Genomic DNA, 60,948 nt, shown 5'->3' on the forward strand with positions numbered 1-60,948 from the left:
ACAGAACGAAAGACCTTCAGTCGGAAGCAGCAGTTCGCCAGGATGGACGACTGGGGCGTCAGGATGCCACCGATGTTAGTGGAGTACTTCGCCACGCTACGCCAAGAAGCGGAGGAGTGCCAAGCTGTGCTATGAAAGCAGCAGGTCGCCAGGAATTACCTGGCCTTCAACTCACTGTTAACTCTGATTCACGTTTCTGTTAATGAGCACTCGTGTGTGTATATATAGCCATTGTCTGCACTGTTTCTGTCTTTCGTTGTCTTAGACTTACGTGTTCCATGTTCCCGTGTTTTGTTTCATGTCAGTATTTTGCCTAGTTGTCTTAGTGTCTTTGTTTTGTTGTTTGATTGTTTAAATAAACGTTATATATCTGCGATTGCTTCCGAACCCATCCTTGATTCGTGACAGTATGGAAACAATTATGCCAATAAAGTATGTTGAATTGAATTGAGGGAGAATTCTGTCAGGACAAGAGCATAGTAATAATTCTCTCTCACTCACTCTCACCCACACACATCAGAAAAAGTCTCTATTGTCGAACAAAAGTTTCTTCTTCCCTTCAGCTGCACTAATGCCAAACTCCATCTAATAACTAAACACTGGCATTACACACCATATGATGATGTATTCTACATTACTGTATTTATCTGCAGTTATTTCCAAGTACTTGCAATTTACTGCAGTGATCTGTCATTATTACAGTTATTTATATCAGACTGTTATTTGCACATCTGCATCTACTCTACCAGATTTTATTGCATGTGTCATGCTGTTTACCTGTATACTGTTTATCTCGGCACCCTAACCTTATTTACTTCGTTTTACTTATTTGACTTATTTATCTTAAATACATTTCTACAAAAACAGGTTACGTGCAAAATGTCAGTTGTCTGCAATGAGCTGAAGGTCAGACTGTTGTTGCTGGAAAACCTTGTGGTTGATTGTGCTGGTTTTTTATAGTTCAGAGTGTGTTTCAGTGGCTACATAAGTGTGAAAACACATCATACTAATTCAAATTTAAACCTTATCTGTGTTTAAAAGTGGATTAACACTGGCACGCTAACACAGCTCCTATGACACATGGCCTATTTAATCAGCAGAGCAGTCATCTTTGCAGTTGGTGCAAATGTTTAAAAAACTAGACTTTATTTTCTCTTTATTTTATTTCTTTATTTATGTAATTTCCATTATTACTAAAGACAGGGCTGGATAATACTTGAGTGACTGTTTTTCGCTACTATATTTAAGTATTATTTTGGTGTGTTTACACTTTACTTGAGTATTGTTGAAATGGGAATACTTGTATTCTTACTTAGTTACATTTCCAAGATAAAAAGTACTTTTTTCTCCTTATGTTTTTTTTCTTCTTCTCTCATCCTCTCATCCAGCTAATGACATCAATCCCATGGGCTGAGTTTAGCATCCAATCAGTTTAAAAGACATGCAGTGTGGATGTGAGGATGAGCATGCCCAGCCCTTCACCAGCATAAACACAGGCTGGTAGAAAATGAGACGTGTCCTTCAGCTTGCTAGAGGGAACGAACGCCATCTAATACGAATACTCATGTTGAGGCTAGTTTAAAAAATTTGCTAACATTAGCTGGATTTATTTATCTAAGTTAGAATGTTTCCTTTGCTAAAGCCAGGTTAGACTAGCAGTGACTAATGTAGCTAACAGAACCGTCTATGAAGTTGAATTCTAGCTAATAGTAAATATTGCACACTTGAAATTGCTTTATGTTTCACATAAAAACAAGATGTTAACTTAATTTCATCAGTACAAATAATTTTTATTCTTTAATACTGGAGTACATTTAAAATAGCAACTTTTTCCAATTTCACTTTACTTGCACATTTCAAATTCAAACATTTTTTATAAACATTATTATTGTAGGTTTCTTTTAGCAGGAAGATCAAATGGATCATAAAAAAAGGGTTAAACTTTTAAAAAATAATTTCTCTTTGAAGTATACTGATGTAATAAAAGTTAACCTATCAGCAACTTTCATTTAAGCATGCACACACATGCACACATGTCTCTCATACATCTCCCACACATCTCTCACACGTCTCTCTTTTTTTCTTTCTGCTTTAAAAAAATCTTTGTTTTTGTTATCTTTTGCTTTGTTTGCTTCTGTCTCTATCTTTCTTTATTTCTTTGTTCTCTCTTTTTGTCTTATTAACTTCTAGACAGAGGAAACTAGGTATAGGAACGACGTTTAATATTAGTGAGAACAGTAACTAACTTGTCTTGCCAACTTTGCACAACATTAAATGTAACTGTAAATGGGTTAAAAAAAAAGTATGACATAGTTCTGTAACAAATTTTGGAATTGTTGGGAAATAGCTGGATGTGCTTTTTTAAGAAAATAATCAACTTGAGGGAGGTAACAGTAACTCTTTCACTCAGTATTTTACTACCACTGTGTACAAAGTCTGTAAATGGAAACGGTTTTCCTTTAAAGTCAGACAGGACCGAGTCAGAGAAAACAGCTAGACACAGTCTTCGACAAACAGGAAATGATCTCAAACCTCTCAAGCCACAGAGAGTCTTTCAAACCACTTCTCACTTTCAGAAACATGTGAACTAACACACATCTCTTCACTCTCATGGAAATGATGTCTGAAGATCATGCATCATTTCACACATGTGTTTATGACTCATAAGTCGACTCCATCAAATAAAGGTGCGATGTGTTTGGCTAGAGTGAACATGCACAAACACTGACTTCCTCTTCAACAAACAATAATTACCAATAAAATTAAAATCAAATAAAGAAACTTGACTTGTGTGTTTATCTTGCTGTGCTACTAACTCCTCTCTATTTGTACACTAGCATGAGGATGTGATTTAGATGGAGATGATAAAGGATGTTTGCTAAGCCTGCATTCACACTAGCAAGCATCAAAGTGACAGGCCAACATTTATTTTCCATATACATGTCATGGAGCCGTGATTTCAGTGACATTCAAACCGAGATTTTCTCAATTCTATGTAAATTCCTTAAGATGCAATAAAGAAGCAACAAATCCAAACGATTCCTGGGAACCAACTCGACGGCGCGTGTAGTCTGACATTTCTTCATTTCCCGGCTCACAACTTCAGTTCCTAAATGCAATTAGTTCCCGCAAATGTGAGGGAAATATGATAACCGTGGTTTCTTCTTCTCCTGTCATAAGGAGACATTATGAAGAGAAATAAAGCTTTGAAGGAAGTAGGATAGATGGTGCATGTGTGAGTGAGTGTATGTAGCTAGTAACGTTTAACCGATTATTTAATTTGTGTTTAATTAGTTTACCGGGTCTCAAAAAACAAAACAAAAAAACGGGCCACGTCTATATTCAACAACTGTAGAAGTTGCTACAATCCACAGTTCAGTTCAGTCCTGTGAGTGAATGTGGGTAAATTGAGATTTAAAAACCTGTATTAATATGTAAGATTTTAAATTCCTGGTGTACCCTCTGGACAGCATAGAGCTGGTGGGGGAGAGGAGGATGTTAGCTAAGCTGTCGTCATTCATGGGCGATTCCTCTAACCCCCTGTATGAGACATTGGGGTCCCTGAGCAGCTCCTTCAGCAGCAGACTGCTGCACCCTCAGTGTAAGAAGGAGCGCTACCACAGGTCCTTCATCCCTACAGCAGTCAGACTCTTTAATGCAGAAAACAACATAATGTAGCACTGCTAGTTGTTTTTGCATCATCAGCCAACACGTTCACAATAATTCTCTAATATGAACATTTATTCACTTATTATTCACTACTTGTTGCCCAACTTCTACTGTTAACTGTGCAATAAACATTTTAACACTTATCTGTATATAAACAAGGTGTTACTCATCTGTATATATTCATATTTGTATTCATTTGTACATACATTGAGGTGTTCATAGTGTACATATTACCATTATTATTATTTTTACTACTATTATTCTTTTCTTTTTTTTTATCTTTATCTTTATTAGATTCACAACCGCACCACAAGAAATACCTTTAGTAATTATACATGTAACCCAGCACATTAAGGCCCATCACAACCACATCACATTTGCAAATGGGACAGTAAAACACACGTGTTACTGCTGTGGGTTATGAAGCCTGTAAGTCAAGTGGGTGCCTACAGTGGTGTGTGTTACAGCTCAGGGGCCATGTGGTGAACTCAGTGGCCATCATGATTTCAGAGACGTTGTTCTGATGCCACCAGCACTGTGCAAAATTGCAGGTCAGAATCACGGTAATTACCACAACCAGTCACAACAACACCACAGTTTTGACAAATCTGTCTGTTGTCTCTACAGGAAGTTATGATGATTGCTTATCAATATGCTGTGTTTACAGCTTTCTACAGTAAACACCACAGCGCTGCTGAATTCTGGATTCTGATTGGTTAGAAGGTGTTGATTAATCCTCTATAGCAGACATTAGCACAGGTTTACATTAATGCGCTCGTTCTAATATGTTATCGTTTCTATAGCAACAGCTCGTTCACAGGGACGTATACCGCAGACGCTGTGAGAGACAAACATACTCTGTTTCCAGACTGTCTAGATGATCAAGACTAAAAAGTTATTTTTATTTTATAAGTTAGATCAAATAAGTTTGTTATTTGTTAGTGAATAATTTTTACTGAAAATTACACAAAAAAGTGCAAAACATTTCATCTGTATGGAGCTACTGTACTAGTGAAGGTCAGAAAATGCTAAAATAACTTATTTATCTATCTTTATTTATTGAAGGCACATCATTACAAAGTTACAGTATGGTTTTATACATTTGCACAAAAATAAAAAATTTTTGTTAAGTTTCAGTGTTTTTTCAGTAACCTTTTAAATAATTACATAAAACACAAAGACATTTCCTATAGAATGTTCCATTATACATATTTAGAAACATATTATATTTATATATAAATTATATTTATTGATATAATACTGGGCCAGTAAGCACCAGAAAGGTCCAGTAAGTGCAGGTAGAAAAATGTTTTTAACATCATGACAGCTGACATTCAAATAATTAAAGTCAGGAAAACACTGTTGCTAAGCAACTGTAAAACATGGATGCCACATATAATCTTGCTATTGGCTGAGGATAGTGAGTTAGCTAGCTTTTAAGTCTCTTATAGACAGTGTAAAGACACATCGAGAGTGGAAATGAGATAGAAACATCCAGAACATCAACATTTACCTCAGATGTTTTGGGGAACTACTAAAAAAAATCAATTTGAATAAAATTACACTGTAATTACCCTAAGCATCCAGGCTAACTAACATGTGTTCCTCCAACACCAAAGACTCTGAACTGTCATAACAAACAACAACAACCTCAGAGTGGTGAACTTCTGGACTAAATAATACACCTTTGGTGTCACTGAGATGTCATTTAGCTGTACTACTCAATGATTTCAATTTAGTCTGAAGAAAGAAGGTGAAATCTTACATCCATCAGGTTAAATCAGAACGTGTATGTCTCTGGCTGGACTCGTACGCCGGGTTATTGAGTGCCCTCACGGTGTTGCCACGCATGACCTCATACACACCGTTAGATGGATGCTGCTTCGGGGTGTACTGTCCACGATCACAACACAGTTTCACCTACAGAGAGAGAGAGAGAGAGAGAGAGAGAGCGTGAGAGAGAGAGAGAGAGAGAGAGAGAGAGAGAGAGAGAAAACAATAAAGTGCAGCAGCAGACAAATTTTTTGCAATAATTATGTGTGTGTGTGTGTGTGTGTGTGTGTGTGTGCATACCAGTAAACCCGCCAGGACCACAATGATGAGTGACAGCACAACAATCACAATCCAGTTCATAAAGCAGTTACATTCACTTTCCCCTCTGCATATTTTCTTATTGAAAATATTGTTTCCTGTAAAAAAAAACAACACACACACACACAACAACAAATCCACACACACACCCGTGCGCGCGCACACACACACACACACACACACACAGCAGACTGTATAACAGCTGATTGACTGACAGCCTGTAGTATGTGTAGTAAAGATTTCAGTGTAATGAATTTGTTGTATACAGTAAACACAGCGAAGCAGAGTGATACACACAGTGAAATGTCCCAGTGCTGTTATACTACATATCAGCACTCTTGGAACTTCAATTGTCCAATCGGATTAGTGAACCGGACCTATCTGTTGCAAAATATATACTAGATAATGCTAATAATAATATTTTCTATTGAATCACTTCTTTTCAGGATAAAGTTCAATTATAAACATGCTTACCTGACTGAATTATCAGACACGTCCTCTCACTGATGATATAGTTGTCACGTTTGTTAAATCTGCACCAGTAAACTCCGCTGTCATTCTCGCTCACGTTGCTGATGGACACTGAGAAATTTCTGAAGTTCTTGTTCGTCTCCACTCGGCCTTTTACGAATTCCGCAGGAGTCAAGGTTCCGTCTTTGAAATAGTAGGACACCGACTCTCTGCTGCTGTAGAAGTTGAAGAAGGATTGTAAGAGTAAGAACGTAAGAGACATTATAGTGTAAATAAATTATAAAAACTACAAAACATGACACTGACAGAGAACATCTTTGTTTTTTTATTCATGTTTTGTTATTACATATTTTATATATAAGAAAATAGACATTAAATGTATAGTGTTATAGTTATAATGGTCTCTTGGGTGTGTGAGATAATTCCTACAGTTTATGTAAAAAAAAGTAAACAAAACACGCAGCTTACTTCTCTCGCTGTCTGTACAAGTAAACTCCGTCCTGATCTGGGTTTGGGATGCTGCAATTGATGGTGGCATTTTCCCCAACATGCACAAACAGGGGTTCACACCGGCCATCACCATCTACACACAACAACATTTATAGTGTATATTAACACATATATAAATACATAACCAACATGCAAATATACACATCAATAGAATAAATTATTTCTGAGTCCCTGTAGGTAAATACAGCATGGACAGAAAAACACATACTTAAAAAGCATATAAAAATAAAACATCAGATTCAAAATACTAATTAAGGTATAAAGTACTACTAAAACCATGAAACACTGCTTAAGATACAAAAACAACAACATTACTGATACAGCAAGCCATAACCTACTTCTTATACTAATAAAAAGGTTTTTAAAATTGTCTTAATTTTAGAGCAATTACAATTTACAGTTCAATCAGTGGATCAGTGGAGCTAAATACTACTGAAAAAAATCAAAAGACACTCAAAATGACAGCACACACCATTCATTTACACTCCTAAATACTCCCCCCCCCCCCAAAAAAAATCATACTACATTTCTCCTAATGAGATAAATACTCCTAAAACCACACTACATCACATCTAATGAAATAAATACTCCTAAAATCACACTACATCACTCATAATGAAATAAATACTCCTAAAATCACACTACATCACTCCTAATGAAATAAATACTCCTAAAATCATACTACATCACTCATAATGAAATAAATACTCCTAAAATCACACTACATCACTCCTAATGAGATAAATACTCCGAAAATAATTTTAAAAAACTCATTCCTAAAGAACATACTTCCACAGATAACAAATACTCGTACAGAAAATAACACACTTCTAAATGTGACATAAAACACACACAAACCTGAACAGGAGCCAGAGTGGAGGAACACACTGAGCAGGACGAGTGTGTGCAGTGGAACAAGCTTCATCTCTTCTGCTGCAAAATCTATTTGCCTCTCTAAGGTATTTGAATCACATAGGAAAACTGTGTACCATACAACACCCACAAACTGACACACACACACACACACACACACACACACATGCACACACACACACGCACACACACACACACACACACATACACACATATGCAATTTCCTGTCTGTTATGCTTACAGGCTACAACATTTTACCATTTCAAAATATTTTATTTTTTAATCAGTTATTTTAATACAGTTTTTAATGTTAATGGTCTGTGATATATACAGCAATAAGATCCGGTTGTGTTTCCTGCCTGCAGAGAAAATCATTCAATAAAAAACAAAAAGAACACACTTTAAAAAAAATGCATTTATTCATGCCTATTTTTTATTTTACCCCTGTGTTTATTAAATACCTCAACAATGTACTGATCCAGAGTCAGTCTCATGCTACAGACGCTGTTACTTTTTCTAACATGCTTCTGTCTGAACTGACAGCTGGTGGGTTTTTTAAATAGGGTAAGTTTACCAGATGCCGATCAACAAAAGCGTCATTTCTAAAGCATGCATACAAATCCAAAACGTAAGACAAAAACAAGATCAGAGAACAGGTGATGTGCAAACAGCATAAATTGGGCTAGGCCAAGAGCGAAAACTAGAACAAAACCAGAGAGACTAGGAAATACAGCACTTTGGCAACAACTAGCACACAAACAGAGTGATTACTTCACAATGAGAGGGATTACAAAGAGTCTTTTTATACTGTGGAGTGGGATTGAGTCCAGGTGTGTGTGTGTTTAGTAATCAGGTGAGTTGGAACGTGTGTGATGGGAGTTGGAGTCCATGGCCGCCATGTTTGTAGGCTGTGTGGTGTTATGGGAGTACAGTGAGCTCACAATTTCATACAAACTACAAGTATGAAAAATATATGTATGTATTTATCTCTTATTTTTTCTTTAGTTACTGAATCACTTAGGTAAATTACAGATTCTTAATACTTGTTCACAGTGTGTATAATTTCTTCTGTGAACACAACACTGCTTCACTCACACAGAGAGAAAAGAAAACAAAAAGTACAGCACTGTCTTAGGCAAGAAAACCACAAGTTTTAACCATAAAGTATCATTTAACCCATAATTTAAAAAAAACAGGAAACTCTTCTCTAGCAGGTCTCAGTGGAGCTAGAACTGGAATAGTGCTTTGGGATCAGATAAGACTCAAATCAACGATTTTGGCCACAGAAGTCATCAGTATGATTCACTGATACTTTGGCTCTGTTTTGTGGCTCTTGTGAAGATTGCTATCATCATAAATTTCACATTAAACATAAGGTTTATTTAACCCAAAACTTGGTTGCCTCTGCCAGGAGGTTACGACTTGAGCCCAAACACACTCAGATTCATTTAAAAACTTTTAAATTAAAAACAAACTATACAGCCTTCCCATATGCATAGTCACATACAGTAACATTTACATAACTTGTTATGTTTTACGAGTTATCGTTTCTACTGCTCTCAGCCAATCAGAACACATTGTACTGCTCTCAGCCAAACAGAACACAACAGTATGGTGTGAGAGCAGTACAACATGCACTGTGTGTGCGTGTGTGTGTGTGTGTGTGTGCGCGCGTGTGTGTGCGCATGTATGCATGCTTGTGTGTGCATGTGTGGGGTGTGTGTGTGTGGGGTGTGTGTGTGTGTGTGCATATGTCTGTGTGTCTGTGTGTGTGTGTGCCTGTGTGTGTGCCAGTACCGATCACGCACAGTACATGGACAGGTTCCAATCGATTTCTGTAAATACACAAACGCACACACACACATAGAAATTACACACATAAGATGTAATAAATACACCAGCAGTAAGTGTTTTCTGTATAAATCATCACTTTCGGGAGAAAATCTAAACATGCTTACCTGGCAGGACTATCAGGCACGTCCTCTCACTGAAGGTATATACGTCACGTTTGTTAAATCTGCACCAGTAAACTCCAGTGTCGTATTTGCTCACGTTGCTGATGGACACTGAGAAATCTCTCAAGTCCTTGTTAGTCTCTATTCGGCCTCTTTCGGATTCCGCAAGAGTCAAGGTTCTGTCTTTGTAGCAGAAAAATACAGACTCTCCGCTGCTGTAGAAGCTGTAGAACTGTAGAAGGATTGAGATCATGGAAACTATAAAAACAATTTCTGTTACAGTGACACTGAATCATATCATGAGTATAAAGAAAGAAGAATTACTACTTATTTTATTACTTTTGTTCTATTTTATTATGTGACAAAATGATTTCTTCTGTTATTGTGTATATCTCATACTAAATAGTTTTTGATCTTCAAACAAAATACAACATAAAACAAAGGCAACCTGACTAAACGCATAATACAGTTTTTATTTTAAAAAAAAGTTATCCAACACTATCACCCATGTGAACAACTAATTGCCCACTTAAACTGAAAATCTGGTTGTGCCACCTATAGCAGCAATAACTGCAACCAAACACTTCTGATCACTGGACATCATTCTTTCACTTACTTCTAGGACTAGGACTTACTCCTGTGCTTTGGATCACTGTCTTGCTGCATAATCCAGTTGCTCTTGAGTTTCAACTGAAAGGGCTGAAAGGACATACTCCTTTAGGATTTTCTGGTAGAGAGCAGAATTCATGTTTCCCTCAATTATTGCAAGTTGCCCAGGCCCTGAAGCAGCAAAGCATCCCCACACCATCGCACTTCCACCACCATGCTTGACCGTAGGCATGATGTTCTTTTTATGGAATTCTGTGTTTGGTTTACTCCAGATGTAACGGGACTCCTGTCTTCCAAACAGTTCCACGTTCGACACATCAGTCCACAGAACATTCTCCAAAAAGGTTTGAGGATCATCAAAGATGTGTTTTGGCAAAATTCAGATGAGCCTTAATGTTCTTCTGGGTTAGTAGTGGTTTTCACCTCACCACTCTTCCATGGATGCCATATTTGCCCAGTGTCTTTCTGATAGTGGAGTCATGAACCTTTATAAAGTGACCTTTACTGATGATCTTGGAGGAATTTTGGAACATCAGCCACTTCTTGGAAAGTTCACTACTGTGCTGAGTTTTTCCATTTGGAGATTATGGCTCTCACTGTGGTTCTTTGGCATCCAAAAGCCTTTGAAATAGCTTTGTAACCCTTCCCAGACTGATGTATTTCAATCTCCTTCTTCCTTCTCATTTCTGGAATTTCTTTCAACTTTGGCACAGTGTGTTACTGGGTAAGACCTTTTAACTAACTTCAGGCTGTTGAAAAAGTTCTATTTAAGTGTTGATTTGATTGAACAGGGTTTGCAGTAATCAGGCCTGGTTGTGTCTAGTCCAGCTGAACCCCATTATGAATGCAGTTTCATAGATTTGGGGAATTAGTAGATACAGGGGCAAATACATTTTCACACAGGCCCAGGTGGTAGTGGATTACTTTATTGCTTCAATAAATAAAATTATCATTTAAAAGCTGTATTTAGTGTTTACTCAGGTCGCCTTTGTTTTACCTTAGATTTTGTTTTATTTTCTGACACAATTTAGTATGAGATATACACAAAACAGAAGAAATCAGGAAATCAGCACTATATTTGATATTATTTTATTTTTATATTCATTCATTCAAATTCAGTTATATTTTAACAAATAATGTCTTTTACCACCTTTTTCTCAGTGTCCCCTTCGCAGTACCGCTGAGTACCCTTAGGCATGTTTATTTACATAATAAACTGATACGCATGTTTGCCTGGTTGGTTTAGTAGTACTGGTCATTTTTACTAAATCACATATATAGTCACTTGTTCCCAGATATGTTTATCGCATATTTTTCATGACGGAATTCATTATTTTTGAATTTTTTTGAATTAATTTTTCTGGTTATGTTCAGTTTATGCTTAATATTTAGGTAATACATGTTAATATGCTGAAATGTCTTAGGTTAGTTGTACTGTAGTAAAACATAAATGAAAATAAAATGGTTTGCTCTTAAGCCTTAATGTAATGTAGAAGCTAGTGTGCGTAATTGTATGTAGTAAAACACACAGCTTACTTTTCATCCTGCTGTCTGTACAAATAAACTCTGTCCTGATCTGGGTTTGTGATGCTGCACTTGATGGTGGCTTTTTCCCCAATACGCACAAACATGTGTACATTGTACATTATGTATGTGTATATACTGACCAAGTCAATCACCAGACCTTAACACTATTTTTAATATAATAAAATAAATTATTTATGAATGCTTGTAGGTAGATATACATTACAAAACAGTTTGTTTTTATAAAAATAAAACATCCAATTCAAAGCATTCATGAGGGTATAAAGTACTATTAAAGACTTAAAACATTACCAAAGATACAGAAAACACCATTACTGATATAGTCATAAACTACTTCTTACGTCAAAAAAAACTTAAGTCTAGAAAATTCCAAGTGTAAAATTTGTTGTGTAAAATGTAAAATACTTCTAAACACACACACACACACACACACACACACACACACACACACACACACACACAAAAACAAAGCAATTTTGGGGGTATAGGATTTTTCTGTTTACAAAAACATCATAAGCATGACAATCATTTCAGGTGTACCCTTTTAATCTTTAGTATTTTATCATCTTGAGTTTATAATTTAAAAGAATAGAATTTGATTGTCTTAATTTTTGAGCAATTACAGTTTACAATTCAATAACTGGAGCACTGGAAGGAAATATTACTGAAGAAAGCCAAAAAAGACTCCTAAACAGTCAACAAGATGATACAGTGATTATCATACTACATACAAACTACTAAAATCATTCCTGATGAGATAAAATACTCCTAAAATCACACTACATCACTCCTAATGAGATAAACACTCCAAAAATAATGAGAACAAACACTGCTAAAGTACAAAACACTTCTATAGAACAAAAATACATATGAAGAAAACACACTCCTAAATGTGAAATAAACACACAAACACATACACACAAACCTGCACAGAAGTCAGAGTGGAGGAACAGACCAAGCAGGAGAAGTGTGTGTAGTGGAAGATGCTTCATCTCCTAGCACACACACACACACACACACACACACACACACACACACACACAATCTCTCAATTTTTGCTGTGCATTTAAGTCACAGAGAAAAAGTGCGTACGATGTCAGCTATAGCACATCTGTCTAGCACGAGGTTATTTTTATATATTTTTAAAATTATGATCTGTGATGTGTACAACAGTAAGATCCAGTGTTTCAATATCAAACTTCACTTCACTACAATTTCCTGACAGACAGACTGCAGGCAGTGAGAGTCGGCTTTCACGTCTCGACAGTGTCTCACTCCCCACACTGGGGCCCCACAAGGAGTTGTGCTCAGCCCCCTTCTGCCCTCCCTCTACACACACGACTGTGTGGTCACACATGATGCCAACATCATCATCATCAAGTTTGCTGATGATATCACCATAACAGGACTGATCTCCAACAACGATGAACAGGGCCATCCTCACACAGCTCAACAATTTTCCCTGAACATTGACAAGACAAAGGGGCTGGTAGTCGACTATTTCCAGTAACATTAATGACATCACTGTTAACACTGCTAGTTGTTATGGCAACAATGAAGAAAGGAACTTTAGAACCCCATAGACTTCATGTTCTGCTTTAAATATGTGTTGAATGTGTTATTGATGTGTAAACATTGTACAGTACTGTACTGACTCACTTTATTGGAAAGGGTGTAAACAATGTTTTTCATGCTTGTTCAATGAACCATAAATAATTATTGCACATGTACCTGTGGAACAGTCCTTAAGACACTAACAGTTTACAGACAGCATGCCATTAAGGTCACAGTTACAATAACATAAGACACTAAAGAGACCTTTCAACTGACTCTGAAAAACACCAGAAGAAAGATGTCTAGGGTTCCTGCTCACCTGTGTGAACATGCCATAGGCCTGCTGCAGGGAGGCATGAGGACTGCAGATGTGGCCAGAGCAATAAACTGCAATGTCTGTAATGTAAGATACCTAAGACAGTGCTAAAGGGAGACAGGAAGGACAGCTGATCGTCCTTGCATTGGAAAATTACATGTAACCATGTGTCCCCTCCAGACGTGATCGTGCTGGCTCAAATTTTGCCTATTACCTGAAGACACTTAACATAGAAACAGATACTCACATATTCAATTGGAGAAAGAAAAATAAGACACCAGGCATGAGTGAGAAGAAGCAAGGGTCCAGGTTTATTCGTTCCATTCCACCACACGAGATCCACACAGTTTGAGACGCCCCAAAATGCGATCTAAAAAACCAGAGCTGAAGCTTTTCTATCTATACAGTTTTCTTAGGGTCAGGATGACCCAGACATCAATATGTTTAAAGTTAGCTATCCCCGAACACCATTACGTACATCAATTGGCACTGTTGAGCGACCCTTATCACGCAGGTGCAGTTCCGGCTCCAAAATATATTTTGTCTTGTTTCACTCTTTAAAAATAACTTGACCGTGTCTGTGTCGCTTCCTGACTGGATTTGCAGATGTACTCCACCTACGCTCTGAGACCTGCCACACTTAAACAAATACATGTATTGTTATCCCCCTGCGCCTTGCTTATCTGTGTGTTGTGTCTTAGGTGAACATCCGTTCATACAGTCCACCAGCCCAGTGAATTCTCAATAAGATTACATATTACTCATACTAGGTCTCCCTCATGTTTATTTCATGTATATTTTATATACAACAATCGCTAACTTGTAAATGCCTTGGTGGAAGAGTGGAGTAACATCTCACAGCAAGAACTGACAAATCTGGTGCAGTCCGTGAGGATGAGATGCACTGTAGTACTTAAAGCAGCTGGAGGCCACCAGATACTGACTGTTAAATTTAATATTGACCCCCCCCCCCCCTTTTGTTCAGGGACTCATTATTCCATTTCTGTTCGTCAAATGTCTGTGAAACTTGTTTAGTTTATGTTTTAGTTGTTGAATTTTTATGTTACTACAAATATTTACACATGTTAAGAAATTTGCTGGAAATAAAAGCAGTTGAATGTGAGAGGACGTTTCTTTTTTTGCTGAGAATAAAAACAGTGGCTTTTAGCCTCTATTTGAGGTGACTCGTGATCCCTGAGGCATTTTTACAGTGCTGTGAAAAACTATATATAAAATTAATTTGAATGAATGAATATAAAAATGAAATTATATCAAATACAGTGCTGTGAAAAAGTATTTGCGCCATCCTGATTTCTTCTGGGGTGTTTTTTATATCTAATATTAATTGTGCCAGAAGTTAAAACATAAAATCTGACTAAACATAAAAAAGTTTTAAATGCTAAATGTTATTTATTGAAGCAAAAAAGTAATCCAATACCAACTGGGCCTGTGTGAAAATGTATTTGCCCCTGTATCTACTAATTCCCCAAATCTATGAAGCTGCATTCATAATGGGGTTCAGCTGGACTAGACACAACCAGGCCTGATTACTGCAAACCCTGTTCAATCAAATCAACACTTAAACGGAACTTTTTCAACAGCATGAAATTGGTTAAAAGGTCTTATCCAGTAACACACTGTGCAAAAATTGAAAGAAATTCCAGAAATGATGATTAACCCTCTTACCCCGTATGGCCGAAAAACCGGCTTGCTCGTCTTTGATCTATTCCCGTAAGGACGATATACCTGCTTGGTCGTCTATGCCAAATACCCGTAAGGCCGATATAGAGGATTTACAGTGTAAACGTTATCCCCGTAAGGCCGGTGTACCGGCATTACTCTGCTATGATTCCTTACTTATTTAATTATTATTTTTTAACCCGGAAAGTTGATGACGTCATGACGTCAGGACGTGATTATGACATTACGCCGTCATTACGATGAAGCTGATCCAAGCGTGAATATTGGTGTAATAGTAGAAGTGAACTAAAAATGCCAAAGCGAAAAAGCTAATCGTGTTCCAGCTAAAGTTACACCTACAGTGAACACAGGTACATCTAAAACAGTGGGGGGAAAAAAAGAAAACATACACAGTTACACAGGCGAGAGCGAGGATTCTAGATAGTGACAGCAGTGAAAGTTCAGTCGATGTTGAAACCGAAACCGAAACTGATAGAGACGCAAACTCTCCTGATTCAGACCCTGATCCGTCTTCATCCTCAGCATCAACCAGTGCAACTGACACTGCAGGGCTCTGGAGTTATGACCTGACCATCTCTGTGCATTCGTGAAAACACTACCTGCTGGTCTGATTATCACCAGAAACTTGACTTTTGGCGCTAAAATGCATTTATTTATTTATTTATTTATTATTTACTTGAATTTATTCAAAGGCATTGACCACGCTAATGCTGGTACTTCTAAATGAGTAGAAGGATTTTAGCGAGCATTTTTTCATAATTTCTCTAGTTAAGAATTGTGCTCTAAGTTTAGTAAAAACACTGAACTGCTTCATTTTCAAAGTAATATTACACAAATTCATTATTATAAGTTGTTTCAAGGCCTAAAAATGTTCAAATTAAAATGTCAATTTTGGCCCAGGAACTCAGGGTTGGCGTGTTGTTTCTCTGGGGAAAATAGGGTTATGGGACATAATATTGTGGGAACTTAGGGGTAAGAGGGTTAAGAAGGTGATTGAAATATATCAGTCTGAGAAGGATTACAAAGTTATTTCAAAGGCTCTGAGACTCCAAAGAACCACAGTGAGAGCCAATATCTCCAAAGAGTAGTGAATCTTCAGCACAGTAGTGAATCTTCAGCACAGTAGTGAATCTTCCCAGAAGTGGCCGACCTTCCAAAATTCCTCCAAGATCACCACAACTACTCATCCAGCAAGTCAAAAAAGAGCCAAGGACAGCATCAAAGGACCTACAGGCCTCTCTTACATCAATAAAGGTCACTGTTCCTGACTGCACTATCAGAAAGACACTGGGCAAATATGGCATCCATGGAAGAGTGGTGAGGTGAAAACCACTACTAACTTTGAGGCTCATCTGAATTTTGCCAAAACACACCTTTGATGATCCTCAAACCTTTTTGGAGAATGTTCTGTGGACTGATGTGTCGAACGTGGAACTGTTTGGAAGACAGGAGTCCCGTTACATCTGGAGTAAACCAAACACAGAATTCCATAAAAAGAACATCATACCTACGGTCAAGCATGGTGGTGGAAGTGCGATGGTGTGGGGATGCTTTGCTGCTTCAGGGCCTGGGCAACTTGCAATAATTGAGGGAAACATGAATTCTGCTCTCTACCAGAAAATCCTAAAGGAGAATGTCCGGTCTTTAGTCCGTAAGTTGAAACTCAAGGGCAACTGGATTATGCAACAAGACAATGATCCCATGTACAGGACTAAGTCCTAGTCCTAGAAGTAAGTGAAAGAATGATGTCCAGTGATCAGAAGTGTTTGGTTGCAGTTATAGTTTTTCATCCAGGTGATAGTGTTGGATAACATTTTTTGCTTCAATAAAAAAATAAAATAATAAAAATTGTATTGTATGTTTATTCAGGTTTCCATTGTTTTATGTTGTATTTCATTTGAAGAGCTAAAACTATTTAGTATGAGATATACACAAGAACAGAAGATATCAGGATGGGGCAAATACTTTTTCATAGCACTGTATATAAGAACACAAATCTGAATCATTTAACTTGTCACGCAATAAAATATACTTTTTCAAAAAAACTTTTTCACAGCACCGTATATTATTTCTTTCTCTTTCTGTGTAGTTATCTGAGCCCTTTAGCAGTTTTTGTAATAATTTCAGCATATTTCTTTCAAAGACTGAGAGGATCAACATGGCCTGTCACAGCAGGGGAAATAACGATATTTCAGAAATATTGTAATATAATCATATGTCATATCACAGCAAACCAGCAACTCCATTTCCCAGGATGCACCACCAACTAAAAACATGGCCGAAGAGGACTACACTTCCCACACATGTGTTCACCTTCTCCAGAATTCTAACCACACACACCTGTTGCCAATCTCATACTCACTCACTCCACATATTTTAAGAGTCTGTTCAAACATGTTTTCTTTGCGAAGTATTACGTGTGCTATCCGTATACCAAGCCGTTGTTCATCATGTTTTATGTCCTAGTTTTGAACTTGTTCTAGCCCTCGTTTTCGATTCTTGTTTTGCCTCGTTTATGCCCATTTGCCGATTGCCTGACCTACTGTCTGTTTATGACCACGTCTATGTTTCACGATTTGATTTGTCTGTCTGTCTCTCACATAATAAAGCTCTTATCTGCATTTGCATGCTTCCTCAATTCCACTATGTGTCAATATGATTCATGATAGTCAAGTCAAATCATCTTTATTTATATGGCACAGTTAAAACACAAGTGTAGGCCAAAGTGCTGGACACCATCTTCAGCTAAATACAAATTGCAAATAAAATAAAGTACAATAACATGAAATAAAACAAAAAATGAATGAAAACAGAAGCATTAAAACAAAACCACAAATAAAAAGACAGGACAAAAACAGACCTTAAAAATACTACAGTCTAAAATATCTATGAGAATTCATGCATTTTAAATTGTATTTATAAAATATCTACAGTGGAGAATGAGTTTATGAAAAAGGGTAAACTGTTCCATAATCTCAGAGCTGCGCGAGAAAAGGCCCCATCACCTTTAAACTTCATCCAAATCCATGGAAAAGTTTAAAGTAGCTGGTTCGATAATCTTAAATCTTACGAGGTATTACGAGCAGAGAGAAAGTCAGAGATAACTCGGTGCCAATTAAGCCATGCAGAGATTTAAAAACAGAAATGTCCAATCTCCAGATCTTTACATTTCAAAACATGTTTCAATTTGTTTTTTTCTTAGTTGAAAAAAGCTTCTTCTCACATCTGCCTTTCAGGAGAGAGTTTTAAAAAAAGCACCAAGATTTTTGCAGAGCTTTGTATGTTACCTGATAGGGGCCGAAATTTGTCAGCTTTAGTTCTTGTAGAGTCCAGATGACCAGATGTCTTTAAAGTAGACTTTAGACTTTAAAGCTGGCCCCTGGATGCCAACACCACATGTTAGCCGACGCAAAAGTATAGATGATAGACTATTTAAGAAACTGTGCTGAGGTCCAGTAAAATTAAAATAGCACATTTTCCAGAATCCGTTAAAGATAGAATAGACAATAATTACCCTTTATCTCCAGATCTGACATGCTCCTTCCTTCTTCTTCATATTTGTTGTTGAGGACGATGCACCTGAAAGGTGCCCAGAGTGTGTCGAACGTCTGGAAGCTCAGTTTGCTGGTCAGAGTGAAGAGACCGTCATTTCCCTGCGTGCTTTGAAGTGTGGAGCTTTTTGTCCAGTTTGTGTTGCTTTGATCAAACCAGTGGATGGTTCCTGCTGGATATCCACCGCTAGTGCTACAGTACAGATCAGCATGTTCACCATTCACTATCTCTTTCTGCATTGAGGTTATGATCGGGTTGCAGTATTTGGCTAAAAAATGAAAATTCCCATTTCAATATTACTGTTAAAAGATCACTGGGACTTTGCAATAGTGAGATAATGTGAACAAGAGGACATTTTTCTCTTACCTGTGACATTGATGGTGAATTTTACTTGCTCATTACCCAGGCTGGTCCTGACGAAATACCAATATCCACCTTCATCTGAGATCACGGTGTTATGACGCTGTAACGATGGCCTGTTTTCAACTTTAAATCGAGAGTCTCCTGTCACTTTGTTCACATATGGTTGAAAAGTGAAACAGGGTTTATTCTCTCCACTCCTAGTTAAAACCACTGTGTTAATGCTGATAAGCTTAGAATCAGTGAGGGGCTCGATACTCAGGAGATGTGAGTGGTCTGACCGATGACTCCTACTGCAGGCTGGCATTTCAGTTTAAACAGACCTGTTGAACAAAAAACAAAAGACATATGATAAAAAACTGAAACACACCAGAAATGTACCATCACACAGGGAAAAAGGAGAGCATTCATCAGAGAAGCAACTACTGATCTTGTCAGGACATGATAGAATAGAGCGAGAGCTTCCTGGAGTGTCTTCATACTCAAGAAAAAGCACAAAACTTCTTTTCCCACAGGATATAACACAATTATAACAATTTTTTGGAGAAGAAAAAGCCTTTATTTGTCACATATACATTACAGCAATGAAATTCTTTTCTTCGCGTATCCCAGCTTGTTTTAGGAAGTTGGGGTCAGAGTGGGTCAGCCATGATACGGCGCCCCGGAGCAGAGAGGGTTAAAGGCCCAACAGTATACAACAATTTTTACCAACATGTCAGTTCAGATTATGCTAAAGTCTTTGGCACATGTAAAGAAATGCTGTAAAGCAAAGATGCATTTAAAAATAATACAAGCAAGCTTTTTCTACATTTGTACTAAACTAAACAAAATCAATATTTGGCATGTCGACCCTTTGTCTTTAACAATGTATCAGTATTCTCAGGTAAATACTCAGATACCTTGACAGCCTGCATTTATTTTAAAGTTCCTCTGCTTTATAAATCTGTTTTATATATAAAACTCTGTCACATTCAACAATTTAACATCTGGTGTAATATTTCACTTACTTTCAGCAGACTTTCCAAAATGTACAGATGCCAACACAAAGAAAGGGAGACTCACTGAAGCCAGATTTCTGTTTCTGCACAAACGTGGTTTTACCACCATGGCGATTAGGCTGAAGAGGGGAAAAAGTAATAAAAGCTCAATAAAAGCTCAATAAAAGCTCAATAAAAGCCCTGAGCTCAGGGACCGAGCAGAAAAATAACAAGAAGTCATAACGGATGTATGTAAAGGAAATGGCCGACCACATATGCTGTGTTTAAGAGCTGATCTGAAATCTGTGACTGATGTCATTTATAATTTACAATATGCACCTGTGTTTCCACCTCCTCGCCAGCTCTGAGCACAGAAAATTGTATTCCATTAAATTTTAAGAGTAAAGTGCTTTCAGAAAATGGACATTGTCATAAATCAGCTTTACAGAACTATACACCCACTGTCCACTTTATTAGGAACACTTGCACATTTCTGCATTTATCCAGTCAGCCAATCGTGTGGTAGCAACATAATGCATAAAATCATGCAGATACAGGTCAAGCACTTCAGTTAATGTTTAGTGTAATGTAGTGTAGTATAGTGTAGTGTATTATAGTGTAGTATAGTATTGTGTAGTAGTATAGTATAGTGTAGTCTAGTACTGTACTATTGTATAGTATGGTGTAGTATAGTGTAGTGTAGTGTAGTCTAGTATAGTATAGTATAGTGTAGAATCATGACAGGAGTAGTGCATCATGACAGGAGTTTCTTGTCTCCTGTAAAACATTTGGCCAGTTGAAAGCTTAGATGAGATGTAAAATCTGAAGGCTGTCAGAATGAAGATGATTTCCTTCCCAGTGATGGGCATAACATTAATGACATCACTGTTAACACTGCTAGTGGTTACAGCAACAACGAAGAGAGGAACTTTAGTACCCCACAGACTTCATGTTCTGCTTTAACTATGTGTTGAATGTGTTATTGATGTGGACTAGAGGGCAGCACACACACTCACATTTCACACTACACACGCTGGAACTTTCTGGGAAAACTTCCAGCCTTTTAATGAACATTTAATAACAACATATATGGATTGCACATTCTATTAATTTATGTGCTGTCACATCAGTTAGCTACAAAACACACTTGCCGAAAATGCTTCGTAAACAAAGCTACGTTTCATACAGTAGGCCTCCTTACAATAAACATTAACTGCACAACATAATTAAGGAAAAAAATTACCCAACACAAAATATTCCACAAAGCTGTCATGTCAGTGTCCTCCTCCTCTTTCCTGTGTCCCTGAAGTATCAAAGTTCAAAGAGATTGAAATTTGTAAGCGGTGGACCCACAATGTTCAGAAACATCAGAGACGAGATGGTGTGGATGAGAAGGGATTCACGCTGTGAGCTACAAATGAGATTAATTTTGGAGAACCCCCGCTCGCGCTCCACTGGAGATCGGTGTGATGTTCACTGTAGCCAACAACTGCCTCAGTGCTTCTGGGGCTTTTTGTCTGTTTGAGTCACTGTACTCCATAAAAGCCTAAATGACTGTACATTGGATGTTTTTATGTAATTCCACCAGTCAATCTCACTTTCAAAGCCATGAGCAGGTTCACAACATTTAGCCTCGTTAGCGCTACTAAAAACCTTCCACAATCAGGTTAGCGTTATCACTGCTAGTCGTATCATTGCTTCATCAGTGACCTGCTGCTGCTCGCTCTCTTGGACTTTTGCCTGTTGAGTATTTTGCTCCGTTTTCTCACTGTCAGTGTTTGTGTCCTTTAAAAATGCTCGTAATGATAACTGCTTTCTTTTCGCCCTGACACACTCTACAGCGCGTGTTGTGTAACTGTAGGCTTCACTTCATCACAACGAATTCAGTTGACCTTTGAACTTGAAATGATTACATTATGTGAAAGAAGCTATTGATTGGCTATTAGCAATATTTGAACCCCGGTTATATAAGATTAATATTTTTATTGCAGTATTTTGTTGTTGTTCTATTTTACATTTGTTGAAATAAAAACTAAAACTATTTGTTTTGATAATATTGCTGCATGAAACTTTAAACACCCAGCTGCAGAGGTGCGGGTGTTCTGGCAATCTGTCCTACCTCTCAGAATGTGCTACCCACACGTATTGCGCATGCGCAAAAATTTATTTTTCACGCTTAATTATGGCATATCTGAAGACCCGCCCACAATTTTGAGCTACCTTGCCTTTACAATTACGAATTTGAATGTGAAATGTAAGTAAAATCAATCTAACTTGAATTAAATTATTTTCTTAAATTAAAATGCTAACATAAATAGTATTTGATATTACAAATGGGTCTTTACCAATATAATACTTTTGTGATTGTGATTAAACACCACCACAGATATTTGAAGCTGACAGGATGTGCTACCCCACTTTCTACATCCTTTATTAAGGTGGTAGTTCATTCTGAGAAAGAAGCACATTTCGTTAGATCAGCATGACAGCTTGAACTACAGGTAGCACATCCTGAGCGGGTAGGACAGATCGTCAGAAAACCGGATCCACATGAAAAGGTTCCGCAATACCATGCTGTATTGTGGAGGTGCAGGATCCTGTTCCAGCAGGAGTATAGTATAGTACAGTATAGTACAGTTCATCTATTTATAAAACAGCAACTCACTACAATCTGTTATTGTTATATGTTGTATAGTATAGTTTATTATAAATGTATGATTTTTTTTTCTGTGTGTCCATCATAGTGACCTGTTTGGAGTTGTATAATACAATTAGAATAAAAACTACAGGAAGTCCAAAATGCATCTACAAATATAGATTAAAAATAGATATTATAATAACTTCATAAAATATAAATAAAATGAAATAATGTTTAATTACTATGGGTTGCATTTAATATCAATTTGACATTAAGCTCAGTAAGCTATTTCCTTAGAAAGCTATTAGCCTTTTTCCTAATATGGATCATGCTTGTGTTAATCTACTTTTAATTAGGACTCTTTATTGTTTAAGATATTTAAAAATAAATATTTTATGCTTGTTTATTTATCAATTAACCAACAGTATTTCTCATTGCTATTATTTTAATTCAATTAACAGTGACCATGAGCAGAGAGCTTACATTTAACTGTTTATGATAGACCTCCTGAATCGGTTTCGGTCGAAAAAATCCTGATTGGTGCATCCCTAATGAACACCATTAAACTAAAGCACTTTGCATCTGATGGGTAAATGAGCTCACCCAATCGCATATGAGATTAGTCAGATATATACACAATATATGCAGAACGGTTCAAGAACTGACTCCAGCCCAGAACCATGACAGTGGAAAATGTCTAATAGTGTAGCTTTAAATATATTTAAGAGGAGCAGCCTTCAAACACTGAACATTGAGGTTTACTGTATTTGTTTACAAGGTGGAACAGGATAACACTTGTTTTTTTCGTACAGTCTGTAAAATTAACTGAAAATATTACATTTAGTTTATCAGAAGTTAAAATGAAGTAATGTGTCATGGCTCACACTATGTTCCTAAATTGTGTCATAATTGTCCAGGTCAAGTTTTCTCATGCCCACTTGTGTGTTATATTGTGGGACATTAATTTTACCATCTCTAAAAATAAATAATAATAAAAAAAATTTTTTAAAAACTTCAACTGTACTCCTAAATTTTTGCAATTAGGTTCACAAGTGCTCCTAAAAGAAATTGTCTTGTGTCTCTCCTGTAAACAGTGTTATTGCCTTTTCTGCATTCGCCTGAATTGTTTTCGTTTGGTTGCATATTGTTATATTTGATCACATATTTTCATTTGGTTGATGGCATTTTTATTTTTACTTATCCTATATTTTGGGTACAATTTTATTTATATTTTGCTTCTACGAGATGATGCACTTTAAGGTTCAGTCTAATTTGATGCAAAGATTTTTTTACATTAGCAGGAATGTGGCACAACATGGAGGTGAAAGCAGCGGTCTGTTTATTTAAATGTGAAAGTGCAATAAAAATATGTTGTCCCTAAAATAATCGTGATGAATAATCGAGATCTCAATATTGATCAAAATAATCATGATTATCATTTTGGCCATAATCGTGCAGCCCTACAGTGTTACTATGGTTACTGTGATATGTGGTTGTGTGATCCACTTTGACATTTTACAGACCTCCAACTCAATTCTGTTCAGTAAATATTTATTAATATTTTCTTTTTACAATTGAGGAACAATACATAAACAGGCACAAATAATATGTAAAAAAAAAACACATTAAAAAAAAAAGAGTAAAACAGTAACAGACAGAGTAACATCCACACATACAGATGTTTAATACGTTTAGTGTTCAAAAAATACTTGAAAGTGTATATTTACCCGTAAGTTTTCAATCCAGTGTCTATTAGTGAAAGAGTGGTTTCCTCCCAAATATGAAATCATAAAAATGGATGTTGTAACTCTGGGAGTTAAATGATTTTATTGAGAACTAAGTTTCTCTTGAATATACCAAAAGTTCATGATTAAACTCAGAGATTTTCCCTCACACCAACATGTTCATATTTTGCAGACATAATTAAACACATTTAATTCAAACTGAGTTTTGAAGAGTGTCTGAGGTCCATTTTGAAGTGACCATGACTGCAGGCTTCTACCTCCAAAGGTAACATATTTTATAGTGAAGGGTGAAATGAATGGCTCTTCATTCAGAGAAGGTTTTTGACCAGGTATAATGATTATCTGTTCTATATAAAGTCTATCTATATATAACCTAATATATAATCTGTTTTGATAGATAGATAGATAGATAGATAGATAGATAGATCTTTTTGGCTTTTGTGTTTTTGTATTTTTTTTAAAAATATATTTTTCATAACTTTTATGATTTTAAAAAAATAACTTTTATAAAACTATATAACGGACAGGTATGGAACATGAATGATATAAAATGTTTCTGAACACTATAACTACTTTGAACAAGAGAACTAGGCTGTAATAATGTGAATTATTTTACATGTAAAACATGTTGCATTACGTTTGTCTTGCGTTCTAAAAACATTCACATATGAATAATGTAAATTGGGACGAAGGCCGTATCTCATTATCTATGACATTGTTAAATCTCCGGCTCTCAGACACTCACCGAACAGAGCAGACGCAGAGAGAGGTGAGAGTGCAGCAAGAAAGCAAGACCTCGTGCGTGCAGGACAGTACTGGTGACATTTGGAAAGTCACTAAGGTTTGTCCAAAAAGTCACTAGATTTTGTCGCTAGGCGCTTTTTTTTTTTTTTGTGCAAAAATAAGAAGTCGCTAAACGGGTCTGAAAAGTCGCTAAGTTGGCAACACTGGTCTGCATTGACAGCTAGATAAAAGGCAGCTAAGCTCCGCCTCTCCCCAGCAAAAAGAAATTACAAAAGGAGAGGGAACACAGGGTTTTTCATTTATACACATTCTATTTGAAAAGCAATACAATACACAGAGTACCCAAATGATGCCCTGTCTGTGTTTTTTTCTTGAAAACAACTTGCGCCCCCCTTCTGATCTCTCTGCGGTTTAGAACCACTGAGATAAGGGAACTACATTACTGACACACCTGAAGGGCGCTCAGGATCAGGACGGAACCTCAGACTTTAGAGCTGTGGGACACGGTACTAGCTCTTAACATCCTGACTTATCATTACATTTAAGGACTTTCCACAGTTTCCACAGCCTGGCCCTTTAATTACACATTTAAAATCACACTCAGGGTCACATGATACTGAACACTAACTTGTTTGTTGAGCCAGTAATAGAGAAAGAATAAGTTTTTTTAGAAAATAAAAGTGTCCTGATGGCTGTGTTTCTAAACTTACCATCATATGATTAAATGTTTACAGGGTAATTAATAATCAGACGTTACACTGCAATCTTAATCGGGTTCATTCAGGGCTGAAAAACAAACAACAAGAAGATAAAACTTTACAAATTGCATATCACAAACACTTTTATACTGGAATAATATTCTACAGTACAATCATACAACAATAATAATAGGGCATCATAATATTACCGCAGCAGAATATATACAGAGTTTTATTCATCCGTTGAAATTCATCCGTTGAATGTATGGAATCGAGTTTGTTGGAGTGAGGCCAGATTCATTTTCCTTTAACAAAGTTTCAGTCACTAAGACTGCTAATATGCTAAAAAAAATTATCTAAAAAAGTGTCTAAAGCAAAGTCTGGATAACATTCCAGCTAGGTTTTTCTGGGATGCTGCAGAAATGATAGCTCCTAGTGTTATGCATATCGTCAATTTCTCACTTGAACAAGGAATTGTTCCACTTGATATGAAAACCAGAAAAAAAAAATCATTCTATTACACAGAAAAGGGCCCATAAAAGATTTCCTTCAGTAATAAACAAACTAGCATTTTAGCAAACCCACAAAAAGTTAGTATTATAGTAAACATGTTTGTACACAGAGTAGCTTTATCGTAAGCAGGCCAACCATGCATGGTATGATTTATATTTTATACCCCATACTTATACAAATACAGTGGAATGTAATGTCATAAAAATTATAGCCAACTGAGGTTAAATTGAATGTGTGTGTGTGTGTGTGAGAGAGAGAGAGAGAGAGAGAGAGTGTGTGCGTGTGTGGTTTGAATCAGATTTTTAGATTCTCTCAAATATTAGTGTACCATTAGGAACATGAATTATACCTTTTTCATCTTCAACATCAGGATCTTTGGAAAAGTTTACTGAAAACATAAATAAATACAGACACTCTGTCAATATGTGCAATATGTAACAGGGTACAAGAAAAGTTTTCAGTATTGGATTCATCCATACAAGAGAAAGCTGATGAGTAGAAAGCACAGTATTAAAAGAAAAGAAAACAGCAGTTTTGTAAAATGGTGGTATTTTACTCACGAGCTCCCAAACAGAGTATTCAATTATTCAGAGCAGCAGCAAAGAGAGTATAGTAAAGAGCATGGCTTTCCCCTAGAAATATTAGTGTCCATGCACTGAGATCTATAAAGTTACTGAATAAACCCAGCTCCACAGCTACACCATAAACACACCAAATCTGAATAGTGGACATACCTGGAAGGTTGAGAGATCTTACTCTTTTTAGCTCTGTAAAAACAATCAAACAAACAAACACATCACATTATTAGAGATCTCTCGGGGTGGAAATCTTTGACCTGAATGTGTGACATCATAAATTAGTTAAACACTGTAATTGTTGGTAAATTGCAGTGGTGTAAGCAGAATAAAACGTTCCAGACCGCTCTGTTATATGAAAATAAAGCACTTCAGGATGTGGGGTAGCGACACTATAAACCTTACAGATGTTTCTGTTGAATTTGATCCTCTTTAGATATCTACTGTTACTTGTGTGTAAATATTATGCTGTTTGTATTTCTTTGTAGTTTAGTACAATTGCTTGTTTGGTTTCATTTTCTATTTTTAAATGAACTTTATTACTTACGCGGTTCGCATCTTCGCTTCAACAAGTAAGCAATCAAGAGCCTGACGATGAGAAGCCCGATGATGAGAGACCCGACGATGAGAGACCCAAGAAGTACCACACCAGCAATGCTGATCTTCACCGTGCTTTCATCAGCTAGGGGATGCAATGGGATATCTTGGAGGAAGAGGGGGAGGGAGGGAGGGAAGAAAGAAAATGTACACAAATACAACTAATATGTTACTGTTACAGTCTCAGGTAGTTGATCCAACATTAAATTATCTTTATTATTCCTCTTATACTGCAGCAATTTTTACTGACATTTATTAGATTTTAGTTTCCATTTACAGTTACATTCAATGTTGTGGAACATCAGTGAAATAAGTTAGCTCCTTAGTTCCTGTTCTCACTTACAGTATAGCAGCTATAAACAATCATTCCCTCACCAGTCTCTCTCAGACCCCTTCCATAAATGTTAAATAAACATCTCCTTACAGAAAACTTCACCATCAGCAATAATAACTTTATTTGTGATATATATAACAAAAGGTTGTTTTGTTTTTTGTTTTGTTTTTTAATCTGTTAACTATTAGTCTTAGATTATGTTCTTATGCTGTTACTATAGAAACAATAACATATTACAACCAAAGCTTGGACAAAAAAGGTTTTTTTGACAATGTGAATAGAATTACTCGCTAATATATTTTATTTGTTAATATAACATTTGCATAGACTGATAAACAGAAAACACATCTGCTGTGACTGAAAATAACACTGTTACTGACATTAGGTCATTATTTTATGTAAAACTGTCAAAATGGCGGCAAGATGTTCAAGCCTGGGGTAAAAAAAAAATTTCGCTACACAAAAACATAATTCTGTAACGATTTTAAAAACACATGCTTTGTGCTCTGTTTATTTGGTTTATGTAAAAATGTATTTCTTATTTTGGTGACTATATTTGATTTGGCCAAGATATTAGTTCTTTGCTAATATTAGGTCTACTTTTATTATGTAATATATGCTAAGTAGTATATGAAGGTAAATTAGTCTGGCTAACTTATTACGCAAAGTTAAAACCAAGAATGATATATTTCAGGAATATCTAACTTTATTCATGATGAATGGCACATGAATAGAAAATAATTACCCTTTCTCTCCAGAAGAAAAGTGCTCTTTCCTTCTTCTTTATATTTGTTGTTGAGGACGACGCACGTGTAAGGTGCCCAGGCCGTGTTGATCTTCTGGAAGCTCAGTTTGCTGGTCAGAGTGAAGAGATCGTCATTTCCCTGCGTGCTTTGCAGTGTGGCGCTTTTTGTCCAGTTTGTGTTGCTTTGATCAAACCAGTGTATGGTTCTTACTGGGTATAAACCACTAGCATTACAGTACAGATCAGCATGTTCGCCATTCACTATCTTTTCCGGCACAGAGGTTATGACTGGGTTGCTGTATTTGCCTAAAAAAAGAACATGTTAAAATTCTTGTTAAAAGATCACAGGCACTTTGTATTAGTGAGATAATGTGAACAAGAGGACATTTTTCTCTTACCTGTGACATTGATTGTGAATTTAACTTTATCAATGCCTCTGTTGGTCTGAATGAAATACGTATATTCAGCTTCATCTGAGATTGCGGTGTTACGAAGCTGTAACGATGGCCTGTTTTCAACTTTAAATCGAGAGTCTCCTGTCACTTTGTTCACATATGGTTGAAAAGTGAAACAGGGTTTATTCTCTCCACTCCTAGTTAAAACCACTGTGTCAATATTGATAGGCTTAGAATCAGTGAGGGACTCGATACTGCAGGAGATTTGAGTGGTCTGACCAATGACTCCTACTGCAGGCTGACATTTCAGTTTAATCAGACCTGTTGAACAAAAGAAAAAACACATATGAATATAACTGATAAACACACCAGAAATGTACCATCACACAGGGCAAAAGGAGTGCATTAATCAGAAAAGCAACCAAGAGGCCAAGAGTAACTCTACACATGATGCAACCACCACCATGCTTCTCAGTGAGGATGGTGTTCTCAGGATGATGAACAGTGATTGGTTACTGCTTCTTATTAAGTCTCATCAGCCAGATAACTATTTTTCACGTGTGTTCTGAGACTCCAACATGGGATATATATATGGGATTTATACAGAATTTTAATGGCTTTCATCTCACCACTCTTTCATAAAGTCCAGCTGTGTGGAGTGTCCACGCTGTGAACACCACCTTCCATCTGAGCTGTGGATCTCTCCAGCTCCTACAGAGTTCTCTTTATCCTCTTGGATGACTAATCCCCCTTGTACCCGCTCACTTATGAGAGTTTATGTGGACAGTCCTCTCTAGGCAGAGCCGCAGTTATGCCGTATTCTTACTATTTTTTAATAATGGATGTAATTTTTCTCTACAGGATGTTAAAAGTTTAGAATTTTTTTTTATACCTTAATTCTGACTGATACTTTTCCAGAACTTTGTCCTGGACTTGTTTTGATCGCTCCTTGTTCTTGATGTGTGTTTAGTTATGTTCTATAACAAACTCTGTGTTCTTCTAGGAACAGGTGTATTTATATTGAGATGACATATGACACTGTAATTTTGTAATATTCTGTGTTTTTAATGCTGTTTTGGTTTCATTTTGTCACAACACAATAGAAAAGAGTGAACACTTCCTGAAGTGTTTTTAACCTCAAGAAAACGCACAAAACTTTTTCCCTCAATGGATATAACACAATCTTTACCAACATGCCAATTTAGATGATGCAAAATTCTTGTATATAAATAAATTAGCTGCTATTTTGTAAAGTATGATGCAGAATCTGCCGTAGTTCTTCTGGAGATTATGCTTTGTTTTTTATTGCAGCTTATCCCTGACAGCCAGCATTTAATTTTTTTGTCAGAAAAGTGGTCCATTGAATAATATATTAACTTCTTTACTGACACAAGAACATTTTCCCTAAAATTTATTTTAAAAAAAAATAAACATCTAAACCAAAATTAGGATTAAACATTAGGGTGTGTATGATTTTTACACAGTACTGTATATTACCTGGGATTACTGCTATTGCTCATTTTATAATATGTAACATACAGCATAATCTTTCCAAAAGCAGGAAGACGCATTAAAAAACACTGGCGTGACGGCTTCATATGGGATGAAAGGGGTGGGGGGTCAGCCTGTCAGTGCTCAAACACACCTCCAAGACGACCACTGCATTGCTAAAGAAGCTGAGGGTGAAGGTGATGGACTAAACCCTATTGAGCATCTGTGGGGCATCCTGAAACGGAAAGTGGAGGAGCACAAGGTCTCTAACATCCACCAGCTCCGTGATGTCATCATGGAGGAGTGGAAGAGGAATCCAGTGGCAACCTGTGAAGCTCTGGTGAACTCCATGCCCAAGAGGGTTAAGGCAGTGCTGGAAAATAATGGTGGCCACACAAAATATTGACAGTTTGGGCCCAATTTGGACATTTTCACTTAGGGGAGTACTCACTTTTGTTGCCAGCAGTTTAGACATTAATGGCTGTGTGTTGAGTTATTTTGAGGGGACATACATATATATATATATATATATATATATATATATATATATATATATATATATATATATATATATATATATATATATATATATATATATATATGCATGCATTAATTTTTATAGATGCACAAAAAGCACTGACTTAAACTACAGTCCAAAATGAATAATATATATTCTGGTGTGTGTCTGTGTGTATTGGGTTCTTTTCTGTTTTGGACAAACAGTTGTGTAAAGTTTTAAGTTTTAGTCTGAAGTTTATACTTGTAACACTCAGTCTGTGGATTATATTTTAAATAAACAATACAAATGGTACTGAAAGTCGCACCCCCCCCATCCGATTAATCGGAAAAAAAAAATAATAATCTGCCAACTAATCAATTATGAAAATAATCGTTAGTTGAAGCCCTAATCTGGAGTAATATTTCACTTACTCTCAGCAGACTTTCCAACCCGTACAGATGACAACATCAACACAAAGAACAGGAGAGTCGCTGAAGCCATGTTTCCATGCTAAAGCAAGAGGATTTTTACATCATTGTGATCAGGCTGAAGAGAAAGGGGGGAAAAAGAGGAGAAAAAAAATGATATTTCCCCAATCTCAGGGACAGAGCAGAAAGATCACCACAAAACATTATGCAAATCATAAGGACATGACAGACCATGTGTGCTGTGTTTAAGATTTATGAAATCTGGGTTTGATATCAGTTATATGCTGCAATACAGCATCTCTTAAGTTTTGTTGAATCTCAAATTCTGTGTTTGTGAGACAGAAAATTATCATTTACTCAAAATTCATCCAGAAAGCTGAGTCACTGAACCATCAGGAGAGGGATTCTTAAAAAGTACATGAATAAGTAAATAAATAAGTAAATAAATAAATAAATAAATAAATCTCTCCTCTCTCACATATACTCCCATCAGCCATAAAACAGGAGCGGATTTCATTTTTAAACTCCTGAGCATGGGGCAGTCTCCTCCATGATTCCTGCCCAGTGACTTTATATCTAACACGACATCATGGTGCCAGTCACTCCCATGAAGCCTTTGTTGGGTTGTTTGTATAAAGAGTCGCCATCTCGTGGAACTTGGAGTCAGCGCATGCGCAGTAGATAGGGCTGGGTGGACAGTGGCTCCGCCTCTCACAAAAGTACGAATAAAATCATGATTTCTGAAACTTTTGTAAGTCCAGCGGAAATGTTTAGCTCGGTTTGTTTTACGCAAACATTTAAACACAACTTTACTACAGATTAATGAACGAGGTACATTGTTCTTGCCAGAATAGTGCAATAATAACTCTATGGAGCTAAATGACGCAGTTTATATTAGCAACGAGCTACGGAAGTAGCAACAAGTTAGTCTAGAACTTACAGCATTAAGTTCTGGCTTGGAAAATGTCTCCTATGGTTTCTCAGTACAGCTGCTACAGAACGATGTAGAGAACAGCAGCACTGTAAACCCGGATTCACAGCTGGTTCTGCTGCACCAGACCCAACACAAGGACCAACGACCATGACTTCCTTACCTCCTTCATCTACCTTTACTGCTACTAAAGTGTCTAAACCAAGCGTACAGAACACGTACCTGACGTGTAGCACTGAAGTGAGATTTATCAGTACACACTGAACTGCAGAGGTTCTAACAAACTTCTCCTGTGGGTTTGTTCTGATTTGGGACTGCTGTGGGACTGTCCTGTAACCCGACACTTCTCAAATTACAACCCAAACATTCAGACAAGGAAATGATGCAACAGCAGCCACTTCTAATCCAAAATAAAAATAGAAAGAAAGTACAATAAAAATAAAGTATAGATTTTAGAAAAGCAAGTAGTAAGTAGAATTATAAGTGCTGGATATGCAGTGTTGTCTGGTTGTTCTGGTGTAAGTGTGTATGCTTTTCTGTGTTTTCTAACGGTCAGAGTCAGTATACACACACAGGCAGTATAGTATACACAGACTGAGTACACACACAGACATACACTGTATTCTGTATTTTATTCTATGAATTTCATCAGTAGTGTTTCTGTTTGGCTGTATGGTTGAATGTACATTATTTGTTTCTATCTGTTTATTGCTGCAGTTATTTTATTATTTGTTCCCAAAGTCTGTATCCAAGCTTCAGCAATACAAATGTTAATATCTGTCATGCCAATAAAGCCACCCTTGAACTGAATTTAAATTGAACTGAGTAAATGGGAGAAGTCCCACACAGCAATTGTGTGATCTTTTTTTTCATGGGTCTTGCCTGTTCATTTGTTTAGTACTATATTTATAAATAACTGATTTGTTTGGTTTATTTTTCCCCAGTAATTGTTTCCTAACTGTATAAAAACATAGTTCTGTGATCTTTGATTTACCATTTAGCTGGAAAATAATTTCATAAAACAACTTCATATAATTTCCCAATTTACTCTCTCTGTAATATCAATAACATCTCTTCAAACAGTCAAAGGAACAATGAATTTATAAGATTTTGGTTATTATAATATGTATTACAGTACAGCATAGCACAGTATAATCTACTCATAAAAAAAGTTATTTTAGTCTAGAATAGCACAGTTAATCTGCACAAAAACAGTTCTAGATTAATTTTAATGTGTATTATAGCAAAGCATAGTATAGTATAATGTTGTATAGTATAGTCTAGTTCAGGAGTTGTTTCTTGTCTCCTGTAAAAAGTTCACTCTGTTGAAAGCTTAGATGAGATGTAAAATCTGAAGGCTGTCAGAATGAAGGTGATTTCCTTCCCAGTGATGAACATAACATTAATGACGTCACTGTTAACACTGCTAGTTGTTACAGCAACAACGAAGAGAGGAACTTTAGAACCCCACAGACTTCATGTTCTGCTTTAAATATGTGCTGAATGTGTTATTGATGTGCACTAGAGATTATTAAAGTATTATATTATTATAGGGTATAAACAGCATACCGTACTAGTATATTCTATATTATGTAGTATAGTACCATACAGTATAGTTCATCTACTTATAAAACGGTGACTCACTGCAATCTGTTATTATTATGTTGTATATATAGTACAGTTCAGAGGTTCTCAAACTTTTTTAACTAATGCCCCCCCCAAGCCTCCCCTATCATGTGACAAGACCCCCCCCACACACACACACACACAAACACACAAATTGGAGGAGATCAGGTATAATGATTATCTGTTCTGTATAAAATCTATCTATATATAACCTAATCTATAATCTTACATTCTAAAAACATTCACATACGAATGAGGCAAATTGGGAGGAAGGACGCATCTCGTTATCCATGACACTGTTAAATCAATCAGTGGGACATCTGCGCTTGCTTCTTTTTTTACAAAGAAGCGCAATTTGCGGTTCACTGTTGAATAGCGCAAGCCTTGATGTCATCCTCCACCTGGAGCCGATTTCGGTACTTGGTTTTCAAGGCAGTCAACTTTGTAACCCGGCCTCGCACAGATAAATTGAGGCGAATTGAAGAAGTAGTTTCAGGGCTGCATCAGACAACTGAGGATTCAGTCATCACACTTAACTATACTAAAAGCGACTCATGTAAACACCTTAATCACATTATTATCTTACTCAGAGTAAGGTCAATAATTAGATTCCTGCTGTCCATGTAAACCTAGTCATAGACGTGTCGCAATCTGGTGTCGCTCTTTAATTACACTAAGTGCTCCTCCATGTCAACTGAAAGGTCTTTTCCTGGGCAACTGAAGGGATCTCTGACCAAGCAAATGAACTGAAATCCTCACTGAAATAACCTCCGAATTTTTGTTTCAGTCCTTCAGCATGTTGAGCGACTGTGTTAATCAAAGGAGAGACATCTATCCCTGTCTCTTGCACACAGTCAGTGAAGTTGAAGTTTGCACGGCCTGCTTTAAAACTGACTCCAGAGACTCACGCATTTTCTTTGATGTGAGAGATTCGCGATGAATCATACGGTGGCTAAATGCTGGACACGAGTGACCAGACCGTTAACCCTCCCAGTCATTGCACGAGCCCCGTTCGTGCAAATCCCAACACATTTACCCCATGACATGCCTGCATCTCGTTTATACCCACCCAGAACTTCAAACAATGCCTCGCCAGTTGTGTGTGCTGGAAGAGACCCACAGAAAAGGATGTCCTCCTCAATATTACAATTTTTATTATATCTGACATAGGTAAGTAACTGTGCAAACCCTGCAACATCAGTTGTGTCATCAAGCTGCAGGGCATAGTACTGACTTTACATGATGTTAGCTAGCAATTGTTCCTTAACGTCGCTTGCCATGTCAGATATGCGGCGGTTAACGGTGTGGTTAGAAAGGGGGATGTCACCAATCTGCTGTGCGAAATTCTCTCCAAACATGACTTGACAGATATCTTTGGCAGCAGGTAAGATTAGCGCCTCGGCAATAGTGTGAGGTATTCCTGATTTAGGAACTCGTTGCGAGACATGGTAGGACGCTTCTAGACACCTGTTAGACACTACTGTGTGTTTGCTGGTGTTGTGTTTCTGTTGTGCAAGGCAAGATAACTTTAATTTGAAAAAATCTAAGGGTTTGTCTTTGAGTGTCGGGTGTTTGGTTTCTAAATGGCGCTTCAAATTGCATGGCTTCATGCTATCATTTGCCAGCAAATCTGCGCATATAACACACCTGGGCAGCGGTTCAGCATCTGTCCCAGCCACCGTAAGGCCAAACTGAAGATAGCTCATGTCATACTTTCGTCTTTTACACTGCTTAGGGGTTGGTGCTGACGACGCATCGTCGCCACAACTGCTTTTGGGACGTGTGATGAATTTATCCATAAACATTGACCAATATGGAGTCCGGTCGGCTGGTAGTCAGTGACTGCGTTTACATGGACAACAATAATCCACTCTTAATCTAATTAAGACCATAATTTGATTAAGAAACTACCATGTAAACAGCAACCTTAATCTAATTATGGTCATAATCTAATTAAGATCTAATCGAATAAAGACAGGTGGATTACTCCTGTTTTAATTGTATTATGGACGTGCATTACAGACATGTAAACACCTTAATCACATTATGAACGTCGTGTGAGCATTTTCACCGCATTTTGCGACAGGACACGATCACACACGACAGTTTTACGGCGAACAAGAGAGTTCGGCTGTGTCCCAAACTGCATACTTGCCTACTATAGGCCTGTAGTGGGGAAAAGTACATGCATCTCGGCTACTATACAGTAGGTAAGTATGCGATTTGAGACGCAGCCCACGGCTTCAAGCAGTCATCTATTTGCACGTATAGCATGACTAATAATTAACCGCACTTGAAGCGTTCGCAAAAAAATTAAATAAAAACACCCAAAACTGTATACGGTACCATAACGAAGACCAACTGTATGTCGATACGTGAAATTCTGGAGGGACGTCGGACTGCGTGGCGCGGTGACGTAATGACGCGGGCTCTTAATCTGATTATGATCAATAACATGTAAAACGGGAAAATGACAGGAGTATTCTAAAAGCGACTCATGTAAACACCGTAATCACATTATTACCTTACTTAGATTAAGGTCAATAATTAGATTATTGCAGTCCATGTAAACGTCTTCACTGACCTTTTGAAACGTGTCTGCAGTGTGAGTGAGTAATAAGTGCATGACAAGAATAAATGGTCAAATTCAGAACAAAGTAGAAGCTGATAAGTGATTGGTCCATGGCAACACAGCGTGCACATGCGCAGCTCATTCATGTCTATGTCAGCTGCCGTGTGATCACCGGGATGTGCTGCTCCGGCTCTCAGACTCTCACTGAACAGAGCAGATGCAGAGACAGAGAGGTGTGAGTGCAGAGGTAAAGCAAGACCTCGCGCTTGTAGGACAGTACTGGCCAAATTTGGAAAGTTGCTAAGGTTCGTCCAAAAAGTCGCTAAAGGGGTCTGAAAAGTCGCCAAGTTGGAAGTACTGGTCTGCACCCACCCCGGTATAGTACCGCACAGTACAGTTCATCTATTTATAAAACGGCGACTCGCTACAATCTGTTATTATTACATGTTGTATAGTAGTTTATTATGAATATATGGGTTTTTTTTTTTTTTTACTCTGTGCATGTCCATCTATCCAAGTTCACCGGCACTTTCCTTATATGGTCACAGATTCCTGTCTTCCTCATTGTTTCCATGTTTATTCTGCGTGTTTGTCTGCGTTAATATTCAGTGTTGTTCTGTCTCTTGTCTTGGAACTAATGAACACTGTTCAAATGCACTCAGTGTTACTATGGTTACTGTGATATGTGGTTGTGTGATCCACTTTGACATTTTATAGACCTCCAACTCAATTCTGTTCAGTAAATATTTATTAATATTTTCTTTTTACATTGAGGAACTATACATAAACACACAAATAATCTGTAAAAAACAAAGAAACCCCAAAACCCTAGAACAGAGAGAGTAACATACACACAGCAGATGTTTAATGCGTTTAGTGTTAAGTGATATTAAAGTTTTAAAAAATAATTGAAAGTACATGCAGTGGTGTTTGAAAGTTTGTGAACCCTTTAAATGACAATGACGTGTTCATATTTTGCACACATAATTAAACACATTTAATCCATTTTGAAGTGACCATAACTGCAGGCCTCTACCTCATAAGGTGACATATTTTATAGTGAAGGGTATGTACACTCTAAAAACATGTTTAGGCTCAACAAAAAAAAAAATTAATGCAACAGTTTGCATCAATCATTTTGAGTTATGACAACTTCTAATGCAATTAATTTCAACCAACGAACTACATTGAGTTACAGAAATTACCTTTTTCTCTACAATCAAATGTATTTTCAATTAACACTTAATGAATAAAATGTATAATAAACATACATACATTATGTTAGAAACATTATAATAAAGTTTTTAAGTTGATTATTCGTAAAAATAAAAAAAAAATTAAGTTGTTCCAACTAGTTTTCTCACATTATTTAAAAGGAATTTAAGTGTTATGTACTTAATTACCATAGTTATGAACACAAGTTTTTAAGTTGACAATCATTTTAAAAAATTACGTTGCTCCAATGAGATTTTCTCCAGTAGAATGCATCCTTTTAAACCAGGAAAAATTACTAACTTTATGTTGTATAACAATAGTAACTAAAATCCAGTGTAATTTACAAGACAAATATACCTAACATCTCTGCAGGATTTATAGACATAAAAGCACTGAATGAAATGAGTAATATAGACAAAAAGAAACACTCTGCCTCTACTACTTTTATCCCTCTCATAGAACTATCAGTCCAAAACCTGCTAATTCTGGTCAAAGAGCAAACCGACTACAATGGAGCTAGAAGGCTATATATGTGAATGACAAAAGATTTTTCTTATAATGTGTCAATACATGAAATTAGATTACACAATGTAGTTGATGTTTACACAAATAAGCAGAAATTGAATCATGCTTTTCCTTCCTATAGCACAAATGAAAAGCCCTCTCTAGATGAGCAGATTTGTCAAATGAATCTTTATTGTTTTTATCCACTGCTGTGGTAAACTAAAGGGCAGATATTCAAATTACACTGCTAAATATGACTAGCATAAGCTACGTGTAGTAGTGCAAAATGGTCCATCAACTGTATTAGCAGGTGTAGCCTATACATGAGTCCACTATTGGTCATATCACAATTGAAAATATGCCCAAATTCATTGCTTTAGTAGAATTTATTTGTAAATGAAATTACTCACATTGAAATGTCCTTTGTATAGTATTTGTTCAGTTTACAGGTCCTCTAACACGGTCTTAACTGTCTGAATTTGTCCATGCATGTTAAATGGGTAGGGGAGGGGACTTGATATTAGTGACTTGAACTTATCAAGTCAATTTCATTAAGTTATTACAACTTAAATTTTGTTTTAAATTAATTAATGCAGAAATTTGTTTTAAATTACACACAATATTAAGTTGATGTAATTATCAACATTATTATGTCAACACAACTGATAAAAATAATGTTTTACATCTTTAAATATTTCATTAAATCAATAAATTTGAATTTTTATTTTGCGACCACACATTTAATTAAGTTGTGCACTGTTAGCTGAGATTTTATATCTACTTAACAATTTAATAACAACATACTTCAATTATTTGTTATAAGTTTGAGTGCATTACTAAAAAAAAATAAGTAGATTGTACTAATTTGTAGACATATTTCAATGTATGAATAATTTTAATTAAATGGATTAAAATGATTAAGTTTTTGTCCTGACCACGCCTTCCCACTGGTTAGCTGTTGCAGAGTCAAGGGAAGCCATTTTTTCTTGTGGTTGCAAGTGAATTCGAGGAGCTGTTGATGAGTGGTTAGAAGGTATGTTTTAGCCAGTTTTTATTGTTTCTATTTTCCAATGAGAGGCTGTTTGTGAGTAATAAAAAATATAGTTTGAAACAATTTTGGACATTTCTCCCACTTGAACTTGAACCAGGTGATTTCAGGGGATATTTTGAAACCATTTTGGATGTTTTCACCCGCTTGAACCCTGCCAGGTGAATTAGGCGGACATTTTTTTGTCTGTTAATTTTTATTGGGGTTTTTTTTCCCCAATCGAGGTGCTGTTTGTGAGTAGTAAAAAAACAAAACAACTAGCTTTAACTAGCTCGTTTTTCACTCGCGCGCAGTGGACACGATCCCACTTGAACTCGCCGCCATTTTTTCATCTGTTCATTTTTTTCATTTTTTTCATTTTTTTCAAACATTGTTTTAAACATTTTGGACATTTTCTCCCGGCGAGTTCAACAGACATTTTTTGTCAATCTGTTTCTTTCTCTGTTGGGATGTAACTGACAAGAACTCATACAGTCAAACTCCAGTGGGGGATCCTCCATCCATCCTCTACTGCTTACTCCTTTCTCAGGGTGGCAGAGAACCTGGAGCCTCTCCCAAGGCACGGTATACCTTGCCAGTCCATCGCAGGGCACAATCACATACAAACTCACACACCCATACACTATGGACACACCAATCAGCCTACCATGCATGTCATTGGACATGGAAACCCCCACAGCACGGGGATACGTGCATACGTGCAAACTCCGCACACACGGCCCTGGCGGGACTCGAACCCCGGACCCTGGAGGTGTGAAGCGAATGTGTTAACCACTAAGCCAACGTGCGCCTTAGTGGGGGATCCTCTGCTTCGAATCAGAAAGTCCTCAGCTAAACCCATTCAAAATGAGCATCGTCTTGGAAGGGAGTTTGGTGATAGATGAACTGGCTGACCTGTCTCAGACCTTCTGTGTTCTTTTCGGACTGATTTATGCCCTGTACTTGAACTATGCTAAGTGTATGAAAAACAGTTTCCACTTTATTTAGCAGGTAATGCTCAACCTGGAAGGTAAGCTGGCAACCAAAATTCAATCTTTGAAAAATCAGCTAACAGTAAAACGGGCCTCCCAATTGTTATACAACTGTTCCATTAGCAAGTGGTTCATTTGTACTGTTGAAGTGCATCTTTTATGATATTGGCACTGATTTTGTGGTTTGATTCAATTCTTATTTGCAATGTGCCTATTTTATAGAAATTAGAAATTAATTTTATTTATATATACAGTGGTACAATGCTGATGTCTAGTGAACATTTCATTTGAATAGCCTCATTGGAAATATATTTACTGAAACAAATGTTGATGCGTCTAATACTTATTTTCCTCAGTGTGTGTGTGTGTGTGTGTGTGTGTGTGTGTGTGTGTGTGTATAATAATTTTTTTCAGCTACAATGCCAAAAAGAGAAACTTTGTAATGTTGCACTTTTAGAATAACATCTTTACAGACAAGTTTCCTCACACTGATAGTTCAGAAGTCCACATCTTTAGGAAGTAGAATTTGGCAAATAATTTCACAGAATTTTCTTGACTGTGTGTATAGTATTTTCAAATTAAAATATTTCAGTTGAAATAGAAAGAAAAATTACTTTTGGTACTTGCTTGCTTTTTTATATAATTTAATTAATTTAAAGTTTACTTAATTTAATTTAAGAAACCAAGTTGAGTAATTGGACAGATCAGTCGATATTACAAATGATTTTGAGTTAAATCAACTTGGAATTTAGTGCATTGAACTTAAAAATAATTGTTGGAAGGGCTGGAATGTTTAAGTTAAGTTCACTTATGTTATCGAGTAAACATTACTTAATTTTTTAAGGCAACCACTTTCCTCAAATTTTTAAGTACAATCAACTTATCAATGTTTACAGTGTGGTAATAGTCCCCTGAATTACTTTTTAAGGTGTAGGCTTCCTAACTTCAGAATGTTACACCAGCTGACTGTAATATCCTTCTTGTCCAGAAAGGGTCTCATTCTCTGGAGTTCTAGTTCAGGTAGCCTAACTCAGTGGTTCCCAAACTTTTCCAGGGCAAGGCCCCCCAAATGGTATTAACATTTAACCGAGGCCCCCCTTTTGCAAGATATCTTTAAAACACATTAAAAATACAGACTTCTGAATATATATCCCTTTGTTTATTAATAATTACATCTTTATATTACATAAGGAATTGATTGTGATTGTGTGTGTGTGGTTGTCTGAGAGTGAGAATTTATTTTTCACACCAAATTGTTGAGGCCCCCCGGGCGCCCCCTGGCGGCCCCCACTTTGAAAACCACTGGCCTAACTACATTACTGACACACCTGAAGCACTTTATTCACCCATTACAGCTCTCGTTATTTTGTAGTATTCAGATTCACGGTTCTACTCGGTTCTGTATGATCTCGATGCCTTTGTCTCTGCACTGAGTTTTGGGGTTAGGTATTAAACTTTGGCTTTCGCCTGTGGAACATTTTGGTGTTTGAGATTAGGGATTAGTGTGTGATAAACCTATAAAAGTAAAGGCACATCACTGATCCTGAGAGTCGGGGACAGACAATTTTAAAGGACACTTAAGTGAAAAAATAAATCGGTTCATCTAAAGACCCAAAGACATTTGTTTTCTGAAGTTCGTTGTTTTAGCATTGTACAGCTAATGTAGAGAACAAGTAATGGAAGTCTACCTCACCCTAAATCTTAATAAAACAATGTGGGAAGTGCTATTAAAGGAATTTAATCAATGATTATGTCTTTTCTTCCTCTTATAACACAGCAGTTCGATGATTATAATTTTGTATTTGTTAAAGAACGTCTTTATATGTTTTCCATCTTTTTATCATTACAAATAATGTTGTAAAGCTTCTGTAAAACAAGTTTATTACTTATTATTAGTGAGTTATTGTGTTTTTAAATATAATTTTAAAAATTCCTGCACTAAAAATAAACCCTTGTCAACTTCAGAGATGTAAAATGCATGTCGGGAAAGTCAATAATCAAAAATTCCTAAATAAAAATCAGCACTTGTGTGGCAGAACATCAGCGCTCAGGATCAGGATGGAACTTCAGACTGTGAGACACAGATACATGCTCTTAACATCCTGACTTATCATGACATTTAAGGACTTTCCACAGTCCCCACAGCCTGGCCCTTTAGTTACACATTTAAAATCACACTCAGGGTCACATGGCACTGAACACAAACTCGTTCGTTGAGTCAGTAATGGAGAAAGAATCCATTTTGTACAATGTCCTGATCCACTCAGGATCAGGACTGAACCTCCACCTTTGGAGCTGTGAGACACGGATACTAGCTCTTAACATCCTGGCTTATTATTTACCCAAGAGAATAATAAAAAATGTGAGTAGAATTAACTAGCTGACAGATCCCGGAAACTAGATTGTTATTGTTATATAAAAAGATTTGTTATTGGTGAATTCAGCACACTCAGACACGCTAGATAATTATGACAGATAATTTTGTGAAAATAAAAATAGAGTGAAAGACAAATTATACACATATAACTGCATTAAATATACAATTATCTTTCACTTTTCTCTTTTGTCAGACTGGCTGATTTCTTTTTTTAAATGTCCCACCAGCCTGGGACTTAACACAATCAGGAACTTTCCCCTAAATGCCTGGCCTTTTATCTTAACTCATTTAAAATCACATGGGACTGAACACAAACTCATTCATTGAGTCAGTAATGGAGAAAGAATCCATTTTGTAGAATGTCCTGATGGCTGTGTCTGTTAAATTACCATCATGTGATTAAATATTTACAGGGTAATTAATAATCAGACATTACACTGCGATCTTCTCTTCAGCATCAGCTGCTTTCTTATAAACAGGTTCATTCAGGGCTGAAAAACAAACAATAAGAAAAAGCTTTACAAATCACATATCACATTACAGTAATAATATTCTACAGTACAATCATATAATAATAATACAATACACTATATCTGATCTTTGTGTGTGTATTGTGTGTGTGTGTATATATATATATATATATATATATATATATATATATATATATATATATATAGTATTACATACAGCTCAGATGATATTTGTGTGTATAAATGTGTAATATTTATACAGTATAAGTAGTTTGTTTATGATTATTGTTATTAGAGTATATTATATAGTTATATAGTGTACATAATATTAGTATAATATAGAATAAAACAGAATTAATAGTTACTTATATTACTATTTCTATGTTACTGGAGCATATTATAGATTGCATGTAATATTTCTATAGTATAATATTATTATAGTTTATTATACACTGGATGTAATATTACTATATTATTAGTAGGAGTCTGACCTAATATTAAAATAACTATTATTACTAAATAGTATAGTATTGTATTAATACTACAGTATATTATTAATATAGTGTTAGTAGGTACTAATATTACTATAGTATAATACACTGTGATTATAGCGTATGATTAAATGATACACTTTCTAGTTGATATTTCATCTCTACAAACTTCTAATGTAATAAAATTAAATCACCATTTAGTATAGTGAAAAAATAGCATTATGTGACACGTACATTCTATTATTATTACGTATAATACAGTACATTATTTTTATGATTTTTTTTTAGACTTCCTGTTGAGCTCAAAGCAACAAACTAAAAGCAGATGAGAGTGGTACCTGGGTATAAAAAATAACGTAAAAACGCGGCCACAGGAGAATTACACTATCTCACAAAAGTGAGTACACTCCTCACATTTTTGTAAATATTTGATTATATCTTTTCATGTGACAACACTGAAGAAATGACACTTTGCTACAATGTAAAATAGTGAGTGTACAGCTTGTGTAACAGTGTAAATTTGCTGTCCCCTCAAAACAACTCAACACACAGCCATTAATGTCTAAACCACTGGCAACAAAAGTGAGTACACCCCTAAGTGAAAATGTCCAAATTGGGCCCAATTAGCCATTTTCCCTCCCCGGTGTCATGTGACTTATTAGTGTTACATGGTCTCAGGTGTGAATGGGGAACAGGTGTGTTAAATTTGGTGTCATCGCTCTCACATTCCCTCATACTGGTCACTGGAAGTTCAACATGGCACCTCAGGGCAAAGAACTCTCTGAGGATCTGAAAAAAAGAATTGTTGCTCTACATAAAGATGGCCTAGGCTATAAGAAGATTGCCAAGACCCTGACACTGAGCTGCAGCACGGTGGCCAAGATCATACAGCAGGTTAACAGGACAGGTTCCACTCAGAACAGGCCTCGCCATGGTCGACCAAAGAAGTTGAGTTCACGTGCTCAGCGTCATATCCAGAGGTTGTCTTTGGGAAATAGACGTATGAGTGCTGCCAGCATTGCTGCAGAGGTTGAAGGGATGGGGGGGGGTCAGCGCTCAGACCATACGCCGCACACTGCATCAAATTGGTCTGCATGGCTGTCGTCCCAGAAGGAAGCCTCTTCTAAAGATGATTCACAAGAAAGCCTGCAAACAGTTTGCTGAAGACAAGCAGACTAAGGACATGGATTACTGGAACCATGTCCTGTGATCTGATGAGACCAAGATAAACTTATTTGGTTCAGATGGTGTCAAGTGTGTGTGGCGGCAACCAGGTGAGGAGTACAAAGACAAGTGTGTCTTGCCTACAGTCAAGCCTGGTGGTGGGAATGTCATGGTCTGGGGCTGCATGAGTGCTGCTGGCACTGGGGAGCTACAGTTCATTGAGGGAACCATGAATGACAACATGTGCTGTGACGTACTGAAGCAGACCATGATCCCCTCCCTTCGGAGACTGGGCCGCAGGGCAGTATTCCAGCATGATAATGACCCCAAACACACCTCCAAGACGACCACTGCCTTGCTAAAGAAGCTGAGGGTGAAGGTGATGGACTGGCCAAGCATGTCTCCAGACTTAAACCCTATTGAGCATCTGTGGGGCATCTTCAAATGGAAGGTGGAGGAGCACAAGGTCTCTAACATCCACCAGCTTCGTGATGTCGTCATGGAGGAGTGGAAGAGGACTCCAGTGGCAACCTGTGAAGCTCTGGTGAACTCCATTCCCAAGAGGGTTAAGGCAGTACTAGAAAATAATGGTGGCCACACAAAATATTGACAGTTTGGGCCCAATTTGGACATTTTCACTTAGGGGTGTATTCACTTTTGTTGCCAGCAGTTTAGACATTAATGGCTGTGTGTTGAGTTATTTCGAGGGGACAGCAAATTTACACTGTTATACAAGCTGTACACTCACTACTTTACATTGTAGCAAAGTGTCATTTCTTCAGTGTTGTCACATTAAAAGATATAATCAAATATTTACAAAAATGTGAGGGGTGTACTCACTTTTGTGAGATACTGTATAAGCTCAAACCCATGAAGCTGAGCATTCGACCTCAAATTGATGCCTCAAATATTTTTACAGTCTATTCTTATTTGATATCAATTTATTTAAACTCAGCTTGTATCTGATTATTAAGCTGTGATATTAGAGGAGAGATAACTGTCACTTTCGTTAAATAAACCAGAGCCAAACTCAGGAACTCCCTGATCTGCATCATATCACAAATCACATCCTGTCATGTTCACTCTGTAATCATGTTCATGCTCAGGTAATAGTGTGTGTCAGGTGTGTGTCTAAGATTCTTTCTAGTAATAGTGTAACATTAGGAACATGAACATTACCTTCTCCCTCTTCTGCATATGTGGGTTCTGTGGAAAAACAGTGTTTTTGTGAAATATTGGTATTTTCTCATAAGCTATATGCCAAACAGAGTATTCATTTATTCAGAGCCAAGCAGCAGCTACACCATAAACAAATCTGAATAGTGGACATACCTGAAATGTGGAAAGATCTTAGCGCTGTGAAAAAAAACACAATTATCTTTTATTAATTATCTATTAGACATCTAAATACAATTGACCTGAAGCCCAGGATCAAGCCTGGACTTGTTTTAGTGATTTTAGTGCAAAGGGTGTTATTATCATCTAAATAATAATGAATCATCAGTAATAATAGAAATTAGGGGCGTAATGATCCAGCTATTTGAATCAATGCATCAATTTAAAAGGCAACAGCTGAAATGAAGCACTGCAACAATCATAAATAAATGATAATTGATTATAAATCAATTACTATGGAAAAAGTACAAACAGGTGGTGTGTAAATCAATAATTCGTAATAATTTTATAGGCTATCAAGATGATTTACCGGCAACTCTTCTCATTCAAAAATTAACGGTAGGCCTCGCACAGATTTTGAACAAAATTTGTCACTTGCGCATCAAATGAAGGCTACTAAATCAAATCCTATCATATCATACTGAGTTTCCACAGTAACCTTCTGGCCACAACACCAAACTACAAAGGTTTCTGGGGTTTGCCAATTTCTATCAGCAATTCATCTGAGGTTTCAGCACTGTTGCAGCTCCTGTGACATCTCTCCTGAAAGGGCAGCTCAAAAAATGCAACTAGACAGAGAAAGCCACTCTGGTCTTCAGCAAACAAAGAGTGGTTCCCATCCAACACCCTCCTGATCACTGGGATATCATGGTGGATGCCAATCAAGCTCAAGAGGGAAATTACAATACCTCCAGAAAATCCTTCTGAAAGACTATACATACCATCTGACTTGAAGGAAACTGTAATTCAGTGGGTTCACACCTGGCTCCTAGAAGTTTGGTGGAAAATTTTTATATTTCAATGTTTAAAGTTTTAAGGTTTGTTCTGTCTAAGCCCAAACTACAAGGCAATTTCTTTCAGGTCTCCTTGAGCCATTACCCATTCCACACCAATAATGCTCTGACATCTCCAGTGATTTCATCACTGACCTCCCAAACTCTCAAAGTAACAACATTATACTATCTGCAATCGACAGGCTCTCCAAGTGTTTATTTCCCGTATCTCTCCCCAAACTTTCCACTGCCAAGGAATAGAGACAGCTGGGATCATCTTCAAGTGTTCCAGTATTATGGGCTTTCTGAAGACAATCTTGTGCCTAATCTCTGATCAGGGAGTTCAGTTGACGTCCTGGGTATGGGAAGCCGTTTGTTCTTGACTAAACATCAATATGCTCAAACCAGATGACTGGGAGGGTCCTAAGAACATACTGCTTCAACCACCAAAATAACTTTGGTTAGGTGGGATTTTGAACACTCTTCCTCAGTTTTCAACATAATTACCCGATTGAAATGTATATAAGGCACACTGACACACGTGTGCAAAATAAAATAACAATAACTACAACCCAATTCCAAAAAAAAATGGGACACTGTAAAATGTAAATAAAAACAGAATGCAATGATTTACAAATTTCACAAACCCATATGTTATTCACAATAGAACATAGAAAACACATCAAATGTTTAAACTGAGGTAAATGTACCATTTTAAGGAAAAAATAAGGTAATTATGAATTTGAAGGCCGTAACATGTCTCAAAAAAGTTGGGACGGGGCAACAAAAGGCTGGAAAAGTAAGTGTTACTAAAAAGAAACAGCTGGAGGTTAATTGGCAACAGGTCAGTAACATGATTGGGTATAAAAAGATTATTTTAGAGAAGCAGGGTCTCTCAGAAGTACAGATGGGAAGAGGTTCACCAATCTGCAAAAAACTGCGTCTACAATTTATGGAACAATTTCAGAATAAATGTTCCTTAACGTAAAATTGTGAAGACTATTAATATCTCATCATCTACAGTATCATCAAAAGATTCTGAGAATCTGGAGAAATCTCTGTGAGCAAGGGACAAGGGTGAAAATCAATACTGCATGCCCGTGATCTTCGGGCCCTCAGGCGGAACTGCATTAAAAACAGACATGATTCTGTAATGGGAATCACTGCATGGGCTCAGAAACACCTCCAGAACTCATTGTCGCCGTGCCATCCACAAATGCTGGTTAAAGCTCTATCATGCAAAGAAGAAGCCATATGTGAACATGATCCAGAAACGCTGCCATCTTCTCTGGGCCAAAGCTCATTTAACATGGACTGAGGCAAAGTGGAAAACTGTTCTGTGGTCAGACGATTCGAATGTGAAATTCTTTCTGGAAACGATGGACGCAGCATCCTCTAAACTAAAGAGGTCTAAAGAGGAGAGGGACCTTCTGGCTTTTTATCAGTGCTCAGTTCAAAGGCCTGCATCTCGGATGGTATGGGGGTGCATTAGTGCCTATGGAATGGACAGCTTGTACATCTGGAAAGGCCTCATCAATGCTGAAAGGTATATACAGATTTTAGAGCAACATATGCTTCCATCCAGATTCCATCCCATCTTTACTTCTGAGAGACTCTGTTTCTCTAAGAAACTCTTTTTTATACCCAATCATGTTACTGACCTGTTGCCAATTAACCTAATTAGTTGCAAAATGTTCCTCCAGCTGTTTCTTTGTAGTAACACTTACTTTTACAACATTTTGTTGCCTCCGTCCCAACTTTTTTTTAGATGTGTTGCGGCCATCAAATTCATCCATCCATCCATCTTCTACGGCTTACTCCTTTTCAGGGTCACGGGGAATCGGGAGCCTATCCCAGGAAGCATCGGGTACAAGGCAGGGTACACCTTGGACAAGGTGCCAATCCATTGCAGGGCACAATCACATACACACCCATTCATACACTACGGACACTTTAGACACACCAATCAGCCTACCATGCATGTCTTTGGACCGGGGGAGGAAACCGGAGTACCCGGAGGAAACCCCCACAGCACGGGGAGAACATGCAAACTCTGCACACACATGGCCCCGGCGGGACTCGAACCCCGGACCCTGGAGGTGTCAGGCTAACCACTAACGTGCTAACCACTAAGCCACCGTGCGCCCGCCATCAAATTCAAAATTACCTTATATTTTCCTTAAAATGGTACATTTCCTCAGTTTAAACATTTGATATGTTTTCTATGTTCTATTGTGAATAACATATGGGTTTATTAGATTTGCAAATCATTGCGTTCTGTTTTTATTTACATTTTACACAGTGTCCCAACTGTGTTTTGGAATTGGGTTGTAAAATCGATAAAAATAACAATAACTAAACTAAATAATGTCCGAATATTTATGGACCTGAATATATATTGAGAAGATATATTATAAAGTGAATCTCGGCTTTCCCTTTCAACCAAACACAGAAAACTGCTAACTTGTGATAAAAAAAAGTGGGATTGTGTAAAACATCTCTGCCTGAAAAGGCTACAGGTTAGATTTTGATTAGAGAATAGAGATTCATGTTGTGAATCCTTTCACACACCACTACATGGTGACTTTGTTGCTCTTGGTTCTCCTTAAGATTTTCTCTTAGTTTGGATTATGGAACTTTATCCATGTATTCAACTGTTCAAACATCTAAAAAAATTCTTCAGCCTTCACAGAATCCTGTGTTTATCTGTCCATTTTGCCTTTTTTTTCGGTAACTGAGCATCAGCGACTTATGAACATAGATTTTGATGGAGCAGGACAACATTTATAAGGACATTTATAAGAACAAAATTACGTCAAGAGTCTATAACACGTGATTCATGTTACAGGCTAATATCTAGCAAATTTTTTGTGGAACACATAATCGGCAGTTGAGCATTGACAAGACTCCATTGTCCAGCATACAGTCTTGGAGATTGTTTTGAGCGGTTTAGACATTCCCTCAATTGTTTCCTTCGACAGTGGTAGTGATCATTGGTCACTCAAAATAGTTAATTAGTATTTCAACAGAATTTTAAAAGGTATGAATTTGTGAACGACAAACGTTATAAAGATTAACATTTACTGAATGACTGAATGACAATGGATGAGCTGCCACTGTAACTGAGCACCTTTTCTCATCATGCTTGACTGGATTTACATGAATGAAAGTGAAATTAAAAGAGTGTTACTGCTTGGTTTGTTGTAGAAAAAGCTGTTGTGTTAACCATGTATACAAATCTTAATACACTATAATTAATTATATATTATATACATGATCACTACCATCATAATAATTATATTCTATTCACTACATACTTAACTGATAAACTTGACTATAAACTTTAGAGATCATTTTGTTGAAACACAGCTCATAATTTTTCTTTAGACTTTGTCTGTTTCTGCTTAATTACCAGTATATATTTATCATTCATTACCATTAATCATCTTCCTCTAGTGTTATTTATATGTAAATATTATAGTTTGTATTTCTTTGTATTTTAGCACACTTGTTTGTTTTCATTTTCCTATTTTTAAATGAACTTTATTACTTACGCTGAGCGCATCTTCGCTTGAACAGGAGAGCAACCAGAAGCCCGACAACGAGAGACCCGATAACTATCACACCAGCAATGCCGTTTCTCACCGTGCTGTCGCCAGCTGGGGAATTCACTGGGTTATCTTGGAGAGAGGGAGAGAAAGAGTTTTTGGAAAGGTTTTCAGAAATACTATTATGTTACCGTTACAATGTCCAGTAGTCAATCCAACACTATTTGCAGCCATGTGCTGAAACTAACCATTTTTTAGTCAAATTTATAAATATATAAACGTCTCCATATGGAAAACTTTACCATATCAACAATTTTGTTTTCTGTGATATGTAAACTTTTTTAATCTGTTAATGATTAAAATGCAACGTATGGTAAGGGCATTCTTATTCACAATGCAAAGCAGTCTAAAATCCCCTTATGTATGATAAGATCACTTTCTTCCCCTCCATGATACAGTGTAGGAACAAAATAAAGATAAGAATTCAAGCATAAGCGTATGCAATTAAAAAATATATTTAAAAAAAACATCACCAGCAGAGGTGTCAACATCTACGCTTTAGCCATAGCATTTGCATGATTTTTAGTATAATGCCTGTTCGTGTTTTAGCCTAAAACTGTGTAATTTTTAAAGCTATAGTACTTTCTACAGTTTAATGGTAGTAGGTAGTGATTAATACGGTGTAATTTCTATCACAGGGCTAAACTTCAGGATTGTACATCATATGATACAATTTCAATTCACAAGTCAATGATTCGATATCTGATGATACCACTGATATCTGCTACAATATGATATGATGATGATTTAGTAGCCTTCAATCGATACCTATGTGAGCTTTCTAGCCTAATAAACTATTTACACGTTTATTACAACCATTTACACGTTTATTAACAATTATTACAAAATATCAATTATTATTATCAGTTGTTCATCCATTTTAAAATTATAACCAATTTATAATATGCTGTAATATATTTATGCCTGTTGTATTGATTAATTTTATTCATTGCCATTTTAATCGATTAGTATTTAGTATCTAAACTTTGGCACATATTCTGTCGATAAACCAGATATAACACATCTACAGAGTCTCGGCACTGAGATCACCTTCATATTACCAATGCTTGAGTATCACACACTGAGACCATTACACAAAAAAAAGGAAGAGGAAATATCACTCATCCTTCTCAACCGTTGTTCCTAACCACCCCAGTGATGGTAATGGAATCAAAAAGAGTTTTATTTGGAAAAATAACAAGATATATCTCTTATCACTAAAACTGAAGTGATACAAATGGCCAGATGTTAAAGTCTGAGGTAAGGGCTGTCACTACTCAAAAACAGAATTCTGTAATTAAACAACAAAACAAAATACTTTGTGCTCGGTTTGTTAATCTTACATAAATATGAATGTCTTCATTTGGCGATTACAATTGGTTTGGTTGAGAGATTAGCACAGGGTGTCTTTGCTAAAGGTAGGTAAACTTATTGTGCAGTCAAATAAAAATTTATGCGATGTAGTGCATGAAGCTAAAATGAATGTTAAAGTTAATGTTTTAAAGTTATATTAGTGTTAATGTTAAAATTAATGTAATGTCTGTGTAATATAAATTTATATATGGATGTATATATAATTACCCTTTATCTCCAGAGTTGACATGCTCCCTCCTCTGTCTTCATATTTGTTGTTGAGGACGATGCACCTGAAAGGTGCCCAGAGTGTGTCGAACGTCTGGAAGCTCAGTTTGCTGGACAGAGTGAAGAGACTGTCATTTCCCTGAGTGCTTTGCAGTGTGGCGCTTTTTGTCCAGTTTGTGTTGCTTTGATCAAACCAGTGGATGGTTCCTGCTGGATATCCACCACTAGTGTTACAGTACAGATCAGCATGTTCACCATTCACTACATCTTCTGGCATGGAGTTCATAATCGGTTTGCGGTACTGGGCTAAAAAACATTAAAGAAGATTCTCATTAAAAGATCACGGGATCACATGCTAAGAAATACAAACAATCTCAGAAAGTCACAGAAATAATGGGGCAGTTTAGACTCTGTAGTATGAGATAATGTGAACAAGAGGACATTTTTCTCTTACCTGTGACATTGATGGTGAATTTTACTTCCTCATTACCCAGGTTGGTCCTGATGAAATACCAATATCCACCTTCATCTGAGATCGCGGTGTTATGAAGCTGTAACGATGGCCCGTTTTCAACTTTAAATCGAGAGTCTCCTGTCACTTTGTTCACATATGGTTGAAAAGTGAAACAGGGTTTATTCTCTCCACTCCTAGTTAAAACCACTGTGTTAATGCTGATAAGCTTAGAATCAGTGAGGAACTCGATACTGCAGGAGATGTGAGTGGTCTGACCGATGACTCCTACTGCAGGCTGGCATTTCAGTTTAAACAGACCTGTTGAACAAAAAAACAAAACAAATCTGATTTTTAAAAAACTGACAGTTCATTCATCAGAGAAGCAACCAAGAGGCCAAGGCTAGCCCTAACCCCTAACCCATTACCCCAGGACCTTTTGTATTATTGTAATTTTTTTGTTTTAGTCTTAACTTGAATTTTTTTTTTAAGTTTTTTTTTTTTAGGATTTTGGGTTTTTTTTAGGATTATTTTAGTATTTTTTTTTTGGATTTTGTTCCTCTGGTTTATAAATGTCTTTTTTTATGTATATATAAACCCAAATTCCTTTCAGTCATTCACATTCAACAATTTAACATCTGGAGTAATATTTCACTTACTCTCAGCAGACTTTCCAAAATGTACAGATGACAACATCAACACAAAGAACAGGAGAGTCGCTGAAGCCATGTTCCCATGCTAAATCCAGAGGATTTTTACATCATTGTGATCAGGCTGAAGAGAAAGGGGGGAAAAAAGAGGAGAAAAAAAATTTATTTCCCCAATCTCAGGGACAGAGCAGAAAGATCACCACAAAACATTATGCAAATCATAAGTACATGACAGACCATGTGTGCTGTGTTTAAGATTTCTGAAATCTGGGTTTGATATCAGTTATATGCTTCAATACAGCACCTCTTAAATTTTGTTGAATATCAAATTCTGTGTTTGTGAGACAGAAAATTATTATTTACTCAAAATTCATCCAGAAAGCTGAGTCACTGAACCATCAGGAGAGAGATTCTTAAAAAGTACATAAATAAGTAAATAAATAAGTAAGTAAATAAATAAATCTCCCCTCTCTCACATATACTCCCATCAGCCATAAAACAGGAGTGGATTTTGGTTTCGAAAGGCAACATAATCTCGAACAGAATGAAGTGGACCGTTTATCACCTGTGACTCCTGCTACACGATAATATCTAGTGAATGTTTACAGTGACGCTGAAATAGACAGATGAGAGTCGACAGCATGCAGTTATCCAGTGTACAGTCCAGCAGCTCCATCTGCGCCCATTTACTCCTGTGTTCACCTGTGTTCCAGGTTAATATAATTAACCAGGGTTTACAGATTTCGGTCAAATTTCCACCTCAGCTACATCTCAGAAACCACACAGATTCCTGACACTATCATTGGAAAAGGGAAACAATATTTTTCCCCTCGGCTTTTCTTAACGTGTGAAAGACTTGCTTCTCATGCATTTCTGATGTACGAGCATTACTCCATAATCCCGCTTTTCATCTCCCAATCTTTGTTCTGTATGTAATACACTGTCTTCTCTTACACTTTGCTTTTATGTGAAAATTTGTCAGATTTCATTTCAATTATTTGCTATAAAACACAATCTTGGCAGCTGTGGATCATTTTTATACTGCTGAGCATGGGGCAGTCTCCTCCATGATTCCTGCCCAGTGATTTTATATCTAACAGGACATCATGGTGCCAGTCACTTCCACTGTGCGGTTTTGAAGGCTTTTTTTTATTTGTTGGTTTGTTTGTATAAAGAGTCGCCGTCCTGTGAAACTTGGAGTCAGCGCATGCGCAGTAGATAGGGCTGGGTGGACAGTGGCTCCGTCTCTCACAAAAGTACGAATAAAATTCTGATTTTTGAAACTTTTGTAAATCCAGCAGAAATGTTTATCTTGGTTTTTAACAACTGTTTAACAACTTTTTAACAACTGTTTAACAAATAGATGTTCAACAACTTTTCTACAGATTAATAAATAAAGTACATTGTTCTTGCCCGAATGGGGTAATAATAACTATATGGAGCGAAATGAGGAAGTTTATATTAGCAACGAGCTACGGAAGTAGCAAGATGTTAGTCTAGAACTCACAGCATTAAGTTGAAAAATGTCTCCTGTGGTTTCTCAATACAGCTGCTATAGAATGATGTAGAGAACAGCAGCACTGAAAAAAGATTTCTGATATTTAACCCTACAATGGTCCCTTAATTTACCAATATCGAACGTTCAACGTCAAGCCAGTTTTATGTCAGTCTTCGTCTTCCTGTACTGATACAAAAATGTCACACGTAAAGATCGCGTACAAAACACGTACCTGATTGACCTATTCCTAGTCTATTCTTCAGCACTGAAGTGATCTCAGAAAGTCAATATGGACCGAGCTGTGGTGGTTCTAACACAATTTTCCTGGTACGGTGGTTTCGTTTTGATTTGGGACTGCCTCACAGCAAAAACATTCAAACCAGGAAATGATGCAACGCAGCCATTTATAAACCACATCAAAATAAAAGAAGAAAATCCCAAACCGCTATAGATTTTCGAAAGGTAGGTAGTAAATAGAATTATAACTTCATAAAAATTCACAATTTACTCTCGATATCAATATAATCTCTTCAAACAACAACAAAGGAACAATGAGTTAATAATATTTTGGCTATTATAGTATAGTATAGTAGGCTACAATCTGGGCCAGATTATCCAATGGGCATTATGGGCACTGGCCCAGGGGCCCATGCGCACTTGGGGCCCAAGCGAGGGGAAGAAAAAAGTTTCTCTTTTCTTTCTGTTTTTTTTTTTACATTGTTGGAAACGGAGGTTGGGCTACACAAGATTAAAAAAGACACACCCCACACAGTGTCTACAGTGGCAGGCTGGAGAGCGGTGCCTCAAAGTAGTTTTTGACGCGTTCAAGTTCAAATCCGTCTTTTACCAAACTCGCTCTTCTCCCTTTTCCATCACATATCAGATCGGACAGGCATTTATTTTCAGTTAAAATGAAGAAAATATTTGAAAAGTGGAAATAATGTGCCTAACGACTGTTTAATAATAAATTGTTTATCGGTTAGGGGTACATTTAGGGAGGGAGGTGTATAATTAATAAATAGGGAGGTTAATAATTTTAATATGGTATGCGCTTATACAACGCTTTTTTTTTCTTTCTTTCTTTCTTTTTTTTTTAAACCTTAGCGGTTCTACAAAGCATGTCACACTGGTTCTCATTCACCCATTCACCCACACACCAATGGTAGCAGAGCTGCTATGCAAGGCAAGACATTCTGCCCAGGGGCCTCTGAATCCTAAATAAGGGCCTGAGTACAATATAGTGTATAGTCTAGTATAGTGTAGTGCAGGAGTTGTTTATTGTCTCCTGTAAAACCTTCAGTTGAAAGCTTAGATGAGATTTAAAATCTAAAGGCTGTCAGAATGAAGATGATTTCCTTCCCAGTGATGGGCATAACATTAATGACGTCACTGTTAACACTGCTAGTGGTTACAGCAACAACAAAGAGAGGAACTTTAGAACCCCACAGACTTAATGTTCTGCTTTAAATATGTGTTGAATGTGTTATTGATGTGCACTAGAGGGCAGCACCCACACTCAACATTTCACACTACACACGCTGGAACTTTCTGGGAAAACTTTCAGCCCTTTAATGAACATTTAATATCATTTCTTTCTGCCACAAAACCAGTCCACAATTTAGTTCCCACTTTTCTGACTCACAGACATTATGAACTGATGTTAATCAGTGTTTATTACTCTCACTTTAGTTCAAATGTTTTATCTCCTGAAGCAGTTTTATCTCCATTAACTCAGTGTGTAATATAGAATGTGATTTTTATAGCAGGTATTGGTACTGAGTTCTGGGTTTGGTATCAACAATCGGTCTTCGCCTGTGGAAGATTTTAAACAGCGAAAAAACACAGTGAGAGTGGAAACGCGACCGAACCATCCATAACATCAACATTTACCTGAGATGTGTTGATGGATTAAGCTAAAACACGGCATGGCTAAAATTACAATTCAGCTAGCTAACATGTTGCTTTTAAGTAAGTGTACAATTATGAATTAGCTAACTGGCTTTTAGGCTACCCAGATAACAAAATTTGTCTGGCCCATTTGTGGGCCACATACTTGCTTTAGTTCTGGCCCAGTATACGCCTGGGTCCCCGGCCCAAAACTGGCCCACACACTGCAAACCGACACATACAATTTACTCCGGCCCAGATCCAGCCCAGACACTGTAAAGTGACTTATACTGTAGTGACTTAATGTGGCCCGGGTTTGGCCCAGATACTGTAAGACTGAACTGGCTGAGAGTTGGCTTGGTACCCGTGCCAGATGTGGCCCAAAAACTGTTAAATGTACTTTATTTTAGCAGGGAAACACAAATTCAAGCATTTAATAAGATTAAGGGCTTTTATTAAGCATTAACATATACAGTAGACAAAGTGTATGTAAACTTTTCAACTGGGTAATTTTTATAAATTCAGCTATTGGCTTGTGGACTATATGTAAACATCTGTTATGTGAAATTGTTTATTCAAGAGAGGACTAAATAAACAACAACATGGGATTTTTATGATCCTTCTTATTTTGTTAAAAGTAAGAAGATTTTGCAGATTCTGCATGGGGTATGTAAACTTCAGACCACAACTGTCACGTTACAAAGGTAGATTATGGAAGCAAGCGCAGATGTTCAAACAGTTTAATAAACAAACAAACAACAAAACAAAGACACAAAGTCAACTCAGCAAAATACTGTGGCTAAGGCTAAACATAAACTATCAAACAAAACATGGTACAGGGACACAGGTCAAGTTAGACAATATGTAAGACGAGGAAGTAGTACAACCAGTGGCTATATATAGGAGTGCTCGTTAAACAGACCGTGATACAGGTGCAGGTGGTCATGTGACATTGATTTAGTATGGTGCAGTAGCTGCTGGGAAATGAAGTCCAGAGTTAGCAAGGATTTTTACAAACAATTAAAAATAGACTATAATATGAACATTTTAACAAATTAACAAAAAAAATAGACTATAATATAAACATTTTAACAAATAGCACAAAAAAACACACACACACACCACAGTTAAAACACTCTAAATACCTTCCTTTGGCAAACTCCAGTCAGTTTGATCACTGTTATAATTTCTAAATCTGAATCTTATCACAATACTGTATCTCTGTGTCTGATTTATATCGGGCAAAATTCCAGCTCTAATGACCTAACTAATGGAAATGGAAGTTTATTTTAAACTTCTAATTATGTTTGTGCTTCTAAATCAATGTCGGCTTTAAGTTTATTAATTGTGGAAAGACCATGGTATAAGCGGGTAATCCATGGTTAGGTGTGCACTAAACGGTTTGAACGAGTGGTTCTTTGCCTCCACATCATGTATTAAAATCGTTTAATGCACACCTAGCCATGGATTACCCCTTACATATCATCTGAGAAAGATAGATAATTCTGCCTGTAAACAGATATACTTACCAATCACAACCTCTCCGAGTTGGAGAGTGGCCAGTGAAGTCTTTCCATTGACCCCTCCAACTGAGGTTCTTTGCCAGGGAGTTGGCAATCACCCTCTTCAATATGCGCCAGGTGCAGTCGCACACATCCACCCCGTCAATAAGCGCCAACCAGTTTACCTGAAACAGATTTTTTTTAAAAAACACTAGAATATAAAATAATATAAAAATAAATAATCAATAAGCATGTATTGCCTCGTCAGCTGTGTCATACTCCTGCAGTTACCCTGCCCTTTGTGTTTTCCATGTTTTCCTCCTCTACCAAAGATTATCTCATAACTGTTCCCTCATATCAAAGTGGTGTTGAATGTTGTGCTTTGAATATGAGTGTGTCATTTTGAGAAAAAAGAAACGCTTTCAGTAGCTGTGTAATTGTGCAAGCAATTATTAACAAAAAGAAAAAAAAAAAAATCTCACCAGTGTTTGCTTGTAATCTGGGCTCTGTTGCATCCTTTGCTCCAGACTACACAGTTGAGGAAGGTCTTGCAGAGGCAGTAAACCTTCCTCAATATCCAAAAGCTGCACCTGGACCTCCTGTGGTTGAAGCGATCTCAGTGGTTTGTTGGTCCAGCGCCATCACTAATTTAGTCAGCACCTCCCTCAGCATGGCTATGATAAAGAAGTTAACAATATTTAAAAATGATGCACACTACAAAACTATACAACTCCATCCTTAGTCTTATTCCTAAACTACACAAATTCCAGTAAGATGGCTGAGTGGAAATCACTGTTGGCCCTACCTGGTTCTGATGATTACTGGGGGCCCTGTACAGTCTGACAGCCTGGCAGCGCTACAAGAGAACACTGTGTTAAGGGAAGTGAGGAAACACGTTCTATAAAATTAATACCTACAAGAGAAAGTCAAACAGGAAGCAGAAGAATACACTCACATGGCATATCGTCCACCGGCTGCCAGTTCTGCAGCATCTCTGTGAACGAGCCGTGTGCTGCTGGTGGTGGTGCTGCTGGTAAAGTGGTGGTGGAAACAGGGGTGAAAGTGGCATTTGGGGTGACTGTGGGGAAGTTTACAGTGGGGGAAGATGGAAGAATGTGTTTGGGTGGTGTGGCACATCCTCTGAGTCGCACAAACAAGGCTCCTGACCTACAGGGGGCCAATCCGGACACTCCTCCTAATAAAAAATTCAATTGATCAAAACTAAATGTACACTTATAAAATATTGACTATATTGCCAAATTCTACAATGTTTCATGAAAATGAATATGGCCTCAAAGCATCAAGGAATAGTAATAGTGATGTGCTGGACAAATATCTGTATGTTTTACACCTTGGTGTTCTTTGTCCAGACACTTCCACGTCTGACTGGAGGTCTGACCAAGTCCTGCCCTCTTTGGCTTTCCTCCTGCTCTATTTATAGCTGTCTGTAAAATACAGTTGCATTTAAACATTATTCAATCCCTTCAGGATCACTCAATGAGAAAAAAAAATAGTATGTTGCTAGACTAAGGCTAAGAATTGCACAAACGCCATAAGAAATAGTGTTGAGCCGAACAACGGGTCTGTTATACTGCCAAGTGGACAATGTGATCTAATAACGAGACCACAGCATGCTGCAAGCTGTGTGGGTTTTCTGACAGAAAATATTAAATTAGCATTTGCTCCATGTTCCAGAAAGTTCTAACCAAATATTCAAGGGAAAAAAGACAATCGGAACAAAAAGTAAAATAAAAAGCAGTAACAGAGGAAAGGGAAGGAATAAATGAAGAGTTTGTGTCTTAGTTGTAGAGCAATAAAAAAAAAACTTTATAAAAAAGTGTCGAGCTGTGAGAATCAGCATTTGTCATGATGATTCCAAGCACTCAGAGTCTCCCGACTCTGCTGTTATCCTGCCCCCCCAGTTTTATCATTTCTGTCCAAGGATTAGCGCATTATCTATCCTGAGGTAGCTATTCAAATAATTACAAACATAAAATTAAAATAAAAATCCCTCATGATCTACAGCATGAATGAAAACACAATTTGGGCACATCCTCCTGCCTCTTATACACATTATTAATGTTAGCTAAATTAGCTAGCCGGCTAGCTAGCTGTTAGTACACCGTCTGATATTATGTTCTCGTTGCCATTACACATACCATTATGAAGATATATATATAAAAAAACATTTTCTTCCTGACATTTTAAACATCAAACAATATTGTAGACTGAAATTACTCAGTTAAATTACTTACCTTCTTCAGCTGAAATGATTCCTCTTGAAAACGAAGAATGACTGCAGCCTCGAGGATCCTAACTGATTTAACAGTCAAAACTTTTTTTTTTCCCCAGGCGGCTGAGCTCCTTGATTCTAGCTGTGGCCCGACTGTGATTAACGAACTCGGGCCGTAAGTAGATACACACTTCTACACAGAGTATGGACCTGCCGCAACTACACCAGTTTTCAGCCGAGATTGGCCCACATAACAAAACCCGTCTGTCAGTCAGAAGTGGTGTGAACAGTCAGCAGGGCTCTGGGCCATTAATTTTTCACCGATAACGGCATTGAGCCGATAGTGATGCATTTCTACCGGAATCGGCCCAAATGTGCTTGCTATCTGGGTATAGACAGTCTAACGGCATTGTAGG

The 60,948-nt window shown here is 37.0% G+C and overlaps 3 protein-coding genes across 4 annotated transcripts; all 3 read right to left on the reverse strand.

Moving 5' to 3' along the window:
• Positions 1–4,646: 4,646 nt before the first annotated feature.
• Positions 4,647–7,795, reverse strand: LOC128615714 (uncharacterized). Its single transcript, XM_053638013.1, has 5 exons — positions 7,600–7,795; positions 6,700–6,814; positions 6,235–6,446; positions 5,743–5,858; positions 4,647–5,589 (listed from the first exon to the last, which is right to left on the reverse strand). Exons 1-5 carry the CDS (start codon positions 7,664–7,666, stop codon positions 5,440–5,442), a joined length of 660 nt encoding a protein of 219 aa, XP_053493988.1. The 5' UTR covers positions 7,667–7,795; the 3' UTR covers positions 4,647–5,439.
• Positions 7,796–25,596: 17,801 nt separating this feature from the next.
• Positions 25,597–32,829, reverse strand: LOC128615713 (uncharacterized). 2 transcript variants are annotated; one of them, XM_053638012.1, is made up of 8 exons: positions 32,739–32,829; positions 31,589–31,703; positions 29,171–29,488; positions 28,773–29,078; positions 27,644–27,799; positions 27,256–27,288; positions 26,871–26,909; positions 25,597–26,096 (listed from the first exon to the last, which is right to left on the reverse strand). In XM_053638012.1, exons 2-8 carry the CDS (start codon positions 31,656–31,658, stop codon positions 26,077–26,079), a joined length of 942 nt encoding a protein of 313 aa, XP_053493987.1. In that variant the 5' UTR covers positions 31,659–31,703; positions 32,739–32,829; the 3' UTR covers positions 25,597–26,076. The 2 variants fall into 2 exon arrangements, with proteins under 2 accessions (XP_053493987.1, XP_053493986.1); XM_053638011.1 differs by lacking the exon at positions 32,739–32,829 and adding an exon at positions 32,526–32,714.
• Positions 32,830–40,306: 7,477 nt separating this feature from the next.
• On the reverse strand, positions 40,307–55,281 carry LOC128615921 (uncharacterized). Its single transcript, XM_053638323.1, has 8 exons — positions 55,143–55,281; positions 53,422–53,536; positions 52,766–53,083; positions 52,312–52,617; positions 50,677–50,802; positions 46,287–46,310; positions 46,134–46,160; positions 40,307–43,320 (listed from the first exon to the last, which is right to left on the reverse strand). The coding sequence occupies exons 2-8, from the start codon at positions 53,489–53,491 to the stop codon at positions 43,262–43,264; spliced, it is 930 nt and encodes a 309-aa protein (XP_053494298.1). The 5' UTR covers positions 53,492–53,536; positions 55,143–55,281; the 3' UTR covers positions 40,307–43,261.
• Between the last annotated feature and the right edge of the window lie 5,667 nt (positions 55,282–60,948).

This window comes from Ictalurus furcatus, chromosome 12 (genome assembly GCF_023375685.1).
Source record: "Ictalurus furcatus strain D&B chromosome 12, Billie_1.0, whole genome shotgun sequence".
In the NCBI taxonomy this organism is placed as follows: Eukaryota; Metazoa; Chordata; class Actinopteri; order Siluriformes; family Ictaluridae; genus Ictalurus; species Ictalurus furcatus.

What these genes read in the sequence shown, in the direction of transcription:
- LOC128615714 (XM_053638013.1), bottom strand. Translation starts at nt 7,666, where the DNA reads ATGAAGCTTGTTCCACTGCACACACTCGTCCTGCTCAGTGTGTTCCTC. An exon ending in CCACTCTGGCTCCTGTTCAG is followed by an intron (nt 6,815 to 7,599) that starts GTTTGTGTGTGT and finishes TGTTGTGTGTAG; the next exon opens with ATGGTGATGGCCGGTGTGAA. An exon ending in TGGTCCTGGCGGGTTTACTG is followed by an intron (nt 5,590 to 5,742) that starts GTATGCACACAC and finishes CTCTCTCTGTAG; the next exon opens with GTGAAACTGTGTTGTGATCG.
- LOC128615713 (XM_053638012.1), bottom strand. Translation starts at nt 31,658, where the DNA reads ATGGCTTCAGCGACTCTCCTGTTCTTTGTGTTGATGTTGTCATCTGTA. An exon ending in ATTCACAATCAATGTCACAG is followed by an intron (nt 29,079 to 29,170) that starts GTAAGAGAAAAA and finishes TTCTTTTTTTAG; the next exon opens with GCAAATACAGCAACCCAGTC. An exon ending in GAAGCGAAGATGCGAACCGC is followed by an intron (nt 27,289 to 27,643) that starts GTAAGTAATAAA and finishes TTGTTTTTACAG; the next exon opens with AGCTAAAAAGAGTAAGATCT.
- LOC128615921 (XM_053638323.1), bottom strand. Translation starts at nt 53,491, where the DNA reads ATGGCTTCAGCGACTCTCCTGTTCTTTGTGTTGATGTTGTCATCTGTA. An exon ending in CAAGCGAAGATGCGCTCAGC is followed by an intron (nt 46,311 to 50,676) that starts GTAAGTAATAAA and finishes TTTTTTTCACAG; the next exon opens with CGCTAAGATCTTTCCACATT. An exon ending in AAGATCTTTCCACATTTCAG is followed by an intron (nt 46,161 to 46,286) that starts GTATGTCCACTA and finishes GTTTTTCCACAG; the next exon opens with AACCCACATATGCAGAAGAG.